Source organism: Ranitomeya imitator, chromosome 1 (assembly GCF_032444005.1).
Source record: "Ranitomeya imitator isolate aRanImi1 chromosome 1, aRanImi1.pri, whole genome shotgun sequence".
Taxonomy (NCBI): Eukaryota; Metazoa; Chordata; class Amphibia; order Anura; family Dendrobatidae; genus Ranitomeya; species Ranitomeya imitator.
In genome coordinates this window covers 485,094,735-485,166,823 of record NC_091282.1, presented here as the reverse complement: position 1 = coordinate 485,166,823, position 72,089 = coordinate 485,094,735, and positions in this window count along the sequence as shown.

Genomic DNA, 72,089 nt, shown 5'->3' with positions numbered 1-72,089 from the left:
AGATGCAGGTTTAACGGCAAAACCCAAGAAATGCCACATCGGGCTTGAAGAAGCCCGATACTTGGGTTACGTGATTGGCAGAGGAGTGGTAAAACCCCAGATCGACAAGATACAGGCAATTCAGGGCTGGCCACAACCAGTGAACAAAAAACAAGTACAGGCTTTCCTGGGGATTGCCGGCTATTATCGCCGATTCATACCCAATTTTGCAGCCATGGCTACTCCCTTGACGGATCTTACCAAGGGGAAGGGTTCCGTCATGGTAAAATGGACCTCAGCTGCTGAAGAAGCCTTCCACAGCCTGAAACGGGCTTTGTGCTCTCAGCCCGTACTAGTGACTCCTGATTTCAGCAGCGAGTTTGTGGTACAAACTGATGCCTCTGATACTGGTGTCGGAGCTGTACTTTCCCAGGTGAGGGACAGAGTCGAACACCCGGTCCTCTACCTCAGTCGGAAATTGAATGTGCATGAGCAGAGGTATGCAGTGGTTGAAAAAGAGTGCCTAGCCATTAAATGGGCTCTCGACTCCCTCAAGTATTACCTGGCCGGTAGGAAGTTTAGGCTGCTCACGGACCATGCCCCTCTCAAGTGGATGCACCTCCACAAAGACCGTAATAGTCGGGTAACCCGATGGTTCCTTGCCCTGCAGGCATACTCTTTTACGGTGGAGCACCGACCTGGGGTGCAGATGGGGAACGCCGATGCCCTATCCCGAGTGCACTGTTTCAAGAGTGTTCTTGCTCGACCGGAGTGGTCTGAGCAAAGGAAGGGGGGGGATATGTAAGACTCATGCTGATGTGGTAGTTGGAGGCAGGTATATCTCGCCCAGGTGTTTGTCCTATGTGAATTAGGTCACTCAGTATCTTCAGGGTGCTAATGGGTTAATAAGTGCAGGAATAAAAGATGACCAGCTGGGGGTTTCCAGCGTCAGCCTGGGGCACACAGATTGCCTGTCTGTGTGAGACAAACGTGAGTGAGAGCTGTGTTCAGGAATTTTGTAATGTTAGCTGGGTGGGAGAAGCCCCCCCAGCTGTTGAGATAGCAACGTGTTGGTTTAGTTAGCGCCGGACAGGCTAGGATTTATTTTTATGTTTTGTTTTTCTATGATGCTTTCACGTTAATAAATCTGACCTGAGGTCAGCTTGCTGAGAAACCTGCTGTACGCCTCAGATTAAATGCACAAACCACGTGGCCTTTGACCCCAGCAAAGGCGATCCCAGACTGTTGTGTCACAGTTGGTTTTCAGACACTGTATGGCCTTTCTCTCCTGGGCACTGATGTTGGATGCTTGTCTCCTGTTAGTATCTATGATGGTGGATTTTATCAAATGTCTGAAGAAGTCTATATAGTTATCCATATGAGGGTTGCGTCTAGGTGGAGGTGTCCAGTCTGACCTCTTCCTTGTTGTTAGGATCCCTTTTCCTTAAGTCCAGGTGGGTTCTGAATCTTCTGTATCATTGAAATATTCCCTTTAGGTGCAGTCTCCTACCTCTACCTTTAGTAGTTACCTACAATCCAAACCTGGAGGTGCTAAGGGGAGCTGCACGGAAATTACAACCTTTACTACAAAATGATGCCCTCTTACAATCCATTTTTCCAGACCCCCCACTACTGTGTTTTAGGCAGCCCCCATATCTAAGAAGCATCATTGTCAAGAGCTCCCTGTCCTCTCCAACAGCTGCAGGTATCTTTCCTTGCAATCAGAAAAAAATTAAAACCTGTCCATTTATAATTACCACAGACAAAATAAAGATACCCAATTCACATCAGGACTACAAGATACCAGGTACATTCAGCTGCGTCACTTCTTATATGGTGTACCTAATTATTTGTACTAAATGTCCAAATAGGGGTCTGTATGTGGGGGAGACAGGGCAAAAGCTTAGAACAAGAATGAATTCTCACTGCCACACAATAAGAGAAAAAAGAATGGATCTACCTGTGGCAATACATTTTTGTCTCCCAAACATAACATTATGGGCATGAAATTACTTGTGTTAAAAGGTAACTTCAAATCTCAGAGAGACAGAAGAGTCTGGGAATATAAACTGATGACGACCTTTGACACTCTCACTGCAGGAATTAATGTGTCGCACGGATTTATGTCTTTTACATCAACTAATCTTTTCAGTTAGCCATTAAAAGGTATCAACTACTGAGGACTCTCAATTCTAAATATTTTTTTACATCAACTAAGGAACTTGCCCCTCAGACTATGAGGGGTCATCACAACAGAGACCCTAATCAGAGGACAATAAAACAATCCTTATCTAAGAACTGGCCCAATATTTATGGACATAACTGTTTATCACTCATGGTAATTCTGCTTCATGCCACCTGTCTTATTCATGGTTTTTCCTTTTTTTTTCTGCGCTATGTTGTGCATAAATATGTGATTCTTCAGAATTTCTTTTAGTCTTTGCCTGATGAAGAGACCTATGTAGTGTACGATATACTCTGGCCCACTCAAAGGGGTCTGATGCAAAAAGTGTTTTTTTATATACATACAGTATTTACACGATTCAAACGTTTCGGTCAACCAAGGACCTTCATCAGGACGCGGTATCCAGCCGCCGCCTTCCTCTCCTGTGACCTTCAGTGGATACCGCGTCCGTCTCCTCCTTCTACCCACTGCCTCCCCCAAGGCTTGATCGGCTGATCTAGAGCCCTCTATTTTAGGACTTCCTGGCTGTCCCACTACTCTGATAAAATACTACTCTTAAGGGTCTATGCTTCATACCCTTTCCAGCTCTTTATAGAGCACACTGATGAAGGTCCTTGGTTGACCGAAACGTTTGAATCGTGTAAATACTGTATGTATATAATAAACACTTTTTGCATCAGACCCCTATGAGTGTGCCAGAGTATATCGTATACTATAACTCAAGGTCTGGGCACCTACTTGTTTGGCACCTCCACCTCTGGGCTGTGCTTTTCATCTACTTTACCGAAGAGACCTATGTAGTCTCGAAAGCTTGCAATTTGTTACCATCTTTTCAGTTAGCCATTAAAAGGTATCAACCACTGAGGACTCTCAATTCTAAATATTTTTCTATCTACTGGCTAACACGGTACCAAGATATATATCTTTCCTGCTTAAGAGTTGACATTAAACCTTAAGGAGTTGGCTGTTTAAGAAAAATTTGAGTGAGAATAGTTAATTCGTAAAAACAACAAATAAGCATTTCATGCCTGTGTTGCTCCAGGACCGATGTTGTTTCAAAATGGGCAGCTCCTTTAATTATTAACACTAGACTGGAATACCAATCAAGGTATCATACCTTCATGCTGCGGCTTTAGTATATTAAATCTCATTTAGAGTGCTTACCTATTACTTACAGACTAGCTATTTCACATTACAATGACTAGAGATGATCCAATTGATGCGCTGCAAAATGAAATAAGGTTGAATTTCATGAAAGTCACAAATCCCAGCAAATTCAAACAGCAATTTGATATTTTCAAATGAACAAAAAATGTCTGGCGATATTCTACAGATTGATGAAGAATGTATCAGTCACAGAACGCGGATGTGACCTCAGGCATGGCTGCGTGGACTTGCCCGTAATGTTTTGTACTTGTCACATACGTTGGTAGCGCACCCGGTCAGAAGGTATTATCACCTCCAGAATAAAAAGAAAAGATGTAAAGTAGCAGCTATTTTAGGAGTTTATTGCCTAGGGACAGGAGGTCAGAATGCACAGCTCATCATTACACAGTAGGTAGGGAGTGTGGTGTACTACTGCAGTGCTGAATAACAGAAATTGTGAATGTTCAGCGAATAATAATACATAAGTTGAAATGAAACCTGGTAATAGAGATAGCAGAGGTGCAGGAGCTGTTAAGTCTGTGAGATTTTGAATTGATTGACTTGTGATATACTCCAGTATAGCATCTTTTTCCAGCTGTCTGTGAATTTAATTACGCCAACCTTCTTGAACCACTACACCGATGCCACATCCCTGTGCTAGTCATTGCACACTCCTCACTCACTCTTGGTATCTTTTGACTTATCTGTTTACTCTGCTTTGTCTTTATTGCCTGTACACGTCCCCTCAGAAATATAAAGTGCTGCAGAATTAATTGGAGTTAAAAATATTATTATTAAGAAATTATTTTATTCATTCTCCAAGCACTACAAACCAGGATAACAGTTTAAGTTCCCTCATTCTTAATTTCCCTATTGAGGAAAATGACTGAAACCAATGCTCATCTGCGAAACATTGACTATGGAACCCACTGTTCAGCTATATTCAAATATTACATTATTCTTACTCACAGATTTACCTATACTTTTCTGTGCAAATAGACTGGGTAGTTTAATACATAGTGTAGTGAATAAAGTGCATTTTGCCAACAACTGTTATCAGGAAGGTGGGGGTTCATTCCGGATCAGAGTTCTACAGTGCTGTGGCCAGAATACAAACATGTATACATAAACTGTGTGCTAGCACACTGCGATAAATGAATACATGAATTCCACTATTGCTATATATAAAAAAGTTAGAAGTACAGTACTATGAGACAAATTTGGGGGGAAAATGGGATGCATCTTATAATCCAAATGTAGCTTACCACAGGTGGCAGCTGCGGTGGAGTAAGGTCCCAGGAGGCCAGGTCACTGGTGCAGGAAGTTGGCAGAGGCGGCAGGAGAGGAGCAATGCTGCCGGCCTCGGGCTGTAATGAGGGGTCTTCGGTGATGTAAAGCTGCAGGCAGAGCATGCGCAAATTGACATCTCGGCTCCCGAGATCACAGGAACTGTGTTCTTAATGAGCTCAAGCAGCCAAACATCACCTAAAACCCTCTCCTCCCAGTCCGGGGCCCGCAGAATTGCCCTACTCCTACCACTGCTGCCAGATTCCTGCAGCAGCAACCTAGCCTTTTGAGACCCCGTTCCACCGCAGTCGCCACCCTCCGTAAGCTGCAGAAAAATGGGACTATAAGAAACCACCTCTTTATTTAAAAAAATCCTATTTTTTTACTCCAACATTTGAGATGCGTCTTATGGTCCGATGTGTTTTATTGTCCGTAAACTACAGTACTTAGTTAACTTTTTTAATCAAAAAGTGTAAAAAACATCCATCCATGGAAAAATAATCTTGATTTGGACATTCCCTAACTCTAGTGTCTCATCCCCCCATGTCCCAAGCCAGCCTCAAATTAAATGAGGAAGATATAACCAGGTTTAACTAGTAATTACACCTTTCTTTGAAAAGTAAGTGGAGAAGGGTGCACAGTCTAATACAAATAACTCTCTTCCCCTAAATTAACCTCTCCCCCTCACCCCACTCCCCATTCCATCTTCAAAGTTCTTGTTTCTTTGGCTTCACTACTGAGAACCTACAGTAGCTTGCAAAAGTATTCACTATTTATTTTTGAGCATTTGCATCAGTACATGTAAAGAACGTGCCTACAACTATGAACATTTAGTTTTCCTTTTTTGTGAAGAAAACAACAAATAGGACAAACTAACTGAAAACTGAAGTGTGCATAACTTTTCACCACCCTAAAGTCAGGTCTGGTGACATGTTTACTTGTTTGATATTGGACCATTCGAGTGTTGTTTAGCAGTATGCTTTGGGTCATTGTATTGTTGGAGGGTGACCTCAAATCATTGACAGCCTGAAACAGGTTTTGTTCAAGAATATCCCTATATTTTTCACCATTCATGTTCCCTTCAGCTTGGACTACTTTCCCTGTCTCTGCTGCCAAAAAACATCCCCACAGCATGATGCTGCCACCACCATGATTACTATGGTGATGGTGTTCTTGGGGTGATGAGCTGTGTTGGTATAATGTCAGACATAGTGATTACCTTGGTGGTCAAAATGTTTAATTTTGGTCTCATCAGACCACATCACCTTTCTCCATACATTTACGAAGTCTCCGACATGTCTTTTTGCAAACTCATAGCGAGCTTTACAATTTGTGTGTGTTAAGTAAAGGCTTTGTCTTCCCACTTTCCATAAAGCCCACTTCTATGGAGTGTACAGCTTATTGTGGTCATATAAACAGATACTCCAATCTCTGCTTGGGGACTCTACAGCTACTTCAGGGTTATCTTTGGTCTCTGTGCTGCCTCTGTGAATAATGTCCTCTTTGCAGGGCTGAGAGGTTGGTGAGCAGCGCTCTGTCTTGGCAGGTTTGTTGTGTCACCATGTTCTTTCCATTTGATGATAATAGATTTGATGGTGCTCCTGGGGATCATCAAAGATTGGAATATTTTTTAAAACGCAACTCTGACTTGTACTTCTTAACAATTTTGTCAATGACTTTTTTGAAGATCTCCTTGGTCTTCATGGTGTTGTTTGGTTAGTGGTGTCTCTTGCTTAATGGTATTGTAGCCTCAGTGGCTTTACGAGTCAATTGCTTCCACCGGAAATTTATAGTGATTTCATTAAAAAAGGGTGGATACATATGCACGTGCCAATATTTAGCTATTTGATCCCTTTACATTTTTCACTCTTTGTTTCATTGCAGCCATTTGGTAAATTCAAAAAGGTTTTTTTTCTCATTAATGTACACTCTGGACCCCATCTTGACTGAAAGAAAACAGAAATGTAGAAATTTTTGCAAATTTATTAAAAAAGAAAAACTGAGCTATCACATGGTCATAAGTGTTAGGGGTCAAGTTCCCGCCTCTGCACAGGGGGAATCTTGGGCCATCCCTGATGCGGTCTCCCATTCTTCTCCTGCTGCAGTGGAGCCAGCTCAGCGGAGACGTCAGTCCCAGCGGAGACATCAGTCCCAGCGTCTTGCTCAGTCTGACTCTGTACAAAGAGTTACTGCTGCTTTTCCTGCTTCTGCCATTGAAGCCAGTGCTGGGCAGCGGTGAGCAGATGCTTCTAGGACTAAGTCCTGCTTTTCTCGTTTTGAGCATGCCCAGAGTAAGATCTCTCAGTGGAGATCGAGGGTCACATGTTCAGATACTGCAGCTAAATCCATTGGTCCTTCAGGAAGGTCCCGTAGGTGCTCAGGCTCTGTGGCAGCCTCTCATTGGTCCTTCTAGGAAGGTCATGTACTTGCTGCAACTATTTAAAGCTCGCATGGCCGCATGGCCATGCGCTAGTGTCTTTCTAATTATGTGCTTTGCGCCAGTGTGGTCATGTAAGGTTGTGTTCAGGGACCCGGCTGAAATAAGCCCCTAGAATGCTAGCACCTCCAGCGAGGAGTTTTGTGTGCATGCATGACCACTGACTGCTCTCAGTTGGGTAGTTAGCCTGTGCCTCTGTGAAGTCTAACAGGGCACAGTGTTTTGCTTTCACGGCTACTCTGTGAAATAACAGAGCTAGTTCATACCGCCATATAGTGCCGCCGTTTGCTAGCAGCAGGTCCTCCTGCACGGTGGACCCCGGGCTGCGAACGCATCTATAACAATAAAACATCTATATTTACTTGGTGCATTCCGCTAGCCCTAACAATAAGTATTCAGACCCTTTGTCAGACACTCATATTTAAGTCACATGCTGTCCATTTGCTTGTGATCCTCATTGAGATGGTTCTATGGTCAAATGAACTGGCCAAGGAGCTAAGAGGCAGAATTGTGGCAAGGCACCGATCAGGCCAAGGTTACAACATAATTTCTGCAGTACTCAAGGTATTCATGCACTAACAATGGTTCTGGACATGTATTCATGTACTGATAATGGTTCTCATGCTATATTCATGAACTAATATTTGTTCTGTTGATGTATGCATGCACTCAATGTTTTTATTCTATATCCATGTATTGTTCGTGGTTCTTGTGCTTTATTCATGTATTAATGATAGTTCTGATGTTGTATTTTTATACTGATGATAATTATGGTAATGTATTTATGTCTTATGGTGGTTCTGTTGATGTACTTATGTACTTATAATTTCCATTATTATAAAAACAAGCTACACATTTCAGAGCTCATGTAACCCTTATCTCAGCCATTTTTTATTAAGGTAGGCTGATGAAGGACTTGGACCTGCTTGGAAACATGAAGCATGTTTTATAATTATAAAATATATATATATTTTACCTTCAATACGTTCTGGGCATGGGCAGTGCTAGTTTTATTCTGTTTATCTCATGCACTCCAGTTCTTTCTATGAATTGGATCTGTCCAATTACCAGCTATGGCTGCTGCAGTTGTGTCTGCATTTTAACAACCATCCCTGGTAAACAACTTTTAATCGACCACTCTTGATTGTGGAATCTGCAGTTTTACAATAAAGAATGTTTCTCTTGCTATATTGCTATATTCATACTCTATTCATCTATTGATGGTGGTTCTGGAGTTATAATAATAATATAATAATAATCTTTATTTTTATATAGCGCTAACATATTCCGCAGCGCTTTACATTTTTGCACACATTATCATCACTGTCCCCGATGGGGCTCACAATCTAGATTTCCTATCAGTATGTCTTTGGAATGTGGGAGGAAGCCAGAGTGCCCGGAGGAAACCCACGCAAACACGGAGAGAACATACAAACTCTTTGCAGATGTTGTCCTTGGCGGGGTTTGAACCCAGGACTCCAGCACTGCAAGGCTGCTGTGCTATCCGCCCATAGTTATAGTAACTTGTGAAAGTATTCGCCCCCCTGGAACTTTTCAACCGTTTCCCACATATCATGCTTCAAACATAAAGATACCAAATGTACATTTTTGGTGAAGAACCAACAACAAGTGGAACACAATTATGAAGTTGAACAAAATTTATTGGTTATTTTAAATTTTTGTGGAAATTCAAAAACTGAAAAGTGGGGCGTGCAATATTATTCGGCCCATTTACTTTCAGTGCAGCAAACTCACTCCAGAACTTCATTGTGGATCTCTGAATGATCCAATGCTGTCCTAAATGCTTAATGATGATAAATATAATCTACCTGTGTGTAATCAAGTCTCCATATAAATGCACATGCTCTGTAATAGTCTCCGGGTTCTGTTTGAAGCACAGAGAGCATCAAGAAGACAAAGGAACACAACAGGAGGTCCGTGATACTGTTGTAGAGAAATCTAAAGCTGGATTTGGATACAAAATGGTTTCCAAAACTTTAAAAATCCCAAGGAACACTGTGCAAGTGATCATATTGAAATTGAAGGAGCACCATACCACTCCAAATCTACCAAGACACGGCCGTCCCTCTAAACTTTCATCTCGAACAAGGAGAAAACTGATCAGAGATGCAGCCAAAAGGCCCATGATCAATCTGGATGAACTGCAGAGATCTACAGCTGAGGTGGGACAGTCTGTCCATAGGACAACAATCAGTCGTACACTGCACAAATCAGGCCTTTATGGAAGCGTGGCAACAATAAATCCATTTCTCAAAGATATCCATATAAAGTGTTGTTTAAAGTTTGTAACAAGCCACCTGGGAGACACACCAAACATGTGGAAGAAGGTGCCCTGGTCAGATGAATCCAAAATTGAACTTTTTGGCAACAATGCCAAATTATATGTTTGGTGTAAAGGCAACACAGCTCATCACCCTGAACACACCATCCCCACTGTCAAACATGGTGGTGGCAGCATCATGGTTTTGGCCTGCTTTTCTTCAGCAGGGACAGCGAAGATGGTTAATATTGATGGGAAGATGGATGGAGCTAAATACAGGATCATTCTTGAAGAAAACCTGTTGGAGTCTGCAAAAGACCTGAGACTGGGACGGAGATTTGTCTTCCAACAAGACAATGATCCCAAAAGTAAAGCAAAATCTACAATAGAATGGTTTATGTAATGTGCTGCTGCAGTGCAGTATAGAGCAACATCCACCAGGGGGTGCTGATTAAGGAAAGGAGGCTGCACACACAGCACAGCAACACTGAACAACAACACAGGTGTCACAGGTAATGAAAGGGACATGAAACAAGCCAAGGTCAAACACGGAGATAGCAGCGCGGTACAGAAGGGGTGAGCAGAGAATCGTCGGGGACAAGCAAGATGTCAGAACCTACCGGGAACGTGGTAACCAAAACGTGAGATGTAAGACAGAGTCGGGGTACAGGCCAAAGGTCAGAACAAGTAACAAACGGGTGCAGGCAGTCAGAGGCAAAGAGGAACAATAGAACAGGGATCCAGGTCAGGAGCTCAAACAGTGCAGGATGAACTATAGCTGACACTGGCCCACAGGCTGCAGAGGACTTAAATAGCTCAGCCAGCTCCAGGGTGAGGCAAAGAGGATTAACTCCCACATGACCAGTCCAGAGACAAGAGAGCTGAACATAATCTCAGAACTGGATCAAGACAGTTTACAAATAAACGTATTCAGGTGTTAGAATAGCCAAGTCAAAGTCCAGACCTCAATCCAATCGAGAATCTGTGGAAAGAGCTGAAAACTGCTGTTCACAAACAATTTCCATCAAGCCTCACTGAGCTCGAGCTGTTTGCCAAGGAAGAATGGGCAAGAATTTCAGTCTCTCGATGTACAAAACTGTCAGAGACATACCCCAAGCGACTTGCAGCTGTACACGCAGCAAAAGGTGACGCAACAAAGTATTAAGATAAAGGGGCCTAATAATATTGCACGCCCCACTTTTCAGTTTTTGAATTGCCACAAAAATTTAAAATAACCAATAAATTTCGTTCAACTTCACAATTTTGTTCCGCTTGTTGTTCATTCTTTACCAAAAATGTACATTTGGTATCATTATGTTTGAAGCATGATATGTGGTAAAAGTTTGAAAAGTTCCAGGGAGCCAAATACTTTAACAAGACACTTTATATTCATGTACTGATAATAGTTCTGGTGATGTATTCATGTGCTGATAATGGTTCTGGTGATTTATTCATTCATGTACTGATGGTCATTTTCCTGCTGTGTTCAAGTAATGATTATGGTTCTGGTGAATTTATGAATGAATGATGGTTCTGGTAGTAGTTCATGTGCTGATGGTGGTTTTGGTGCTGTATTAATGCACTGTTTGTGGCTTTGTTGATGTATTAATTTATTTTTGATGATTTTGGTTCAATACTTTTATTATGATGATGGTCCTTGTGATGTATTCAATTGCTTATGATGTTTCTAGTGCTGTATTAATGATAACTGATAGCAGCTCTGATTATGTATTTATGTATTTATAGTTTTACAGGTGCTGTATTTATGTAATGAGGTTCGTTATGGTTATGTATTCATGTACTGATGATTGTTCTGATGCTGCAATCATGTACTGACAATGATGCTGGTGTTATATTCTTGTTCTGATGGTAGCCTGGGTTCTATATTTATCCACTGAAGATTGTTTTGGTGCAGTATTTCTGTACTGATGATGGTTGTAATTATATAGTTCTATACTGTTATTGCTCCTGATTGCGTATAAATGTCCATAGCTGTCTGATGACATGCCACATGGCTATGAATTGTCTTATCCTAGTATAAGCAATTAAACAATCTCATATTCAAGTCTCATATGATGATTGAATAATAATTTTAAAAAAGTTTTGGAGAATATTTATTTAGAAAATGAGATAAAATCCCCCTCCCCCCCTTTTCTTTAATTAGAAATATTTTTCAAAAATTTGATTCACCACCTTCCCCTTTCTTTAACCCCTTTCTGCCATTAGACGTACTATTCCGTCCATGTGGGGTGGGCTTTACTTCCCAAGGACGGAATAGTACGTCATAGGCGATCGGCCGCGCTCACGGGGGGGGGCTCAGAGCAGGCACTTGGTAACGCTGCAGCGCTCTGAGACAGATCGGTGATCTGTCAGAGTGCTGTGCAAACTGGCAGATCACCGATCTGTATTTTTGCCCCCCTGGGACAAAGTAAAAAAGTTAAAAAATTTTTTTACAAATGTGTAAAAAAAAAAAAAAAAAATCCTAAATAATGAAAAAAAAAAAAAATATTATTCCCATAAATACATTTCTTTATCTAAATAAAAAAAACAAAAGAATAAAAGTACACATATTTAGTATCGCCGCGTCCGTAATGACCCGACCTATAAAATTGTTCCACTAGTTAACCCCTTCAGTAAACACCGTAAGAAAAAAAAAAAAAACGAGACAAAAAACAACGCTTTATTATCATACCGCCGAACAAAAAGTGGAATATCACGCGATCAAAAATACGGATATAAATAACCATGGTACCGCTGAAAGCGGCATCTTGTCCCGCAAAAAACGAGCCACCATACAGCAACATCAGCAAAAAATAAAAAAGTTATAGTCCTCAGAATAAAGCGATGCAATAATAATTATTTTTTCTATAAAATAGTTTTTATCGTATAAAAGCGCCAAAACATAAAAAAATGATATAAATGAGGTATCGCTGTAATCGTACTGACCCGAAGAATAAAACTGCCTTATCAATTTTACCAAACGCGGAACGGTATAAACGCCTTCCCCAAAAGAAATTCATGAATAGCTGGTTTTTGGTAATTCTGCCTCACAAAAATCGGAATAAAAAGCGATCAAAAAATGTCACGTGCCCGAAAATGTTACCAATAAAAATGTCAACTCGTCCCGCAAAAAACAAGACCTGACATGACTCTGTGGACTCAAATATGGAAAAATTATAGCTCTCAAAATGTGGTAACGCAAAAAATATTTTTTGCAGTAAAAAGCGTCTTTCAGTGTGTGACGGCTGCCAATCATAAAAATCCGCTAAAAAACCCGCTATAAAAGTAAATCAAACCCCCCTTCATCACCCCCTTAGTTAGAGAAAAATAAAAAAATTAAAAAAATGTATTTATTTCCATTTTCCCATTAGGGATAGGGCTAGGGTTAGGGTTAGGGCTAGGGTTAGGGCTAGGGTTAGGGTTAGGGTTAGGGTTAGGGCTAGGGTTAGGGTTAGGGCTAGGGTTAGGGTTAGGGTTAGGGCTAGGGTTAGGGCTAGGGTTAGGGCTAGGGTTAAGGTTAGGGCTAGGGTTAGGGCTAGGGTTAGGGCTAGGGTTATGGTTAGGGCTAGGGTTAGGGCTAGGGTTAGGGCTAGGGTTAGGGTTAAGGCTACAGTTAGGGTTGGGGCTAAAGTTAGTGGTAGGGTTTGGATTACATTTGCGGTTGGGAATAGGGTTGGGATTAGGGTTAGGGGTGTGTCTGGGTTAGAGGTGTGGTTAGGGTTACCGTTTGGATTAGGGTTAGGGGTGTGTTTGGATTAGGGTTTCAGTTATAATTGGGGGGTTTCCACTGTTTAGACACATCAGGGGCTCTCCAAACGCGACATGGCGTCCGATCTCAATTCCAGCCAATTCTGCGTTGAAAAAGTAAAACAGTGCTCCTTCCCTTCCGAGCTCTCCCGTGTGTCCAAACAGGAGTTTACCCCAACATATGGGGTATCAGCGTACTCAGGACAAATTGGACAACAACTTTTGGGGTCCAATTTCTCCTGTTACCCTTGGGAAAATACAAAACTGGGGGCTAAAAAATAATTTTTGTGGGAAAAAAAAAGATTTTTTATTTTCACGGCTCTGTGTTATAAACTGTAGTGAAACACTTGGGGGCTCAAAGTTCTCACAACACATCCAGATAAGTTCGTGGGGGGGTCTAGTTTCCAATATGGGGTCAGTTGTGGGGGGTTTCTACTGTTTAGGTACATTAGGGGCTCTGCAAACGCAATGTGACGCCTGCAAACCATTCCATCTAAGTCTGCATTCCAAATGGCGCTCCTTCCCTTCCGAGCCCTCCCATGCACCCAAACGGTGGTTGCCCCCCACATATGGGGCATCAGCGCACTCAGGACAAATTGGACAACAACTTTTGGGGTCCAATTTCTCCTGTTACCCTCGAGAAAATACAAAACTGGGGGCTAAAAAATAATTTTGGGGGGAATTTTTTTTTTTTATTTTCACGGCTTTGCGTTAGAAACTGTAGTGAAACACTTGGGGGCTCAAAGTTCTCACAACACATCTATATAAGTTCCTTGGGGGGTATAGTTTCCAATATGGGGTCACTTGTGGGGGGTTTCTACTGTTTAGGTACATTAGTGGCTCTGCAAACGCAATGTGACGCCTGCAGACCATTCCATCTAAGTCTGTATTCCAAATGGCGCTCCTTCCCTTCCGAGCCCTCCCATGCGCCCAAACGGTGGTTCCCCCCACATATGGGGTATCAGCGCACTCAGGACAAATTGCACAACAACTTTTGGGGTCCAATTTCTCCTGTTACCCTTGGGAAAATACAAAACTGGGGGCTAAAAAATAATTTTTGTGGGAAAAAAAGAGATTTTTTATTTTCACGGCTCTGCGTTATAAACTGTAGTGAAACACTTGGGGGCTCAAAGTTCTCGCAAGACATCCAGATAAGTTCGTGGGGGGTCTAGTTTCCAATATGGGGTCACTTGTGGGGGTTTCTACTGTTTAGGTACATTAGGGGCTCTGCAAACGCAATGTGACGCCGGCAGACCATTCCATCTAAGTCTGCATTCCAAATGGCGCTCCTTCCCTTCCGAGCCCTCCCATGCGCCCAAACGGTGGTTCCCCCCACATATGGGGCATCAGAACACTCAGGACAAATTGGACAACAACTTTTGGGGTCCAATTTCTCCTGCTACCCTCGAGAAAATACAAAACTGGGGACTAAAAAATAATTTTTGTGGGAAAAAAATTTAGTTTTATTTTTACGGCTCTGCATTATAAACTTCTGTGAAGCTCTTGGTGGGTCAAAGTGCTCACCACACCTCTAGATAAGTTCCTTAGGGGGTCTACTTTCCAATATGGTGTCACCAGGGGGGGGTTTCAATGTTTAGGCACATCAGTGGCTCTCCAAACGCAACATGGCGTCTCATCTCAATTCCTGTGAATTTTGCATTGAAAAGTCAAACGGCGCTCCTTCCCTTCCAAGCTCTCACATGCGCCCAAACAGTGGTTTACCCCCACATATGGGGTATCAGCGTACTCAGGACAAATGGTACAACAACTTTTTGGTTCCAATTTCTTCTCTTACCATTGGGAAAATAAAAAATTGGGGGCGAAAAAATAATTTTTGTGAAAAAAAAATGATTTTTTATTTTTACGGTTCTGCATTATAAACTTCTGTGAAGCACTTTTGTGGGTCAAAGTGCTCACCACACCTCTAGATAAGTTCCTTAGGGGGTCTACTTTCCAAAATGGTGTCACTTGTGGGGGGTTTCAATGTTTAGGCACATCAGTGGCTCTTCAAACGCAACATGGCGTCCCATCTCAATTCCTGTCAATTTTGCATTGAAAGGTCAAACGGCGCTCCTTCCCTTCCGAGCTCTCCCATGCGCCCAAACAGTGGTTTACCCCACATATGGGGTATCAGAGTACTCAGGACAACTTGTGCAACAACTTTTTGGTTCCAATTTCTTCTCTTACCATTGGGAAAATAAAAAATTGGGGGCGAAAAGATAATTTTTGTGAAAAACAAAATGATTTTTTATTTTTACGGTTCTGCATTATAAACTTCTGTGAAGCACTTGGTGGGTCAAAGTGCTCACCACACCTCTAGATAAGTTCCTTAGGGGGTCTACTTTCCAAAATGGTGTAACTTGTGGGGGGATTCAATGTTTAGGCACATCAGTGGCTCTCCAAACGCAACATGGCGTCCCATCTCAATTCCAGTCAATTTTGCATTGAGAAGTCAAATGGCGCTCCTTCGCTTCCAAGCTCTGTCATGCGCCCAAACAGTGGTTTACCTCCACTTATGGGGTATCGGCGTACTCAGGGCAAATTGTACAACAAGGTTTGGGGTCCACTTTCTCCTGTAACCCTTGGTAAAATAAAACAAATTGGAGCTGAAGTAAATTTTTTGTGAAAAAAAGTTAAATGTTAATTTTTATTTAAACATTGCAAAAATTCCTGTGAAACACCTGAAGGGTTAATAAACTTCTTGAATGTGCAGTTTTTAGAATGGTGTCACACTTGGGTATTTTCTATCATATAGACCCCTCAAAATGACTTCAAATGAGATGTGGTCCCTAAAATAAAATGGTGTTGTAAAAATGAGAAATTGCTGGTCAATTTTAACCCTTATAACTCCCTAACAAAAAAAAATTTTGGTTCCAAAATTGTGCTGATGTAAAGTAGACATGTGGGAAATGTTACTTATGAAGTATTTTGTGTGACGTATCTCTGTGATTTAATTGCATAAAAATTCAAAGTTGGAAAATTGCGAAATTTTCAAAATTTTCGCCATATTTCCGTTTTTTTCACAAATAAACGCAGGTAATATCAAAGAAATTTTACCACTATCATGAAGTACAATATGTCATGAGAAAACAATGTCAGAATCACCGGGATCCGTTGAAGCGTTCCAGAGTTATAACCTCATAAAGGGACAGTGGTCAGAATTGTAAAAATTGGCCCGGTCCATAACGTGCAGACCACCCTTGGGGGTAAAGGGGTTAATTGTAAGAGAAAAAGAACATATTTAGCATCACTGCATCCATAAGAATCTGGCCTATCAAAATTATAAAAATATAAAATTAATTAACAGACATGGAAGATAGAAAAAATTGAAATGCTAGAATTGCATTTATTTTGTCACCTCATCTCCCTAAAAAGTGCAACAAAATGTGTGCACCCCAAATTGCAATGAATGCAAAATGTCTACTCACTGTGCAAAAATCAAGACCTCGCAAAATTCCTTGACTGAAAGAAAAAATGTTACGGGTCACAAAACAGAGCAGCACAACCAAATATATATTTTTTTAGAAAAAGAAAAAAAACTGTGAAAGTTTAGTATTGCCATAATTTCAGTGATATGAACAATAAAGCTTAGTTGTAATTTTTATCATACAATGAATACCATAAAAGTAAAGTCCAAAGAACAATGATGGAACTATGATTATTCATTGTAGACTTATTTGACATATTGCGGAGATGCTAAACTCAGCCTTACCTGTAGCCATATACTGTATATTGTTGTTAGTGGCTTTGTAGTATTTGCTGCAAAACTATTTTTTTTTAAAGATTTCAAAAGATTTGTACATCTTTATCATAAGTAAAAATCAACATTTAGATGCAAAAAAAGTTATTTAATATTATGCTAATTAACTGTATCAATAATAATATTAAAAGTGATCACAAAAACAACTAGTTTTATTATTTTTACCATCATTGTTAGGTAGGTCCAGTCATACAATAGCGCCAAGTGATGTCGGCTGGTTATGTTTATACTGTAAAGCGCTGCGGAATATGTTGGCACTATATAAATAAAGATTATTATTATTATTCATTTAAGGTTATACACATCATTTGAAAATTCATTTTATTATGAGATTATACAGGAAAGACGAACACATATGAAATTGTGCATCCTAAATATTCACGTCTCCTTATTTAGCTCTAAATCCATTTTCTAATCATAGCGGCTGGTTTCACATTTCCTATAAAATCACAATTTCTATAATCTTGTTATTGTTTGTCTTGTGAAATATCTCCGAGGAGTATAATCACAGCTAATGCCAATTTTTTTTTTTTCCCTTGACTTTATGAAGAATAAATTATTGCTAATTAAATGTCTACATCTGTACTAAAAGAACAAGCGCATAAGAAACACTGGAAATGTACCGATAGCTCTTGATAATAGCTCTACCTGTCAGGACAAAGTTTCTAGCTTGCCAAGCTAAATATGCCGATAGCAAGATGAATGAGTCAAGCTACTGGCTTATATTCAGATGTAAGCAAGGTGGAATCTGTATGAGTCTTGATGGGACATGTTTTATAACAAATTGTCACAAATATTTCTGGTCTGTTTATTTTTCCTCTCTGCTCGATTAGTGAAATTGAAGTTATGCCAAAAAAAAGGTTTAAAATATTACTTTTAAGTTACTCAAACAGCCATAGTGAGACCTACAAATACAGTAGTATTTACAAATCGGACAAGTATGTCTCTGCCATGCTTGCATTGTTTGCATACATACGCTTGTGCTTTAACTTACTATTGCTTGTTGGTCATGCCAATGGAAATGTACCTTATGGTATGCCATTTGCAGAACTGAAACTCACAAGATATATACAATTATCTTGGTTCCTTTCCACACAGTGGGTTTTCATGTTTTGAATGTTTGTAAAAAAAAATTTCAAGCCTTATTCGTAGTGTTACTCAAAAGTATTTTTTGTGTTTGTGAGTTCTGCGTATTTTAACATTTCAGCTATGCAAAGTTGTGGTGTGTCTGAAGTACTATAGATAAGCCTGTGACAAGAGCTCTTTTCAAAATGTCATAACAAGAGCATACTGAAATAAATTTCATTGACCCCCAAAAAGCTTTAAAGTGATATATGTTATTAACCTGAAAAAACGCTGTCTGAATTTCCAATAAAAGAACAATGAAATACCAAAATGGAGACCATATACCAATATAAATGCTCGCCACCCGGGCGTAGAACAGGTTCAATAGCTAGTACATCTATAATGGTGATTGAACAGGTGCCTGTTAGCATAGTCAGTACAACACTCCAGTGCTGTAACCTGTATATAGCTTGACAGTATGTGGCAAAAGTTATCTCCAGTTCACAGCATTCAGAAGGACAGGTCAGGGCTGTCAGAGTAGCTTCGTCATACCTTAATACTAGAGATGAGTGGATCTTACAAAATCTGAATTTATTGATTTTGCAAAATTTTCATCAACAATTTGAATTGCAGCAAAGAACTTTGCTGGAATCTCAATACTGGAAAACATGTAATTGCTTAGAAAATACATGTTTGGGAGAGAAAGAACCCTATCTACCTTAAGAACATACGCTTTAGACAAGCAAGAAAGAACCCTGCTGACCATAAGAGCTTACATTCTATGAGAGAGAGAGAGAGAGAGGACCCCACTGACCATAAGAGATTACACTCTACAGTACAGAGAGAGAAGACCTCTATGACCATAAGAGCTTACACTGTACAGTCAAGAGAAACCATAAGAGCTTACACTACAGGCAAGAGCAAAAGAGAGGACCTATCTGATCATAAGAGTTTACTCTCTACATTCATTGCCCGAGCCTGCACCAATAAGGGGGAGGCATCCAATGTCGGATATATCCGTCATTGGACGTTAAGAGTTAAAAAATGTTATTAATTAAATTAGTCATCAATAGAGTATTACATGCTTTCTTTTACATTTCGGTGGTATATAACACTTCAAAAAAGCATTGACATTTTTTTCTGGATTCAATTAGTCATCCATAGAGTAGCAAGTGCTTTCTGCTACATTTTGGTGTTGTATGACAGTCCAAAAAAGTGCTACATTTGTTTATGCATTCCATAACTCACCCACAGAGTATTATGTGCTTTCATTACATTTCGGTGTTATATAACATGCCGAAAAAAGTGTTGAAAGTTTTGCATGGATTCAATTAGTCATCCATACATTATTACGTGCTATCAATTATATTTTGTTGGAATATAACACTCCATAAAAGCGTTTAATTTTTTTTCTGGATTCTATTAGTCATCCATACTGTGTAACCTGCTTATTGGGTGACAAAGATGGCCGAAGTATGTGAGACTCTCAAGGGACTAACTGTAGAAATATTGAAGACAGACTAAGAAGGAGGCAGGAGCCTATGGTCCGGAACCGGCCACTTTCCCAGAACCACTAAGGCCTGAACTCAGGCAGCAACTTTCACTGCTGGGGTTCTTGTGGACTGCAGATGAGAGAGCCAGGATCCAGGAACTGATGAGTGGACTGCGGGTCCTAGGCTGTTGGGAGGAGACAAGGAGGCAAGCCAGGACCAAGGCTGGAGAAGTGCTACCTGCTTGTTCACCTTTTTCTACCACTTCATTTCCTATCCGCCCATGATGAAGTCATGTTTGTGATGATACGCGTCGGGTAAACAGGGCATCCTTATGGCTTTTCACTGTCTTGAGAGTTTATGAGGCATGGGGTCCTTCTTGAGTACGCTGTATCTGCGATATGAATGGTAATGTATTTTTGTTGGTGCATGACTGGCTTCATGGTAACCTTAGGAGGAATTGTTTTTCAGGGGTTGTGTAACGGATTTTTTTTTTCCAAATGGGCATTTAACCCATTATTGGTATTCTGTACATGATATATTTTCCCTGTTTAATAATTAATAATTTATGGTTATAAATCCCTCTCCGATATTTGGTGCCAATCATCAATTATACTGCAATTGCTGCTGGAAAAATATATTTGAATTTTTCTATTACTCGGTACTCAACCTTTGGTACCCCATGGTCCTTTATATATATATTTTTCTGAATATTTGGTATTATGTAGCTATATGATGTACCCGTTTGGTTATAATCACACTGAGCGGCGTTAATGTTTTTTAATTGTTTTTATATGTCCATGTTGTAAGTTTTGGTGTGCAATAAAAATATTTTGTTACTCTGTTATAAGGTGATCCCTGCTTTTGTGTTAGTCTTCTTGTTCTTGGATTAGTGCTTTTTCTACCACACTTTTTCCTTCCACTCAACTTTCCAGTAATACGGTTGGACACAGCACTCTGTGAACAGCCAGGTTCTTTAGCAATGACCTTTTGTGGCTTACTCTCCTTGTGGAATGTCAATGATTGCCCTCTGTACATCTGTCAAGTCAGCAGTCTTCCCCATGATTGTGGAGCCTACTGAGACAGACTAATAAACCTTTTTAAATGTTTAGGAAGCCTTTGCAGGTTTATTTTGTTAATTATTCTAATTTACTGAGATAATGACTTTGGGGTTTCAATTTGCTGTAAGCCATAATCATCAATATTAACAGAAATAAACACTTGAAATAGATCACTCTGTTTGTAATGACGCTATCTATATAGTCATCTAAGGGTCACTTCCGTCTGTTTGTTTGTTTGTCTGTCATGGAAATCCCGAGTCGCTGATTGGTCCCGTCCGGCCGCGATCAATCAGCGACGGGCACAATCCGGCCGCAAATTCGCCCTTCCCTACTCCCCTCCAGTCAGTGCCCCCTTCCTACTCCCCTCCAGTCAGTGCCCCCATAGCGGTTTAGCAGTCCGTTACATGGACTGCGATACACCATGGCATAACGTGGTGTAACGCAGTCTGTTAATGCTGCTATTAACCCTGTGTGACCAACTTTTTACTATTGCTGCTGCCTATGCAGCATCAATAGTAAAAAGATCTAATGTTAAAAATAATTAAAAAATAAAAAATCATTATATTCTCACCTTCCGGCGCCTTTCCCGCTCCTCGCAACATTCCGGTCCCAAGAATGCACTGCAACAATGACCAGAGATGATGTAGCGGTCTCGCGAGACCGCTTCATCATCACGTGTTGTTGCCGCAATGCATTCTTGGGACCGGAGCGTCACGAGGAGCATAGCTAAATGCCTGGGTTGGATTCGGGGGCTGCCGGAAGGTGAGCATATAACAATTTTTTATTTTAATTCTTTTTTTAACAGGGATATGGTGCCCACATTGCTATATACTATATGGGCTGTGTTAGATACTACGTGGGCTGTGTTATATACTGCATGGCCTGTCTTATATGCTACGTCTCTGTGCTATATACTACGTGGGCTGTGCTATATAGTACGTGGCTGTGCAATATATTACGTGGCTGTGCCATATACTATGTAGCTGTGTTATATACTACGTGGGCTGTATTATATGCTGCGTGGCCTGTGTTATATACTACGTCTCTGTGCTGTATGCTACATGGGCTGTGTTATATACTACGTGGCTGTGCAATATATTACGTGGCTGTGCTATATACTACGTGGCTGTGTTATATACTACGTGGGCTGTGTTATATACTGCGTGGGCTGTGCTATATACTACTATACATATTCTAGAATACCCGATACGTTTGAATTGGGCCACCATCTAGTATAATATATGAGTTTCACTTTGTGCATTGAAGAACTGAAATAAATTTACTTTTTGATGATATTCTAATATAGTGAGAAGCACTTGCAAATAAAAAAATATTTAGGCAAACAAAAATTTAAATTTTTATTAATACATTGGAAATGTTTGTGTAATTTATGAAGAAATCAAGAACTGACAAAAATATGAGGTAAGAGTGACTCATATGCACCCTGTATTAGAGATAAATGAGGGTCTCATACACAATATGTTCAAATTGTCATTTAGTGGTACTCATAGACACATAAAAGCTATGCACTAAGTGGAAAGTTTGCCAAAAATTACAAGCAGGGTCATCCATACACCCTTGAAAGCACCAACTGTAGTACCTCATTCAAAAAATTGTAACAAAGTGCAGTTGTGGTACTTATACACATATAAAAGCTCTGCGCACAGTGCAAACGCTGCCAAAAATTAAAAGCAGGGTCATCCAGACATCCTTGAAGGCAGCAACTGGAGTGCCTCATAAACAAATTAAGAAAGTGCATTTGTGGCACTTCTACGCTCATAAAAGCTCTGCACACAGTGCAAAGCTATGATAAAATGATGAGGAGGGTAATACAGTCATCCATAGACCATAGAAGACAACAATTTGAGGGCCTTATTAAAATATTTTGTGAGTGTAGTTGGTGTATTCCTACACTCATAAAGGTTTTGCACAAATTGCAAAGCCAGGAAAAAATTATAACTAGGGTCATTCAATATTTCATAGACCCTTGAAGGCTACAACTGGTGGACCTTATTCAAATATTGAACATTAAAAACGTTTTATGTGCTGCTTTCTTCTGGTGGTGTGAAAAAGTTGGGGCCAATACAAGCTTTGTTCATTTTTATCAGAGTGAGCCTGTCAGCACTTTCTGTTGACAGAAGAAAGTGCCTGTCTGTTTTGACTCCCCCAGTGGCACTTAAAATCTGCTGATACAAGATGCTAGTGGCAGGGCAGCATAACAAGTCCAAGGCATAGAGGTCTCAATCAAGTGAAGAAAAATGGATCCAGATCCAGAAATCCCATGAATATGTATTGAAAATTCTTAAAATTCACTATAACAGCATAGTAGCCACTAACCCTATAGAGGGACTTCACACTGGCAGACACGTTTTAGACCCCCAAGGTCTTCAGGCATTGCAATGTACTCTGCTGTATCTGTTGTGTCTCCCTCACCTTTACTCATTGGATGAGCAATGAAGCCTGCCCACCTGCTGCTATCATTGTCTAATGTGAATTCTTTCAACATATTTTCCACAATTTCCATCTGCTTTAGCACCTTTTTAACAGACATTTCCACCTTAGGAAGTTGAGATGCAAGGTTCTCCTTGTAGCATGGGTCAAGCTTGCTGAGCAACGAGTACTCTTTTTTGGCCAAGATGAATGTAACGTGAGGGTCACGGAAAAAGCAGCAGTACAAAAGTGTCTGCCATTTATGCCAAAGTCCCTACAGCCAACACTTCCCTGTCTCCTCATTCCCCTCCTCAGTCCATCCACATAGGAAAGATGGGACAAAGCTTGTGTGGGTACTAACCTCTGTTGCACCAGCCAGCTCCTATTCCTCCTCCTCCTCAGCCTCCACTTCTTCATTGTTACCAAATCTGAGATGAACAGATGAGACGAGGCTGAACTGGGCAGTATCTCCCTGTCTCATGTCAGTATTTCATTTCTAACTTGTCTTCATGCAAAGCTTTGTGGAGTCCTCAAAGTCTTGGAGAACTGCAGAAATGTCAAACTTCCAAGCCCACTACTCAGTTGTTTTGTGTGGAGGCTAACCAGAATACTGATGGACATTTTGGAGCTAGTATTCCACAACTGACCTCTGCTGCTCACAAAGGTTTGCCAGCATGTGCAGTGTGGAGTTCCAGTGAGTGGTGACATCGCACACCATTCAGTGAGCTGGCACTTGCATGTGCTGCTGCAGCACTGCTAGAGTGGTTGCAGCTGAAGCTGACTTACAGAAAAATGCACTGATGCAGCGCATCTTAACCAGAAGATCTGGAAATCTGTGTAGGTTTTCTGCTGAACTACCAAATTAAACATGTGGGCCAAGCATGGTACATGTGTGAGCTTGACAAGCTTCATAGCCGCCACCAGGTTACGCCCATTATCACACAAAACCATGGTTGGAGTTCACCTCTGAGAACCACAGATCTGTCTGGTCTTTTATTCCTTTCAATAATTCTGCCATACATTGAGTCCACCATACATGAAGAATCCTCAGAAAGGTCAGAAGATGTTAGACTAATGATCACGAGCCTTAAGGGGTTCAGATAGTATTCCAGAAATATAAAACAAAGAAAAAATATGATTCATCAAAATCCGACCATTCCACTGATAATGAGGATAGGGATACAGATATTTCCAAGGAATACCTTTCCTCAGAAGAAGGTGAACAAGACACATGCGTTCCAACAGAAAGCATTGATAATCTCGTTAAATCTGTCTGAGACACCATGTGTATTAAAGATACCAAAGACCTCAAAACCCCTCAGGACATCATGTTCGCAGGTTTATCAGAGAAAAAAAGACCTACCTTTCCGGTAATTGCAGCAATAGAAAACTTGGTCAAAAAGGAATGGGAGAGCCAGGGGCAAAAAGGGTTGCCTTCATCATCAAAAAGGCGCTATCACTTTAATGATGAGGATTTGTCTACATGGACAAAAGCCCCAAAAGTAGATGCTGCAGTAGCATCCACATCCAGAAAATCTTTACTACCAGTTGAGGATTTGGATTCCTTACAAGACCTGCTGGATCGTAAAGCTGACTTCCTTCTAAAGAATCATGTACAGGGGCATTTAAACCGGCAATATCAGCTACATGTATGGCAAGGTCCATGTTAGTCTGGTTAAATGATCTAGAGGAAGGTTTAAAAGGCGGTCTCTCCAGAGATAAACTATTATCTTCCATACCTTTGATTAGAGGTGCTACAGCCTTCCTGGCGGATTCTTCTGCTGACTCTATTCTGTTAGCAGCTAAATCAGCAGGCCTGCCCAATGGAGCACGCTGAGCACTTTGGCTAAAGGGTTGGAAAGGAGATGCTCAGATGAAATCTAAACTCTGTGGTCTACCTTGCCAGGGTGAGTACCTATTTGGTACAAAACTAGATTAAATTCTCACCAAAGCAGGTGAGAGGAAAAAGGGATTCCCTAATAATTATTTTCCGTCTTAGAGGAGAGCATTCCGGAAACCCGTATTTAATAAGAGAAAGGATTTTAGATGCCAGGAATATGGCTGGGCCAATAAAGATACCAAGCAAAAAGGTGCATTTTTTGGGAAACGTCCACTTAAAATGGAAGACAAATCACGTTAGTACAGATTTACTAGTGGATGGTAGATTGTCTTTTTTCTCCCAACAATGTGGAATAGTAACATTCAACTCATGGGCAACTAGCCTCGTAACTTCAGGCCTCAAATTAAAATTTGCCCGAGTCCCTCCGGACTCCTTCCTGTTGACTTCCTTAAAATCTCAATCTCAACAGGGGTTTTTGGAGCAGGAAATAATAAGTCTCCTATCCAAAGGAGTCTTAGTAGAAGTCCCGTTCCATCAGAGGGGGAAGAGATTTTACTCCCCTTTATTTTTGGTTCCAAAACCAGATGGGTCATATAGAACTGTAATAAATCTAAAGAAATTAAAAAACTTCTTAGAAAACCAAACCTTCAAGATGGAGTCTATCCGATCCACTGTAAAACTTCTGTTTCCCAGGTGCTTTATGGCAGTCCTCGACCTAAAAGATGCGTATTACCATCTACCAATTTATATCGAACATCAGCAGTATCTTCGTGTGGCGGTCATGATGAAAGGACAAGTATGTCATTTTCAATATACAGCAATGCCATTTGGACTATCAATAGCTCCCAGGGTCTTCACCAAATTAATGTCAGAAGTGATGTCATACTTAAGGTTAAAAACACCTTTATAGTTCCATACTTAGACGACCTTCTAGTGGTGGGGAATTCCCCTTCACAGTGTCAGCAACGCCTATTTGATACAATTTCATCTCTACAGGTATTGGGATGGTTAATTAATTGGGAAAAATCCAGATTGTCCCCAACAATCTGCCAAACATTCCTAGGTCTTCTCTTAGACTCTCTAAGTCAGAGGTGTTTCCTTCCAGAATCTAAACAACTAATAATAATAAGGAATAAAGTACAATCGGTAGTCAATAACCGTATAATTTCCCTCAGGGAAGGCATGTCCCTTCTTGTTTCCTTTACATCATGCATTCCGGCTGTCCCATGGGCTCAATTACATACTAGACGGCTACAGTATACCATACTACAGGTAGGAGAGAGACTACAGGGTCATTTTGGAAGTCGTCTATCCCTACCAATAGACGTAATCGAGTCCCTGACCTGGTGGCTACAGCCAAATCATCTTGTAGGTGGGGTCCCTTGGATGGTTAAACCCTCAAAAACAATTTTTACTGATGCTAGTCCTAGTGGTTAGGGAGCACATCTAGGAGATCAGATAGTTCAAGGACAATGGTCTATTAGTGAGTCAGACGATTCATCTAATGAAAGGGAACTAAAAGCCATCTATCATGCCATGCGTAAATTCCTTCCGCAGTTACAAGGAACACACACAAGAATATTATCAGACAACATGACATCTGTCGCGTACTTAAATCATCAAGGAGGAACGAGATCAGGAGCTCTCATGTCTATAGCAGCCGACATCCTAACTATAGCTGAGAAACATCTTCTATCCTTGTCAGCACTGCATGTCAGAGGAGTGGACAATTTAAAAGCGGATTTCCTCATTCGTCACTCCCTCCACCAAGGAGATTGGGTACTCAACCGTCAAATCTTCAGAATGTTAACAGAGAGGTGGGGGACACCCGAAATAGACCTTTTTGCAACAAGGAGCAACAGACAAGTTGAAAAATTCACTTCACTGTTTCTGACAGACAACCCCAATATCCTCAATGCCCTCCAAGTTCCGTGGACATACCATCAAGCATATGCATTTCCTCCAATGATACTCCTAAGTTCCGACAGTAATCAGGAAGATAAGGGAGGACAGATCAAACGTGATTCTCATAGCACCATTTTGACCCAAGAGACCATGGTTCTCCTGGCTCAGTGCCATGTCAATCTCGGATCCGTGGATTCTCCCAGAGCATCAGGTCTCCTGTTCCAGGGCCCCTTCAAACACCCTCATGTGAAGGGCCTACGGTTGACAGCCTGGAATTTGAGAGGCAGCTACTAAAGCTAAGAGGCTTTTCAGATAAATTAATTGATACCCTTCTGCTGAGTAGGAAAAAGACTACAGCAACTATATATGTAAGGGTATGGGGGAAATTTCTTAGTTTTTTCCCAGCAGCTCTGTCAAAAGAAATTCCCATTTCCACTATCTTAGAGTTTCTCCAAAGAGGGCGTGATTTAGGCCTATCAGTTAATATTTTGAAAGAACAAGTATCTGCTCTGGGGGTCTTATATAGTCACAATATTGCAGGAAACAGGTGGGTAGCCCGATTGATTTCAGCTTGTCAAAGGTCAGAACCAGTCAAAATTCCCCACATGCCACCATGGGATCTCAATCTCGGAGCTTTAACAGTAGACCCATTCGAGCCACTAGACTCAGCCAACATAAAATACGCCTCCCTTAAGACAGCTCTTCTTGCTGCTCTAGTATCAGCGAGAAGAGTAGGTGACATTCAAGCATTGTCAATAGATCCTCCCTTTCTGTTAATATACCAGGATAGAATTGTCAGAAAAACAGACCCTTCTTACTTACCTAAAGTAGGTACTAAATTCCATAGGTCTCAAGAAATATTCCTTCCTTCCTTCTATAACAACCCCGCAAATCAGGAAGAGGAGAAATACCATACACTAGATGTGAGAAGGGCCATAATAGCTTATTTAGACAGAACTAGCCTTTGGAGGAAGAGCAGGGCTCTCTTAGTTTCCTTTCAGGGCCATAAGAAAGGATCTGGAGTCACGAAAAGTACGTTATCCCGGGGGATTCGGGATGCAATATGCCTGGCTTATTCATCAAAAAGGGGGAATGCACCTGAGATGATAAAAGCACACTCCACCCGGGCGATAGCATCATCCTGGGCTGAAAGAGCGGAGGTCCCTATTGAACTAATATGTAAGACCACAACTTGGTCTTCTCCTTCTACCTTTTACAGTCACTATAGATTGAATTTGTCTTCCTCTACTTACTTATCTTTGGGTAGATCAGTTCTTAACATGGTGATCCCCCCAAAATAACTATCTCTGAAGTCTCTCAAGTGGCTGCTGTCGTGGCGAGGAGAAAAAAAAGGATAACTTATCGGTAACAGTCTTTTATAAAGCCACGACAGCACCCACTCACTTCCCTCCCTAATAGCTGTTTTGCATAAGAGCACTGATAACTTTAACCCCTTTCCGATGTTGGGTGTAATAATATGCCCACCTCGGACTCCCCCTGTTTGGTGTGGGCTCCTGCGATGAGCCTGCACCTTTCTAGTCATATGTCAGCTGACCTCTACAGCTAACATATGCCCGCAACAGCTGGTAACTAGGTAAATGCCGCTGTCAATTTCTGACAGCGGCATTTAACTGGCACTTTCCAGAAGCACATCCTTTATCCCGCCCATCAGTGACCCCATCAAATGATCACAGGTAACCGATCGGTCAGCATGACAACCATAGGTCTCCAGCAGACAGCTATGGTTGTCATAGCCAGATTGCTAAGAGCCGCTCGGTGGTTGGCGTTCAAAGCAAGTGAGCATTTTTGCTACACACAGGCAATCTGATCACCATCTGTGTGAAGGAGAGGAGATTGAAGTACTGCAGCTTCTAGTCTCCCATGGAGACTATTGAAGTATGCAAAAAGTAAAAAAAAGTTGTCAAAAATATAAAAAAAATAAAAAAATATAAAAGTTCAAATCACCTCTCTTTTGCCCCATTCAAAATAAAATAAAAAAAATCAAATATACACATATTTGGTATTGCCGCATTCAGAACTGCCCGATCTATCAATATAAAAAAGAATTAACCTCATCGCTAAACGGCATAACGAGAAAAAAGTCAAAATGCCAGAATTACGTTTTTTTTTTCACAGCAACAATGCATTAAGATGAAATAACCAAAAGATCGTATCTGCATCAAAATAGAATCATTTAAAATGCGTGGAGTATGTGTGGAGAAAAAGCAGCACAAAATTTCAGGAAAAGAACATCTTGTCAGCTATTAAGCATGGGGTGAATCAATCATACTTTGAGGCTAATGGCACCAGGAACATTTCACGGGTAGTGGGCAGAATGGATTTAATGAAATTTGAACAAATTCTTGGTGCAAACATAACATCATCCGTAAAAAAGCTGAAGTTGAAAATAGGATGGCTTCCACAAATGGATAATGATCCTAAACAAAATCCACAACAAACTACCTCAAAAGGTGCAAGCTGAAGGTTTTACAATGGCTCCCACAGTCCCCTGATGTGAACATCAGTGAAAATCTGTGACTAGACTTCAAAATAGCTGTGCATGCAAGATGACCCAGGAATCTCACAGAACTGGAAAAATTACCAAGGAAGATTGAATTAAAATCACTCAAGCACAAATTGAAAGACTCTTGGCTGGCTGCAAAAAGTGTTTTCAAGTTATGGTACTTGAAAAAGGGGGTGCCCAAACTTTTACATAGACCCATTTTCCTTTTTGCAATTTTTAGGCTGGAGTCACACACAATCTGTCCGATTTCGTCTGTTGAGAATCGCACAAATTCTCCGTATGATGATCTGTATCTCAACCGTGTGCAATGCCAGGATGAGTTTTTTTCTCAAAAAAGTATTTGTGTGTCATCAGTATCTCATCTGTATGGTGAGATTTTCTCACACACTTGCAAAATGAGCAAATAATGGCTGAGCCTGTCCTGTCACCTGCCCAATGCCTGAGAATTGGTCCGTGTGCTGTGCGATTTTTTCTCGCACCCATAGACTTGCATTGGTGTTTCTCAGCTGCAATACGCGGACAATCGCAGCATGCTGCGATTTCACTCGCAAGTGTAATACGGACGAGAAAAAAAACCAGAAGATGTGAGCTGCTACATAGAGAAATACTGGTCAGAGTGGTATGCAATTTTTTAGCGCATAGCACTCTTCCGTATTAGACTAGTGTGACTCCAGCCTTAACATGTAAAAAATTGCAATATACAGTGGGTACGGAAAGTATTCAGACCCCTTTAGTTTTTTCACTCTTTGCTACGTTGCAGCCATTTGGTAAATTCAAAAAAGTTCATTTTTTTCTCATTAATGTACACTTTGCACCCCATCTTGACTGGAAAAAAACACAAATGCAGAAATTTTTGCAAATTTAGTAAAAAAGAAAAACTGAAATATCACATGGTCATAAGTATTCAGACCCTTTGATCAGACACTCATATTTAAGTCACATGCTGTCCATTTCCTTGTGATCCTCCTTGAGATGGTTCTACTCCTTCATTGGAGTCCAGCTGTGTTTATTAATTAAACTGATAGGACTTGATTTGGAAATGCACACACTTGCTTACATAAGACCTCACAGTTCACAGTGCATGTCAGACCAAATGAGAATCATAAGATCAAAGGAACTGGTCAAAAAGCTCAGAGACAGAATTGTGGCAAAGCAAAGATCTGGCCAAGATTACAACAAAATTTCCGCAGTACTAAAGATTCCTAAGAGCACAGTGGCCTCCATAATCCTTTAATGGAAGAAGTTTGGGACCACCAGAAGTCTTCCTAGACCTGGCCGTCCAGCCAAACTGAGTAATCATGGGGGAAGAGCCTTGGTGAGAGAGGTAAAGAAGAACCTCAAGATCACTGTGGCTGAGCTCCAGAGATGCAGTAGGGAGATATGAGAAAGTTACACAAAGTCAACTATTACTGACTGATCTATGGCAGAGTGGCCCGAGAGAAGCCTCTCCTCAGTGCAAGACATATGAAATCACGCATAGAGTTTGCGAAAAAAGACATGAAGGACTCCCAGACTATGAGAAATAAGATTCTCTGGTCTGATGAGACGAAGATAGACCTTTTTGGTGATAATTCTAAGCGGTATATGTGGAGAAAACCAAGAACTGCTCATCACCTGCCCAACCGTAAAACATGGTGGTGGCAGTATCCTTGACTGGCCCAGCCAGAGCCCTGACCTTAACCCAATTGAGCACCTCTGCAGAGACCAGAAAATGGCTGTCCACCAACATTCACCATCCAACCTGATGGAACTGAAGAGGATCTGCAAAAAAGAATGGCAGAGGATCCCCAAATCCAGGTGTGAAAAACTTGTTGCATCATTCCTAAGGCTCATGGCTGTACTAGCTCAAAAGGGTGTTTCTACTCAATACTGAGCAAATAGTCTAAATACTTATGACCATGACTATGTGATATTTCAATTTTTTTTTAATACATTTGCAAAAATTTCTATATTTCTGGGGGGTTTCAGTCATGATGGGGTGCGGAGTGTACATTAATGAGGGGTCTGAATACTTTCCGTATACACTGTATATACCGTATTTTTCGGATTATAACTTTTGTTCCCCATAATTTTGGGGGAAAGTGGGGGGGTGCGTCTTATAATCCAAATTTGTGTGCTGTGCTGTAGAGGAGGGGGGGTGGGTCTGGAGTGGTGTCAGGGGGCTGTGGGGTCTGGCTGCCAGGTGCAGAGACAGCAGAAGGTCCTGTGCTCCCGCTCATTAGCCTCTTGTAATATTCACTGCACCTTCTGTCCATCACCTCGGTGCTGAACCTGTGCCGAGTTTATTCACAGGGGAGCAGCGAATATTACATGTGACTGCATCTCTCCCCCTCCCATCATGGATATGGCCCCGTCACTCTTATATGCCCCTCCCTGTGCTGATGGAAGACACATGCTTCCCCGTGCTGCTGGCAGGCACATGATAAAATAACAAACACTTAACTCACCTTCTGATGATGGATCCATGTTCCCAGCTTCTTTGTTGTGCTTCCTGTGTCTGTGCTGACATCCGATGATCATGTGATCGGCACAGCACATTGATGCCATCACTGTGTGGCCAGGTCACATGATCCAATGCCTGGGAAACAGGAAGCGCATGGAGCCATCATCAGAAGGTGAGTTATGTGTTTGTTATTTTATCATGTGCCTGCCAGCAGCACAGGGGGGAAGCATGTGTCTGCCAGCAGCACAGGGGGGAAGCATGTGTCTGCAAGCAGCACAGGGGGGAGGCATGTGTCTGCAAGCAGCACAGGGGGAGGCATGTGTCTGCAAGCAGCACAGGGGGAGGCATGTGTCTGCAAGCAGCACAGGGGGAGGCATGTGTCTGCAAGCAGCACAGGGGGAGGCATGTGTCTGCCAGCAGCACAGGGGGGAAGCATGTGTCTGCGAGCAGCACAGGGGGGAAGCATGTGTCTGCCAGCAGCACAGGGGGAAAGCATGTGTCTGCCAGCAACACAGGGGGGAAAGCATGTGTCTGCCAGCAACACAGGGGGGGAAGCATGTGTCTGCAAGCAGCACAGGGGGGAAGCATGTGTCTGCAAGCAGCACAGGGGGGAAGCATGTGTCTGCCAGCAGCACAGGGGGGAAGCATGTGTCTGCCAGCAGCACAGGGGGGAAGCATGTGTCTGCCAGCAGCACAGGGGGAAGCATGTGTCTGCCAGCAGCACAGGGGGGAAGCATGTGTCTGCAAGCAGCACAGGGGGGAAGCATGTGTCTGCCAGCAGCATAGGGGGAAGCATGTGTCTGCCAACAGCACAGGGGGGAAGCATGTGTCTGCAAGCAGCACAGGGGGGAAGCATGTGTCTGCCAGCAGCACAGGGGGGAAGCATGTGTCTGCCAGCAGCACAGGGTGGAAGCATGTGTCTGTCAGCAGCACAGGGGGGAAGCATGTGTCTGCAAGCAGCACAGGGGGGAAGCATGTGTCTGCAAGCAGCACAGGGGGGAAGCATGTGTCTGCCAGCAGCACAGGGGGGAAGCATGTGTCTGCCAGCAGCACAAGGGGGAAGCATGTGTCTGCCAGCAGCACAGGGGGGAAGCATGTGTCTGCCAGCAGCACAGGGGGGAAGCATGTGTCTGCCAGCAGCACAGGGGGGAGGCATGTGTCTGCCAGCAGCACAGGGGGGAAGCATATGTCTGCCAGCAGCACAGGGGGGAGGCATGTGTCTGCCAGCAGCACAGGGGGGAAGCATGTGTCTGCCAGCAGCACAGGGGGGAGGCATGTGTCTGCCAGCAGCACAGGGGGGAAGCATGTGTCTGCCAGCAGCACAGGGGGGAAGCATGTGTCTGCCAGCAGCACAGGGGGAAGCATGTGTCTGCCAACAGCACAGGGGGGAAGCATGTGTCTGCCAACAGCACAGGGGGGAAGCATGTGTCTGCCAGCAGCACAGGGGGGAAGCATGTGTCTGCAAGCAGCACAGGGGGGAAGCATGTGTCTGCCAGCAGCACAAGGGGGAAGCATGTGTCTGCCAGCAGCACAGGGGGGAAGCATGTGTCTGCCAGCAGCACAGGGGGGAAGCATGTGTCTGCCAGCAGCACAGGGGGGAGGCATGTGTCTGCCAGCAGCACAGGGGGGAAGCATATGTCTGCCAGCAGCACAGGGGGGAGGCATGTGTCTGCCAGCAGCACAGGGGGGAAGCATGTGTCTGCCAGCAGCACAGGGGGGAGGCATGTGTCTGCCAGCAGCACAGGGGGGAAGCATGTGTCTGCCAGCAGCACAGGGGGGAAGCATGTGTCTGCCAGCAGCACAGGGGGAAGCATGTGTCTGCCAACAGCACAGGGGGGAAGCATGTGTCTGCCAACAGCACAGGGGGGAAGCATGTGTCTGCCAGCAGCACAGGGGGGAAGCATGTGTCTGCAAGCAGCACAGGGGGGAAGCATGTGTCTGCCAGCAGCACAGGGGGGAGGCATGTGTCTGCCAGCAGCACAGGGGGGAAGCATGTGTCTGCCAGCAGCACAGGGGGGAGGCATGTGTCTGCCAGCAGCACAGGGGGGAAGCATGTGTCTGCAAGCAGCACAGGGGGGAAGCATGTGTCTGCAAGCAGCACAGGGGGAAGCATGTGTCTGCCAACAGCACAGGGGGGAAGCATGTGTCTGCCAGCAGCATACGGGAGGCATGTGTCTGCCGGCAGCACAGGGGGGAAGCATGTGTCTGCCAGCAGCACAGGGGGGAAGCATGTGTCTGCCAGCAGCACAGGGGGGAGGCATGTGTCTGCCAGCAGCACAAGGGGGAAGCATGTGTCTGCCAGCAGCACAGGGGGAAGCATGTGTCTGCCAGCAGCACAGGGGGGAAGCATGTGTCTGCAAGCAGCACAGGGGGGAAGCATGTGTCTGCCAGCAGCACAGGGGGGGAAGTGTTATGATAGGCAATTCAGTACCACAGTGGACATAGAGGTCAGAGCACATACAGTGATCTGACAATAACCCAAAAACATAGAACGAGCTCTGAGACGTGGGAACTCTGTTGACCGCAATCCCTGATCCTCTCCAACAAACACTAGAGGCAGCCGTGGATTGCGCCTAACGCTCCCTATGCAACTCGGCACAGCCTGAAAAACTAGCTAGCCTGAAGATAGAAAATAAGCCTACCTTGCCTCAGAGAAATACCCCAAAGAAAAAGGCAGCCCCCCACATATAATGACTGTGAGTTAAGATGAAAAGACAAACGTAGAGATGAAATAGATTTAGCAAAGTGAGGCCCGACTTTCTGAACAGAGCGAGGATAGGAAAGGTAACTTTGCGGTCAACACAAAACCCTAAAAACCACGCAAAGGGGGCAAAAAGACCCTCCGTACAGAACTAACGGCACGGAGGTACACCCTCTGCGTCCCAGAGCTTCCACCAAACAAATAGAAAAGCTGGACAGAAAAAAAACAAACAAAATAGCAAAGGAAAACTTAGCTATGCAGAGCAGCAGGCCACAGGAACGATCCAGGAGGAAAACAAGTCCAATACTGGAACATTGACAGGAAGCCAGGATCAAAGCACTAGGTGGAGTTAAGTAGAGTAGCACCTAACGACCTCACCACATTACCTGAGGGAGGAAACTCAGAAGCCGCAGTACCACTTCCCTCCACCAACGGAAGCTCACAGAGAGAATCAGCAGAAGTACCACTTGTGACCACAGGAGGGAGCTCTGCCACAGAATTCACAACAGTACCCCCCCCTTGAGGAGGGGTCACCGAACCCTCACCAGAGCCCCCAGGCCGACCAGGATGAGCCACATGAAAGGCACGAACAAGATCGGGAGCATGGACATCAGAGGCAAAGACCCAGGAATTATCTTCCTGAGCATAACCCTTCCACTTAACCAGATACTGGAGTTTCCGTCTTGAAACACGAGAATCCAAAATCTTCTCCACAATATACTCCAACTCCCCTTCCACCAAAACCGGGGCAGGAGGGTCAACAGATGGAACCATAGGTGCCACGTATCTCCGCAACAATGACCTATGGAATACGTTATGTATGGAAAAAGAATCTGGAAGGGTCAGACGAAAAGACACAGGATTAAGAACCTCAGAAATCCTATACGGACCAAAGAAACGAGGTTTAAACTTAGGAGAGGAAACCTTCATAGGAATATGACGAGAAGATAACCAAACCAGATCCCCAACACGAAGTCGGGGACCCACACAGCGTCTGCGATTAGCAAAACGTTGAGCCTTCTCCTGGGACAAGGTCAAATTGTCCACTACATGAGTCCAAATCTGCTGCAACCTGTCCACCACAGTATCCACACCAGGACAGTCCGAAGACTCAACCTGTCCTGACGAGAAACGAGGATGGAACCCAGAGTTGCAGAAAAATGGCGAAACCAAGGTAGCCGAGCTGGCCCGATTATTAAGGGCGAACTCAGCCAAAGGCAAAAAGGACACCCAGTCATCCTGATCAGCAGAAACAAAACATCTCAGATATGTTTCCAAGGTCTGATTGGTTCGTTCGGTCTGGCCATTAGTCTGAGGATGGAAAGCCGAGGAAAAAGACAAGTCAATGCCCATCCTACCACATAAAGCTCGCCAAAACCTCGAAACAAACTGGGAACCTCTGTCAGAAACGATATTCTCTGGAATGCCATGTAAACGAACCACATGCTTGAAGAACAATGGCACCAAATCAGAGGAGGAAGGCAATTTAGACAAGGGTACTAAATGGACCATCTTAGAGAAGCGATCACAGACCACCCAAATGACTGACATCTTTTGAGAGACGGGGAGATCTGAAATAAAATCCATAGAGATATGTGTCCAAGGCCTCTTCGGGACCGGCAAGGGCAAAAGCAACCCACTGGCACGAGAACAGCAGGGCTTAGCCCGAGCACAAATCCCACAGGACTGCACAAAAGTACGCACATCCCGCGACAGAGATGGCCACCAAAAGGATCTAGCCACTAACTCTCTGGTACCAAAGATTCCAGGATGACCAGCCAAGACCGAACAATGAACCTCAGAGATAACTTTATTCGTCCACCTATCAGGGACAAACAGTTTCTCTGCTGGACAACGATCAGGTTTATTAGCCTGAAATTTTTGCAGCACTCGCCGCAAATCAGGGGAGATGGCAGACACAATTACTCCTTCCTTGAGGATACCCGCCGGCTCAGACAAACCCGGAGAGTCGGGCACAAAACTCCTAGACAGAGCATCCGCCTTCACATTTTTAGAGCCCGGAAGGTACGAAATCACAAAGTCAAAATGGGCAAAAAACAGCGACCAACGAGCCTGTCTAGGATTCAACCGCTTGGCAGACTCGAGATAAGTCAAGTTCTTATGATCAGTCAATACCACCACGCGATGCTTAGCTCCTTCAAGCCAATGACTCCACTCCTCGAATGCCCACTTCATGGCCAGCAACTCTTGGTTGCCCACATCATAATTTCGCTCAGCAGGCGAAAACTTCCTGGAAAAGAAGGCGCACGGTTTCATCACTGAGCAATCAGAACCTCTCTGCGACAAAACAGCCCCTGCTCCAATCTCAGAAGCATCAACCTCGACCTGGAACGGAAGCGAAACATCTGGTTGACACAACACAGGGGCAGAAGAAAAACGACGCTTCAACTCTTGAAAAGCTTCCACAGCAGCAGAAGACCAATTGACCACATCAGCACCCTTCTTGGTCAAATCGGTCAATGGTTTAGCAATAGTAGAAAAATTGCAGATGAAGCGACGATAAAAATTAGCAAAGCCCAGGAACTTTTGCAGACTTTTCAGAGATGTCGGCTGAGTCCAATCATGGATGGCTTGGACCTTAACAGGATCCATCTCGATAGTAGAAGGGGAAAAGATGAACCCCAAAAATGAAACCTTCTGCACACCAAAGAGACACTTTGATCCCTTCACAAACAAAGAATTAGCACGCAGGACCTGAAAAACCGTTCTGACCTGCTTCACATGAGACTCCCAATCATCCGAGAAGATCAAAATGTCATCCAAGTACACAATCAGGAATTTATCCAGGTACTCTCGGAAGATGTCATGCATAAAGGACTGAAACACTGATGGAGCATTGGCAAGTCCGAATGGCATTACAAGATACTCAAAATGACCCTTGGGCGTATTAAATGCAGTTTTCAAATCATCGCTTCGCTTAATTCGCACAAGATTATACGCACCACGAAGATATATCTTGGTGAACCAACTAGCCCCCTTAATCCGAGCAAACAAATCAGATAACAAAGGCAAGGGGTACTGAAATTTAACCGTGATCTTATTTAGAAGGCGGTAATCTATACAAGGTCTCAGCGAACCATCCTTCTTGGCTACAAAAAAGAACCCTGCTCCTAATGGCGACGATGACGGGCGAATATGCCCCTTCTCCAGGGACTCCTTCACATAACTGCGCATAGCGGCGTGCTCAGGCACAGATAAATTAAACAATCGGCCTTTTGGGAACTTACTACCAGGAATCAAATTGATAGCACAATCACAATCCCTATGCGGAGGTAGGGCATCGGACTTGGGCTCATCAAATACATCCCGGTAATCAGACAAGAACTCTGGGACCTCAGAAGGGGTGGATGACGAAATTGACAGAAATGGAACATCACCATGTACCCCCTGACAACCCCAGCTGGACACCGACATGGATTTCCAATCTAATACTGGATTATGGACTTGTAGCCATGGCAACCCCAACACGACCACATCATGCAGATTATGCAACACCAGAAAGCGAATAACCTCCTGATGTGCAGGAGCCATGCACATGGTCAGCTGGGTCCAGTACTGAGGCTTATTCTTGGCCAAAGGCGTAGCATCAATTCCTCTCAACGGAATAGGACACTGCAAGGGCTCCAAGAAAAACCCACAACGCTTAGCATACTCCAAGTCCATCAAATTTAGGGCAGCGCCTGAATCCACAAATGCCATGACAGAATACGATGACAAAGAGCAGATCAAGGTAACGGACAGAGGGGAGGCATATGTCTGCCAGCAGCACAGGGGGGAAGCATGTGTCTGCCAGCAGCACAGGGGGGAGGCATGTGTCTGCCAGCAGCACAGGGGGGAGGCATGTGTCTGCCAGCAGCACAGGGGGGAAGCATGTGTCTGCCAGCAGCACAGGGGGGAGGCATGTGTCTGCCAGCAGCACAGGGGGGAAGCATGTGTCTGCCAACAGCACAGGGGGGAAGCATGTGTCTGCCAGCAGCATACGGGAGGCATGTGTCTGCCGGCAGCACAGGGGGGGAAGCATGTGTCTGCCAGCAGCACAGGGGGGAAACGTGTCTGCAAGCAGCACAGGGGGGAAGCATGTGTCTGCAAGCAGCACAGGGGGGAAGCATGTGTCTGCCAGCAGCACAGGGGGGAAGCATGTGTCTGCCAGCAGCACAGGGGGGAAGCATGTGTCTGCCAGCAGCACAGGGGGGAAGCATGTGTCTGCCAGCAGCACAGGGGGGAAGCATGTGTCTGCCAGCAGCACAGGGGGGAAGCATGTGTCTGCAAGCAGCACAGGGGGGAAGCATGTGTCTGCCAGCAGCACAGGGTGGAAGCATGTGTCTGCCAGCAGCACAGGGGGGGAGGCATGTGTCTGCCAGCAGCACACGGGGGAAGCATATGTCTGCCAGCAGCATTGGGGGGGGGGTGGCATGTGCCTGCCAGCAGCACAGGGGGGTGGCATGTGCCTGCCAGCAGCACAAGGGGGGCATAGGTCTGCCAGCAGCAAAGGGGGGCATGTGTCTGCCAGCAACACAGGGGGCATGTGCCTGCCAGCAGCACAGGGGGGATGTGTCTGCCAGCAGCACGTGGGGCATATAGTGATGGGGGGCTGTACCTGCCAGCGGCCAGGGGGGCATATAGTGACCGGGGGCTGTACCTTTCAGCAGCACAGGGGGGCATATTTTGACCGAGGGGGCATGTGTCTGCCAGCAGCACAGGGGGGCATGTCCCTGCCAGCACACATTGCGGGTTATAGATAATTTAGTGACAAAATGTGCAGTGATGGAGAAAGGTTGAACTTAATGGACCTAGGTCTTTTTTCAACTGATGTAACTACTATGTTGCTTGCATGAGGTTTTGATCTTTACTCCATTTAATAAAAATAGGAAAGAACTTTACCACAATTAGATTGTTTGGGCTGATATTTGGAGACTTTGAAAAGGTTAAAGTGAAGGTGAAAGAAAACAGAAGTGAGATATCTAGCTGGATGCTAAACGCTAGGTATGGTAGATGGTAGTGAGAAGTAGAGTGATACAAAACAGTGAGTAAACAGGAAAGCAATGCAATAAATATCTGATGCTGTCAAAAGTTGATGTATAGGAAGGCATTTTTCTTAACCATATTGAGAGAAAACCTTGCCAGAATAAACAAAATAAATGTAAACGGTAGTTTATACATTTTAAATAATGGTTTATATATTACAATGTCTACAAATAGAAAACCAATATTTTTACAGCTTATTTAATGCACAAACAACATCAACATGGATATAACTCCCAGTATGCAACAGATATAGTTATGCTTGCAATGTCAATCCTAAAATAATTTTTATATCATTACCTAAACAGACTAATATTGTATGACGTAATTTAAAATGTGTCCAAAAGAAAGTGCTAGACAATCTAAATATAGATACCCACACTATCCGTAACAGCAGTATTCTACTGCCCAAGGACACAACGTGATTCCAGAAAATGTAATACAATCATGATTTACTGAATAATATTAAAAGACAAACATAAGGAAAAAAGAAAAAAACAGGGTGGGAATAAACTTCCAAAGGGGGACGTGCAGAGGAAGAGGAGGCTGAGTCTACCATACAAATCAGATTATTAGTGACAAAAAATGCACTTCATAGAATACACAATTAATTAGCCATATATATCAATCTATACAGTTCTATCTTTTTTTGTGGTATCAAAAATCAAGGGTTCCAAAGGTATAAAGTACTTAGTGCCATAGAGGAGTCCAATAAATAACCACGTATTAATAGACTGTGACATTGACATACAAAACGGCATATACAGTGCCATGTGAAAGTATTCGGCCCCCTGGAACTTTTCAACCTTTTCCCACATATCATGCTTCAAACATAAAGATACCAAATGTAAATTTTTCTTGAAGAATTAACAAGTGGAACACAATTGTGAAGTTGAACGTAATTTATTGGTTATTTTAAATTTTTGTGGAAATTCAAAAACTGAAATGTACCAAGATCCAGCCATCCCTCTAAACTTTCATCTCAAGCAAGGAGAAGACTGATCAGAGATGCAGCCAAGAGGCCCATGATCACTCTGGAGGAACTGCAGAGATCTACAGCTTTTAGTTTGTGACTGCAGCCAAACATAAAAACCCGATATAAATAAGTTGCCTTATCAATGGCATAAAAATTGAATAAAACCAATTCTTCACCTACTGTTCATTTTTTTCATTCTGCCTCCCAAAAATCACAGTAAGACTCGGCGCACATTTTCCTGCGCTCTGCTTTGAGCGCTTACACGGGGATTTCCATGTAAATATGTGAAATACGTGATTCAAATGGAACCACTGGCGGAAGATTCCCTGTAATGAAGCAGATGGTGGCACTGTAGACGCCGTCTGACCTGTGATCCAGTGGTGTCCATCTTGTTGGCGTGCATAAAAGCGCCATTGGCCACAGTTTTGTGCACTTCTAAAAAGAAGGACACTGCTGAATAGAGGCCAGACAGAGTCCAGAGTAACTGCTGCGTCATTATAGTGAATAGATCCCTCCGGGGTTTTATCTGATCCCAAACGTTATGTAAAATGTTCCCAATAAAAACTTTAACTCAGTCCTCAAAAAAAGCAAGTCCTCATTCAGATCTGTTATCTATTAAAGGAAATATAGGGGGCTTCCATGTTTCTGGTAGCACAAAGGCTTTGAAAAGGCTAAATGGCTCCTCACACGCCAAAAGAAATTCAGCAAATTCTCCTCTCCCATATTCAAATGCCCCCTTCCCTTCTGAACCCAAACCACATATAGTGTCCATGTTTGGCATTTCTGAAGCTATGAGAGACCACCTAACTTACGGGTCCATGCCTTCAGAAGTCTAGGCTAAGTATAACGTACTGGTGACTGCAACGTACTGGTCACTACAGCGTACTGGTCACTACAGCGTCAGTTTGCAATTTTCACTTGGCAGCATTCATTGCTGCTTGTTTCTGGAGAATACCCATGGAGTCAAAATCAGAACTACACCTGTAGATAAATTCCCAAAGGGGTATAGTTTCCAAAATGGGGTCTCTGAGGGGGGATTCTGCTTTTCTAGCATTTAGGGGCTCTGTATATATAATCCGCAAACTCTTCTAGGAAAACCTGCACTCCAGGAGGCGAATATCATTTTGTTCCTCCTGAGTCTCTCTGAATGTCTAAGTAGTACTGTACAGCCACATATGGGGTATTGACACGTTCAGTAGGAATTGTGGTACACATTATTGTGCCATATTTACCCAAATGCTGTTCTGGCACCTCATGAGATCTCCCGGTAGGTCATGGTACCTGCAAACCATAGCAGTAAAATCTGGCGCTCCCTGCCTTCTGAGCTTTGCACTGTCCCTGAAGAATATTTCCCAATTACATTTAAGGTATTGGCACGCGCAGAAAAAAATTGACCTTTGTTTGTTGTAAAACAATTTCCTATTTAAAGCTTGGGACTAAAACTACATTTTTGTGAAAAAAATGTGATTTTATTATTTTCATGATTCAACGTTATAAACTTTTATGAAGCACCTGGGGGTTCAAGGTACGTACCATACATCTTAACCCCTTCATGACCCAGCCTATTTTGACCTTAAAGACCTTGCCGTTTTTTGCAATTCTGACCAGTGTCCCTTTATGAGGTAATAACTCAGGAACGCTTCAACGGATCCTAGCGGTTCTGAGATTATATTTTCGTGACATATTGGGCTTCATGTTAGTGGTAAATTTAGGTCAATAAATTCTGCGTTTATTTGTGATAAAAACGGAAATTTGGCGAAAATTTTGAAAATTTCGCAATTTTCACATTTTGAATTTTTATTCTGTTAAACCAGAGAGATATGTGACACAAAATAGTTAATAAATAACATTTCCCACATGTTTACTTTACATCAGCACAATTTTGGAAACAACATTTTTTTTGTTAGGAAGTTATAAGGGTTAAAATTTGACCAGCGATTTCTCATTTTTACAACGAAATTTACAAAACCATTTTTTTTAGGGACCACCTCACATTTGAAGTCAGTTTGAGGGGTCTATATGGCTGAAAATACCCAAAAGTGACACCATTCTAAAAACTGCACCCCTCAAGGTACTCAAAACCACATTCAAGAAGTTTATTAACCCTTCAGGTGCTTCACAGCAGCAGAAGCAACATGGAAGGAAAAAATGAACATTTAACTTTTTAGTCACAAAAATTTTCTTTTAGCAACAATTTTTTTATTTTCCCAATGGTAAAAGGAGAAACTGAACCACGAAAGTTGTTGTCCAATTTGTCCTGAGTACGCTGATACCTCATATGTGGGGGTAAACCACTGTTTGGGCGCACGGCAGGGCTTGGAAGGGAAGGAGCGCCATTTGACTTTTTGAATCAAAAATTGGCTGCACTCTTTAGCGGACACCATGTCACGTTTGGAGAGCCCCCGTGTGCCTAAAAATTGGAGCTCCCCCACAAGTGACCCCATTTTGGAAACTAGACGCCCCAAGGAACTTATCTAGATGCATAGTGAGCACTTTGAACCCCCAGGTGCTTCACAAATTGATCCGTAAAAATGAAAAAGTACTTTTTTTTCACAAAAAAATTATTTTAGCCTCAATTTTTTCATTTTCACATGGGCAACAGGATAAAATGGATCCTAAAATGTGTTGGGCAATTTCTCCTGAGTACGCCGATACCTCATATGTGGGGGTAAACCACTGTTTGGGCACATGGTAAGGCTCGGAAGGGAAGGAGGGGTCTATATGGCTGAAAATACCCAAAAGTGACACCATTCTAAAAACTGCACCCCTCAAGGTACTCAAAACCACATTCAAGAAGTTTATTAACCCTTCAGGTGCTTCACAGCAGCAGAAGCAACATGGAAGGAAAAAATGAACATTTAACTTTTTAGTAACAAAAATTATCTTTTAGCAACAATTTTTTTATTTTCCCAATGGTAAAAGGAGAAACTGAACCACGAAAGTTGTTGTCCAATTTGTCCTGAGTACGCTGATACCTCATATGTGGGGGTAAACCACTGTTTGGGCGCACGGCAGGGCTTGGAAGGGAAGGAGCGCCATTTGACTTTTTGAATCAAAAATTGGCTCCACTCTTTAGCGGACACCATGTCATGTTTGGAGGGCCCCCGTGTGCCTAAAAGTTGGAGCTCCCCCACAAGTGACCCCATTTTGGAAACTAGACGCCCCAAGGAACTTATCTAGATGCATAGTGAGCACTTTGAACCCCCAGGTGCTTCACAAATTGATCCGTAAAAATGAAAAAGTACTTTTTTTTCACAAAAAAATTCTTTTAGCCTCAATTTTTCCATTTTCACATGGGCAACAGGATAAAATGGATCCTAAAATGTGTTGGGCAATTTCTCCTGAGTATGCCGATACCTCATATGTGGGGGTAAACCACTGTTTGGGCACATGGTAAGGCTCGGAAGGGAAGGAGCGCCATTTGACTTTTTGAATGAAAAATTATTTCCATCGTTAGCGGACACCATGTCGCGTTTGGAGAGCTCCTGTGTGCCTAAACATTGGCGCTCCCCCACAAGTGACCCCATTTTGGAAACTAGACCCCCCAAGGAACTTATTTAGATGCCTAGTGAGCACTTTAAACCCTCAGGTGCTTCACAAATTGATCTGTAAAAATGAAAAAGTACTTTTTTTTCACAAAAAAATTCTTTTCGCCTCAATTTTTTCATTTTCACATGGGCAGTAGGATAAAATGGATCATAAAATTTGTTGGGCAATTTCTTCCGAGTACGCCGATACCTCATATGTGGGGGTAAACCACTGTTTGGGCACACGGCAGGGCTCGGAAGGGAAGGCGCGCCATTTGACTTTTTGAATGGAAAATTAGCTCCAATTGTTAGCGGACACCATGTCGCGTTTGGAGAGCCCCTGTGTGCCTAAGCATTGGAGCTCCCCCACCAGTGACCCCATTTTGGAAACTAGACCCCCCAAGGAACTTATCTAGATGCATATTGAGCACTTTAAACCCCCAGGTGCTTCACAGAAGTTTATAACGCAGAGCCATGAAAATAAAAAATAATTTTTATTTCCTCAAAAATGATTTTTTAGCCTGGAATTTCCTATTTTGCCAAGGATAATAGGAGAAATTGGACCCCAAATATTGTTGTCCAGTTTGTCCTGAGTACGCTGATACCCCATATGTGGGGGTAAACCACTGTTTGGGCGCACGGCAGGGCTCGGAAGGGATGGCACGCCATTTGGCTTTTTAAATGGAAAATTAGCTCCAATCATTAGCGGACACCATGTCGCGTTTGGAGAGCCCCTGTGTGCCTAAACATTGGAGATCCCCCAGAAATGACCCCATTTTGGAAACTAGACCCCCAAAGGAACTAATCTAGATGTGTGGTGAGGACTTTGAACCCCCAAGTGCTTCACAGAAGTTTATAACGCAGAGCCATGAAAATAAAAAAAAAAAAATATTTTCTCAAAAATGATCTTTTAGCCTGCAATTTTTTATTTTACAAAGGGTAACAGGAGAAATTTGACCCCAAAAGTTGTTGTCCAGTTTCTCCTGAGTACGTTGATACCCCATATGTGGGGGTAAACCACTGTTTGGGCACATGCCGGGGCTCGGAAGTGAAGTAGTGACATTTTGAAATGCAGGCTTTGATGGAATGCTCTGTGGGCGTCACGTTGCATTTGCAGAGCCCCTGATGTGGCTTAACAGTAGAAACCCCCCACAAGTGACCCCATTTTGGAAACTAGGCCCCGAAAGGAACTTATCTAGATGTGTGGTGAGCACTTAGAACCCCCAAGTGCTTCATAGAAGTTTATAATGCAGAGCCGTGAAAATAATAACTACGTTTTCTTTCCTCAAAAATAATTATTTAGCCCAGAATTTTTTATTTTCCCAAGGGTTACAGGAGAAATTGGACCCCAAAAGTTGTTGTCCAGTTTCTCCTGAGTACGCTTATACCCCATGTGTGGGGGTAAACCACTGTTTGGGCACACGTCGGGCTTAGAAGGGAAGTAGTGACTTTTGAAATGCAGACTTTGATGGAATGGTCTGCGGGCGTCACATTGCGTTTGCAGAGCCCCTGGTGTGCCTAAACAGTAGAAACCCCCCACAAGTGACCCCATTTTAGAAACTAGACCCCCCAAGGAACTTATCTAGATATGTGGTGAGCACTTTGAACCCCCAAGTGCTTCACAGACGTTTACAACGCAGAGCCGTGAAAATAAAAAATCATTTTTCTTTCCTCAAAAATGATGTTTTAGCAAGCATTTCTTTATTTTCACAAGGATAACAGGAGAAACTGGACCCCAGTAATTGTTGCGCAGTTTATCCTGAGTATGCTGGTACCCCATATGTGGGGGTAAACCACTGTTTGGGCACACGTCGGGGCTCGGAATTGAGGGAGCACCATTTGACTTTTTGAATACGAGATTGGCTGGAATCAATGGTGGCGCCATGTTGCGTTTGGAGACCCCCTGATGTGCCTAAACAGTGGAAACCCCTCAATTCTAACTCCAACACTAACCCCCCCACACCCCTAACCCTAATCCCAACTGTAGCCATAACCCTAATCACAACCCTAACCCCAACACACCCCTAACCCTAATCCCAACTGTAGCCATAACCCTAATTCCAACCCTAACCCTAAGGCCATGTGCCCACGTTGCGGATTCGTGTGAGATTTTTCAGCATCATTTTTGAAAAATCCGCGGGTAAAAGGCACTGTGTTTTACCTGCGGATTTTCCGCGGATTTCCAGTGTTTTTTGTGCGGATTTCACCTGCGGATTCCTATTAAGGAACAGGTGTAAAACGCTGCGGAATCCGCACAAAGAATTGACATGCTGCGGAAAATACAACGCAGCGTTTCCGCGCGGTATTTTTCGCACCATGGGCACAGCGGATTTGGTTTTTCATATGTTTACATGGTACTGTAAACCTGATGTAACACTGCTGCGAATCCGCAGCGGCCAATCCGCACCGTGTGCACATAGCCTAATTCTAAAGGTAAGTGCACACGCTGCGGAAAACGCTGCGGATCCGCAGCAGTTTCCCATGAGTTTACAGTTCAATGTAAACCTACGGGAAACAAAAATCGCTGTACACATGCTGCGGAAAAACTGCACAGAAACGCAGCGGTTTACATTCCGCAGCATGTCACTTCTTTGTGCGGATTCCGCAGCGGTTTTTCAACTGCTCCAATAGAAAATCGCAATTGTAAAACCGCAGTGAAATGCGCAGAAAAAAATGCGGTAAATCCACCATAAATCCGCAGCGGTTTAGCACTGCGGATTTATCAAATCCGCAGCGGAAAAATCCGCAGAGGACCAGAATACGTGTGCACATACCGAAACCCTAACCCTAGCCCTAACCCTAACCCTAGCCCTAAACCTAACCCTAACCCTACCCCTAACCCTACCCCTAACCCTACCCCTAACCCTAACCCTAACCCTAACCCTAACCCTATTCTAACATTAGTGGAAAAAAAAATATTTCTTTATTTTTTTATTGTCCCTACCTATGGGGGTGACAAAGGGGGGAGTCATTTATTATTTTTTTTATTTTGATCACTGAGATATAATCTATCTCAGTGATCAAAATGTACTTTGGAACGAATCTGCCGGCCGGCAGATTCGGCGGGCGCACTGCGCATGCGCCCGCCATTTTGGAAGATTGCGGCGCCCAGGGAGAAGACGGACGGAGCCCCGCAGGATCGGTAAGTATGATGGGGTGGGAGGGAGCACGGGGGGGGGGATCGGAGCATGGGGGGGGAATCGGAGCGCGGCAGGCGTGGAACGGAGCACGGGGGCGTGGAACGGAGCACGGGGGGGCTGGAACGGAGCACGGGGGGGTGGAACGGAGCACGGGGGGGTGGATCGGAGTGCAGGGGGGGTGATTGGAGCACGGGGGGTGATTGGAGCACGGGGGAGCGGACAAGAGCACGGGGGGGAGCGGAGCACAGGACAGAGGGGAGCCGGAGCAGTGTACCGGCCAGATCGGGGGGCTGGGGGGGCGATCGGTGGGGTGGGGTGGGGGCACATTAGTATTTCCAGCCATGGCCAATGATATTTCAGCATCGGCCATGGCTGGATTGTAATATTTCACCCGTTATAATAGGTGAAATATTACAAATCGCTCTGATTGGCAGTTTCACTTTCAACAGCCAATCAGAGCGATCGTAGCCACGAGGGGGTGAAGCCATTCCCCCTGGGCTAAACTACCACTCCCCCTGTCCCTGCAGATCGGGTGAAATGGGAGTTAACCCTTTCACCCGATCTGCAGGGACGCGATCTTTCCATGACGCCACATAGGCGTCATGGGTCGGATTGGCACCGACTTTCATGACGCCTACGTGGCGTCATGGGTCGGGAAGGGGTTAAAGAAGTTGTCCACTACTATAAAGTTTTTTTTTGTTTTTTTTCATAAATCTTGCTATTATGTGCCACTGAAAACATCTACTGTATTTATTTTAGCAATATTACCTGTTATCATGCTGCAGCAGCACATCTTCAGTGCTGGATTCAGCTCTCATGAGGTTAATCGACAACTTCCTTATTGTGCCCCAATACTACAAGTTCCATGATGCTTTGCACTGCCACTAAGCCCGAACCTAGCACACCCATTCCAAAAACATACCCAAACCCCTCCCTCCTCTCCCTCCTCTCTTCAAAAAGATTTGTGGTGTCATTTCTGTCCAACTCCTCTTTTACATTTGTCCAACCCACACTCAGATAGATAGATAGATAGATAGATAGATAGATAGATAGATAGATAGATAGATAGATAGATAGATAGATACTAGATAGATATTAGATAGATATTAGATAGATACTAGATAGATAAATAGATAGATAGATAGATAGATAGATAGATAGATAGATAGATAGATATTAGATAAATAGATAGATAGATAGAATTAGATAGATATGGGATGGATAGATACATACAGATATATCTATATATCTATTTCCATAGATATGTCCATATCCATGTTTCTAAACCCCTTCACCCCTGGAGCTTTTTTCGTTTATCACTCCCCTTCTTTCCAGAGCCATAATGTTTCCGTCACTATGGCCATGTGAGGACTTATCTTTTGCGGGACAAGTTCTACTTTTGAACGACACCATTGGTTTTACCATATCGTGTAGTAGAAAATGTGAAAAAAATTCAAAGTATGATGAAATTGCAAAAAAAGTGCAATCCCACACTTGTTTTTTGCTTGGCTTTTTGCTAGCTTCACTAAATGCTAAGACTGTGTGCACAAGTTGCGGATTTGATTGCAGATCCGCAGCGTTTTTTGCCATACGGAATTGCATCAAATCCGCAGTGTAGTGCACAACCAATGCAAGTCTATGGGAGCCGCAGACTTGTTGTGCACATGCTGCGGAAAAGGCCGCACCGAAACGCAGCTTTTTTTTTTCTCCGCAGCATGTCACTTTTTTTGTGCCAAACTGCAGCATTTCTGCACGCTTACGCCGGGATCACACTACAGCGAGATACGGCCGAGTCTCGCAGGTTAAAACCAAACTCTGGCATCGGCACTCTGGAGCGGAGCGTGCGGCCGCATAGCAATACATGGAGCCGCACGCTCCGCTCCGGAGTGCCGGTGCCAGAGTTTGTATTTAACCTGCGAGACTCGGCCGTATATCGCTGTAGTGTGACTCCGGCCTTAGACTTTCATTGAGATGTAAAAAATATCTGCAGTTTTGCTGCGGATGTGGGTCCGAGAAACGCTGCAGTTCAGAAGGAGGGAAGTGTGTGGGCGGTGACCAGGGCCGGACTGGCCATCGGGCACTTCTGGCAAATGCCAGAAGGGCTGGTGCAAGTAGTGGGCCGCTGCACTCTTTCCCCCTACTCCCGCCAGTGCCGCCGCCGCATTCAACTATACCGGCGTCTATGACACCGGTAGAGTTCAATGCAATGATGGAGGAGAGAGCGTCCGCTGACGCTCCCTCTCCCATCATTCCCCGCTCTGCCTCTGACACTGCGGGTGCGCGATGACTTCATATCATCGCACACCTGCTGTGTCCCGGGCAGACTGCAGACGCCGAGAAAGGAGCAGCGCAGGCAAGAGGAAAGGTGAGGAGAGTGTGGAGCCATTATTGGGGGGCTGAGATGTGGGTTGTGCTGTATATACCACTGTGTGGGCTGTGCTGTGTATGTACCACTGTGTGGGCTGTGCTGTGTATATACCACTGTGTGGGCTGTGCTGTGTATACTACTCCGCGGGCTGTGCTGTATATACTACTACGCGTGTTGTGCTGTATATGCTACGACCCGGGCTGTGCTGTATACTACTACACGGGCTGTGCTGTATACTACTACGCGGGCTGTGCTATATTATGTGGGCTGTGCTATATACTATGCAAGTTGTGCTATATTATATGTGGGCTTTGATATATACTATGGGAGGTATATTATATTCTATGGGGGAGGCCGTGTTATATACTATGTGGCTGTGTTATATACTATTGCGGGGGTATATTCTATTCTATGTGGGAGGCTGTCTTATATTCTATGGGGGGCATATTATATTCTATGGGGGAGGCGGTCTGATATACTATGGGGGGCTGCATTATATTCTATAGGGGCTACATTATACTCTGGGGTGGCTGCATTATACTCAGCAAATTCAGATGTAAGGCTACTTTCACACTTGCGTCGGTACGGGGCCCTCGCAAACCTTCGGCCAGACGTACTGACGGACGTTATGCTAACTTTAGCACAACGTGGGCAGCGGATGCAGTTTTACAACGCATCCGCTGCCCGTTGTGATGAGCGTGGAGGAGGGGGTGGAGTTCCAGCCACGCATGCGCGGTCGTAAATGGAAGACACGTCGCACAAAAAAAGTTACATTGAACTTTTTTTTGTGCGTTGTGTCCGCCAAAAGACGACGGATACGTTGCTAATACAAGTCTATGGGTACAAAACGCATCCTGCGAGCACATTTGCAGGATCCGTTTTCTTTTCGCCGGATCTTTTTTTTTCTGCCGGATCTTTTTTTTTCCGCCGTATCCGTTTTTTACCACCTGATAGTTTTTTTCCGCCAGATCCGTTTTTTTCTCATAGAGTTGTATGAGCGCCGGAGTGCGTCTGATGGCCACACGTTTCATCCGTTTTTTGCTAGATCAGTTGCTGTGCATTTTTTCAACGTACCGAAAAACCGTTACTCTGTATGTGTTTTCCATCCGGTGGAAACAGCTTTTTTGACGGATCCTGCAAAAACGGATTAAACGTGTGGCCACCAGGCGCAATCCGGCGCTAATACAACTCTATGAGAAAAAACAGATCTGGCGGAAAAAAAAACATCCGGTGGAATAAAATGGATCCGGCGGAAAAAAAATGGATCCGGTTGAAAAAAACGGATCTGGCGGAAAAAACGATCCAGTGCAAATAAACGGATCCTGCAAATGTGCTCGCAGGATGCGTTTTACCCATAGACTTGTATTAGCGACGGATCGTGACGGATGGCCAGACATCGCCTCCGTCGTGCTACGGATCCGTTGTGTTTTGGCGGACTGTCGGCACAAAAAAACGTTCAATTGAAAATTTGCGGCAGAAACTCCGCCCCCTCCTCCCCGCACTTCAGAATGGGCAGCGGATGCGTTGAAAAACTGCATCCGCTGCCCACGTCGTGCACAAATTTCACAACGTGCGTGGGTACGTCGGCCCGACGCATAGCGATGGACCCGTACTGATGCAAGAGTGAAAGAGGCCTTAATGAGCGATGAATTTAAAAAGAAAAAAAAAAAAGCTGAAAAAAACTGCGTGGGCTCCCGCGCAATTTTCTGCGCCAGAGGGGGAAAGCCGACGGCCGGGGCCAATATCTGTAGCCTGCTATGAATATCAGCCCGCAGCTGTCTGCGTAGCCTTTACTGGCTATTAAAAGAGGGGGCCCCCCCCCCAAAATAAATGACGTGGGGTCCCCCTATATTTTATAGCCAGAAAGGCTACGCAGACAGCTGCAGGCTGATATTCATAGCCTAGAGAGGGGCCATGGATATTGCCCCCCCCCCCCCCGGCTACAAATACCAGTCCGCAGCCGCCCCAGAAATGGCGCATCTGTAAGATGCACCAATTCCGGCACTTAGCCCCTCTCTTCCCACTCCCGAGTAGCGGTGGGATATGGGGTAATAAGGGGTTAATGTCACCTTGCTATTGTAAGGTGACATTAAGCCGGGTTAATGTTAATAACGGAGAGGCGTCAATAAGACGCCTATTCATTATTAATCCAATAGTAAGAAAGGGTTAATAAAACACACACACATTTGGAAAAAAGTATTTTAATATTCTTCATTTAACCATACTTACCATACTTCAGTGCCTGCAAAAAAAAGTAAAATAATAAACTGTATACTACCTTTCCGCCGTAGTCCAATTAATAACGAGTGTCCCACGACGATCTCCCCTATAGAACAGTGACATCGGGTGATGTCACTGCTCTATAGGACCCTCAGTGACACACTGACAGGAGACAATGGCTCCTGCAGTACATCACTGAGGTTACTCTAGTTCACTGGTCTCACTTTATAGCAATTGCTGCGTGGGAAAATGTCTCACCCAGCAATGCCAATAGTGAGACGAGGGACTATTTTCTCACAGGGGCGTAGGAATACCTTGTGAGGAATACATGATGGAAGGATACCTTCCATCATTGTGTTCCTGGAGCCCCTGAAGAGTGGTCGCATCAACTGATGCTCCTGCTCTCCACGGGAGATCGTCGTGTGACACTCGTTTTAATTGGATTTCTGCGGACAGGGAGTATATTGTTTGTTTATTATTTTAATATTTTTTACAAGTGACAATGGCTTCGGGGAACAAAGTGACAAGTGATGGTGGGTATGTACTCTATGTTATATGTACTGTACGTCTGTAGTATGTATGTACTGTATGTCGCATGTCGTTGCATGGTGCATGTCGTCACATGGTGCATGTCGCATGTCATCGCATGGTGCATGTCACATGGTGCATGGCGCATGTCGCCGCATGGTGCATGTAGCATGTCGTTGCATGGTGCATGTCACATGGTGCATGCAGCATGTCGTCGCATGGTGCATGTTGTCGCATGGTGCATGTCGTCGCATGGTGCATGTCGTCGCATTGTGCATGTCGTCGCATGTAGCATGTCGCATGTTGTCGCATGGTGCATGCAGCATGTCGCCGCATGGTGCATGTCACATGGTGAATGTCGCATTTCGTCGCATGGTGCATGTTGTCGCATGGTGCATGTCGTCGCATGGTGCATGTCGTCGAATGTCGCATGGCGCATGTTGTCGCATGGTGCATGCAGCATGTCGCCGCATGGTGCATGTCACATGGTGCATGTCGTCGCATGGTGCATGTCGTCGCATGCAGCATGTCGTCGCATGGTGCATGTCGTCGTATGGTGCATGTCACATGGTGCATGCAGCATGTCATCGCATGGTGCATGTCGTCGCATGGTGCATGTCGTCGCATGGTGCATGTCGTCGCATGGTGCATGTCGCATGTTGTCGCATGGTGCATGTCGCATGTCGCCGCATGGTGCATGTCACATGGTGCATGTCGCATGTCGTCGCATGGTGCATGTCGTCGCATGCAGCATGTCATCGCATGGTGCATGTCGTCGAATGTCGCATGTCGTCGCATGGTGCATGTCGCCGCATGGTGCATGCATGTCGTCGCATGGTGCATGTCGTCGCATGGTGCATGTCGTCGCATGTAGCATGTCGTCGCATGGTGTGTGTTGTATGTACTGTGTATGTTTGTTTTTTTTACATTCAACACATTAGCCGGATGATGGGACTACTACTGTCCCATCATTGGCTAATGTGTCACTTACTGTCAGTGTAGCAGGCAGAGCCCGATGGGACTTGTAGTCCCATCGGACGATGCCTGCACACACACACACAGCGCCGGCACACACACATCGCCGACACACACACACACAGCGCCGGCACGCACACACACATCGCCGGCACACACACACACAGCGCCGGCATGCACACACACACAGCGCCGGCACGCACACACACACACAGCGCCGGCACGCACACACACACACAGCGCCGGCACGCACACGCACACAGACACACACACATCGCCGGCACACACACATCGCCGGCACACACACACACACATCGCCGCACATGCCGGCGGGCAGACCCCCGCACATGCTGGCGGGCAGACCCCCGCACATGCCGGCGGGCAGACCCCCGCACACGCCGGCGAGCAGGCACCCGCACATGCCGGCGGGAAGACCCCCGCACATGCCGGCGGACAGACCCCCGCACACGCCGGCGGGCAGGCACCCACACAAGCCGGCGGGCAGAGCCCCGCACACGCCAGCGGGCAGACACCGGCGCCGGTCCACAAAAACACCGGCGTCGGCGGGCAGATCCCCGGCGAACGCAGCACAGCGCCGCCCGCACATCATGATCCCTTCAGCAGTGAGCACACAGAGCCCCGCTCGCCCCCAGCACAGCCCTGCAGGCAGCCCCTAGCACCGCCCACGGCCCAGTCACTCTTGCTGAGTGACTGCTGACTGTGGGGGCTGGTCACGCCTGCTGCTGACGTCACGTCAATTTCTAGAGTCTGGAAATTGACGTGACGTTGGCGGAAATGAGCGGCGGCTGCAGTCTGGGGGTCACGTGACCCGGACTCAGCAGGCAGAATAGCGCCGCTCACAGGCGAAAATGGCAACGCAAGGTAATTGCCCAATTCATTAGGGGCCCCGGGGGGATACATTGGGGGGTTAATTGAAAGTAGTGGACAACCCCTTTAATACATTCCTTGAGGGGCCTTTTTTCCAAAATGGTGTAACTTGTAGGGGATCTTCACTCTTTAAGCACATCAGAGGCTCTCCAACAGCGACATGGCGTTCTCCGATTGTTGCAGCAAATTTTGTATTCAAAAAGTCAAATGGCGCTCCTTCCCTTCCGAGCTCTGCCGTGCACCCAAACAGTGGTTTTCTCCATCATGTAGTTGCACAACAAAATTTTGGGCCCATTTTTTCCTGTTACCCTTGTCAAAATAAAAAAACATTTTGTTTTTACACTATTTACTGTGTACTAAAAATGATCTGGTCAGTACAATTGCAATGATTCGAAAAAATTCTGACCCGCTTTTACATTTTTCTTTTAATTTAACTCATTGTTATCCAAAAATCAAGCTCTTGAGGGCGTGTTGTTTGTTAGGCAACCTGTATTTTTGAGCATCATTTTGGAGAATACATGATTTGTTTTTTATGCCACTTTTTAGAAAGGTGGTAATACAAGTGTTACATCAATTAAATAATTTTGCATTTTGAAAGATTAGACTTTTACAGATATGGCAATACCAAATATGCTTATTGATTTTACATGTTCATGTTTTCAAAGGATTTCTATTAATTTTTTAAAAGTAAAATTATTTTTTAACTTATTGGTTTAGCCATGCTAAGGGAGTTGAGCCTGTGATCATTTGATTGCTTATACAGTTTTCCACTTAAATGCCAAAATCATTGGAATAATGTGGCATTTAAGGTGTTAAACAGCAGGACCAATTGACTATTAAAAAGTGACATCCACAAAGAAAATATTGTGCTTATCTCCAGAACTGGTTATACACAGATGCGCACAAAGTACGCACTAAAAATACTGTATGTCGGGAAGAGTTTAAGAAGACGCAAACAGAACACAAGGTGCCTAAATGAGTACTGACTGAGTACATTGGTAATAACTTTGCACAATTTTTACAAACGATTTCTATTTCAAGGGTATTGTGTTGAGAATGAAGATAATAGAAACATAACTAGTAAAATTATTTTCAGGCAACTATGTAACAAATGGACAAAATATGTGGGCCTAAAAATGTAATGTAACACTTAACAATAAATACTTGCCTAGAAAATATTTAACTACCGTATATACTCTAGTATAAACCGAGATTTTCAGCCCATTTTTTTGGGCTGAAAGTCCCCCTCTCGGCTTATACTCGAGTCATACCCAGGGGTTGGCAGGGGAGGGGGAGCGGGGGCTGTCTAATTATACTCACCTGCTCCTGGCGCGGTCCCTGCACGTCCGTGGCTTCCCCGGCGCCGGCAGCTTCTTACTGTACTGAGCGGTCACATGGTACCGCTCATTATAGTAATGAATATGTGGCTCCACCTCCCATAGGGGTGGAGCCGCATATTCATTACTGTAATGAGCGGTAGCGGTGACCGCTCACTACAGGAGGAAGCTGCCAGTGCTGGGGAAGCCAGGGATGTGTAGGGACCGCGCCAGGAGAAGGTGAGTATAACAGAGAGGGGAGCACAGCGCTGTGTGATATTCACCTGCTCCCCGTTCCGGGTGCTGCTCCGTCTTCAGCGTCTTCTGCAGTGACGCTCAGGTCAGAGGACGCTATGACGTGGTTAGTGCACACCCTCCGCCTGAACGTCAGTGCAAAAGACGCTGAAGATGGAGCTTTCGCCAGGAATGAGGAGCAGGTGAATATTGAAAGTGCCAGGGGCCTGAGCGACGAGAGGTGAGTATGTGATTTTTTTTATCGCAGCAACAGCAAATGGGGCAAGTGTCTGTATGGAGCATCATATGGGGCCATAACATTTGTGCAGCACTATATGGGGCAACTGTCTGTATGGAACATCATATGGGGCCATAACGTTTGTGCAGCACTATATGGGGCAAGTGTCTATATGGAGCATCTTATGGGGCCATAATCAATGTTTGTGCAGTACCATATGGGGCAAATGTCTCTATGGAGCATCTTATGGGGCCATAACATTTGTGCAGCACTATATGGGACAAATATCTCTATGGAGCATCCTATGGGGCCATAATCAACATTTGTGCAGCATTATATTGGGCAAATGTGTCTATGGAGCATCTTATGGGGCCATTATTAACCTTTATGCAGGATTATATGGGGCATATTTTAATATAGAGCATCTTATGGGGCCATCATAAACATTATGGATCATTATATGGGGCTCCTGATTCAATATGGATATTCAAAAACACTTAACCTACTGATGTCTCAATTAATTTTACTTTTATTGGTATCTATTTTTACTTTTGACATTTACCGGTAGCTGCTGCATTTCCCACCCTAGGCTTATACTCGAGTCATTAAGTTTTCCCAGTTTTTTGTGGCAAAATTAGGGGGGTCGGCTTATACTCGGGTCGGCTTATACTCGAGTTAAAGACATGAATATATTAAAACTGAAAGTAACAAAATGAGAAGATTTCTGGATTGAATTCTATTTTATAATTTTAGTGCTTGGGAATAGTTGCACTATATATGATAACCTAAGCTAAGTCAGCGTGTACTATGATTTTTTGTAGTTGGTGGTCCTAACATAATCCCATTAAACTGTATAACTACTTCATGCCAAAATGATTTAATTGTGAATGTAAGGGCTCCATATACCTAGACATTCCTTAAAAATCCCAGAGGGTGTTAGATTTTATCATGAGCATTTTGCATGAGGCTGAATAGACCTGTCTTGTTCCTACTGCCAGATTTCACACATTATTACGAATAAATGTGCCTGTGTAACAGTTTCAGTTCTCTGTATGCTTTGTTAAAAATGCTGTGCACAAATGTGATGATCAGATAATTTTTCCCATGTGCTTTCAGAATGATCACCAGAATATTTCATTAATTTGCACACTAAATTGTTCATTAATAGGTTGCCAAGTTCTGCAGTGCTATAGAAAATGAGCAATGCCATACAAATAAATGGGAAAATTAAACAAATTAATATGGGTATTTATTCTTAACAAGGTCAAACTTGACAATTGAAATACCAGTGAATCATCTGGTTGACCCAGTATTTGAGGCACTAATAGGACCCAAATGACTGTCAGAGGACAAATGTCACAATGCTGTAGCAAGATTTCCCAGGGGTAATGGCCCCTTCCCAGTCCCTCAAGCTAGGAGGACTGTAGGTACTATTGCTGTACCCCAGATGGGTGGAGATGCTATGGTCCAATATGCATGCTGATCTGTTTCCTTTTATAATTCCAATAATGCTTATATGTACATTTATAAATGAGTAGCCGCAATGCAAAATTTGAAAAAATTTCAGACCTAGCTAGATATGTATCATAAATTGCAGCAGATAGTCTCTGATAAAGAGAAATTGAGAATAACATAATATTTCGGGTGAAGCTAATGATGCTTGATGTTTCCCCTTTTACCTTTTTTGTCTCCTTTTTACATTATTATGTTTTTCCATTTTATTTTATTTTAAGTGATGTAATTTCTGTAAATTACAATAATGGTGGTGAAATGTACTCCTCAACATTGAATATTGACAAATCAAGAAAAAAAACTACATATAATTATGGAAATCATAAACACGTAAATGATATGCAAATTATAAAAATTTGGACACAAAATGTTCAAACTATCTTGATTTATTCAGCATGAAGTGTGAGCACAAAGCACAGCAATACATGCACTTACACACCTCAGTATACTATCAATGAGGTTATTGATTCAGGAATGTTTTGCCACACTGAATGTACTTGGTAAACAAATTGTTAAGATACACTGCTGGCTATGTTTCTTCCATGGAAGCTGATCAGAGTAGCACAGGAAATTTTGCCTGGCATTATCATGTTAAAGATGGCTCCTGGCATTGTCATATTAAAAATGTTACACTTTGTAGAAATGGCCATACCACTGGTTCCATCAGCAAATCAATTTAATACTGAGCTGTTCGTGTACCAGGAAGGCAGGCTAGAATGGTCTGGCTACCATACATTAAGCCACCACACACTAGTATCCTGTTTCCTCATGAAGGCTGTTTTAAGGTAATGCCCACATGGTTCCCAAACCAATCACAGGCTATCATTGTCTCTAAAGGTACCTTCACACATAACGATATTGTTAACGATATCGTTGCTATTTGTGACGTAGCAACGATATCGTTAATGAAATCGTTATGTGTGACAGCGACCAACGATCAGGCCCCTGCTGGGAGATCATTGGTCGCTGAAGAAAGTCCAGAACTTTATTTCGTCGCTGGACTCCCTGGAGACATCGCTGGATCGGCGTGTGTGACACCGATCCAGCGATGTCTTCACTGGTAACCAGGGTAAACATGGGGTAACTAAGCGCAGGGCCGCGCTTAGTAACCCGATGTTTACCCTGGTTACCATCCTAAAAGTAAAAAAAAAAAAACACTAGATACTTACCTACAGCCGTCTGTCCTCCAGCGCTGTGCTCTGCACCTCCTCCTGTACTGGCTGTTAGCCGGAAAGCAGAGCGGTGACGTCACCGCTCTGCTTTCCGGCTCACAGCCAGTACAGGAGGAGAGCAGAGAAGCAGAGCGCAGCGCTGGAGGACAGACAGCGGTAGGTAAGTATCTAGTGTTTGTTTTTTTTTACTTTTAGCATGGTAACCAGGGTAAACATCGGGTTACTAAGCGCGGCCCTGCGCTTAGTTACCCGATGTTTACCCTGGTTACCGGCATCGTTGGTCGCTGGAGAGCGGTCTGTGTGACAGCTCTCCAGCGACCAAACAGCGACGCTGCAGCGATCTGGATCGTTGTCGGTATCGCTGCAGCGTCGCTTAATTTGAAGGGGCCTTAAGACAAAAGCAGGCCTCATCACTTAATAGGATAGACCAAAGTTTCATCATCTATTGTCATCTTACTCTGCAGTGTAATAGCCTTTCACAGTGGTTGGATGTCTGGCTTGTAGCTCAATTTCGTGAAAACACTTTCTGATCTGTCCATACACAGGTTTACTACTGTGCACTTGTCGTCATCATTCCAGTTCACCATTGTTCTTGTAGGCACTAGGACATGAAATGTTGAACTGTACTGACATTATGACCTATGTAAGTTGTGATCTGCTGGAGTGATAAACCAAGGTCTGTCAGTGCAAGGATTATGTGGCAATAACTGGCACGTTGACTGAAAGGAAGAATTGCACAAACATGCCACGATATTTGATCTAATTTTTGAATTTTTATGTAGTTAAGAAAAATTTCCTTTCAATCTTATTTTTGTACCCTATCCCTATGCTTCTACATGTCACAGATTGGACACCTGCTACTTCCTCGATTTGCTAACCTGATGGCCTGTTTTTCTTAAAGTTGCAATTTTACTGTTTATAAGTGAAGTACATATGTTTAATAAAAACCTCTTAAAAAGTTAAATATAAGAAAGCATATATTTTAGTTCTATATGTCACCACTATTATAAATCTGGGGGAGGGCAAATTAAATTGCATATCCCCATGCTAGTTCAAGGATTCGGAATTTAAAATGTGAATGTGCTAATGCATACAACTTCATGTAAACTTGTAATTACTAACTTTCATGTGAATCCAAAGTATAATAGTAATAATGAGATTAAACATTACCATAGTGCAACAGTTTGGTAAATGTGTTACTATTGAAGAGTCTTAAACTAAAGGCCCCCATATCCTTTAGACTAATGTTGACCGAATCTGCCGATATCGATGGGTTAACAACATGGTCTAATGTGTAGAACCAAAAACACATGGGCTACTTGCACAGTGAACAAGTCTGTAGAAACCTGTTCACACCTCCAAGAAACTTGAAGACACAAAAAGAGCACAGTGAGGTCAAAAATACTATGTTGTAATGAAGTCACAGTAAATGAGCAAGTGCTAGTCAAAAAATGAAAAAAATACAGGGTATTTAGTTAATACGTTTTTTTGCAAAAAAATGTATATTAAGCTGCTCCACCAATCGCCAAGGTATACCCGTAATAGAGCAGTCCTATCTAATGAATATAATCCCTATCTGATGTATTTAAAAACCTGATCATCTGTATAGTACCTGTATAAGCAGGGTTCAGAGAGAAAATATCCATGTGGACATGCAGGATGGAACAGCTTTAGTGCAAATGGCCCACAGAGGAGTGGTGGACTCTCCAGTCTGGAAGAAACAAGAGAACAATTATAGAACCAAAAACACATGGGCTATTTGCACAGTGAACAAACTTGAAGACACAAAAGGTACTATACAGATGATCAGGTTTTTAAATACATCAGATAGGGATTATATACATTAGATAGGACTGCTCTATTATTGGTATACCTTGGCGATTGGTGGCGCAGCTTAATATACATTTTTTTTGCAAAAAAACGTATTAACTAAATACCCTGTATTTTTTTTTCATTTTTTGACTACCACTTGCTCATTTACTGTGACTTCTTTACAACAGAGTATTTTTGACCTCGCTGTGCTCTGTTTGTGTCTTTATGGTCTAATGTGTACATGGGTGCAGGCCGACTAATGGTCAGGGAGATGATGATCACACAAATGTCCAATTTCAGATTGCCGATCTCCCATAAACAAGTCACTGGCCGATGTATCAGTTGACAGATTTCTCATAAAGAAACACAGGAGTATTTAGGTTGAGCAATCACTCCTGTGTATGGGAGTATTGGCTGAGATGGCTCTTGGCAGAACGATCATCAGCAGTATCATTCAGCAAACAGCCATCTAATTTTTATTGCCCAGGTTTACAGTGCCAATGTCTATGGATACTGCAGGGGAAAAAATAATCAACCTTTTGTTCTTAGCTTTAACCCCTTTACCCCCAAGGGTGGTTTGCACGTTAATAACCGGGCCAATTTTTACAATTCTGACCACTGTCCCTTTATGAGGTTATAACTCTGGAACGCTTCAACAGATCCTGGTGATTCTGACACTGTTTTCTTGGGACATATTTTACTTCATGATAGTGGTAAAATTTATTTGATAATACCTGCGTTTATTTGTGAAAAAAATGGAAATTTGGCGAAAATTTTTAAAATTTCGCAATTTTCCAACTTTGAATTTTTATGCAGTTAAATCACAGAGATATGTCACACAAAATACTTAATAAATAACATTTAACACATGTCTTCTTTACATCAGCACAATTTTGTAACCAAATTTTTTTTTTGTTAGGGAGTTATAAGGGTTAAAATTTGACCAGCAATTTCTCATTTTTACAACACCATTTTTTTTTAGGGACTACATCTCATTTGAAGTCATTTTGAGGGGTCTATATGATAGAAAATACCCAAGTGTGACACCATTCTAAAAATTGCACCCCTCAAGGTGCTCAAAACCACATTCAAAAAGTTTATTAACCCTTCAGGTGTTTCACAGGAATTTTTGGAATATTTAAATAAAAATGAACATTTAACTTTTTTTCACAAAAAATTTAATTCAGCTCCAATTTGTTTTATTTTACCAAGGGTAGCAGGAGAAAGTGGACCCCAAAAGTTGTTGTACAATTTGTCCTGAGTACGCCGATACACCATATGTGGGGTAAACCACTGTTTGGGCGCATGACAGAGCTCGGAAGCGAAGGAGGGCAATTTGACTTTTCAATGCAAAATTGACAGGAATTGAGATGGAACGCCATGTTGCGTTTGGAGAGCCACTGAAGTGCCTAAACATTGAAACCCCCCACAAGTGATACCATTTTGGAAAGTAGACCCCCTAAGGAACTTATCTGGATGTGTGGTGAGCACTTTGACCCACCAAGGGCTTCACAGAAGTTTATAATGCAGAGCCATAAAAATAAAACAAATTTTTTTTCCCACAAAAATAATTATTTAAGCCCCCAGTTTTGTATTTTCCCTAGGGTAACAGGGGAAATTGGACCTCAAAAGTTGTTGTCCAATTTGTGCTGAGTACGCTGATACCCCATATTTGGGGGAACCACCGTTTGGGCACATGGGAGGGCTCGGAAGGGAAGGAGCGCCATTTGGAATGCAGACTTAGATGGAATGGTCTGCAGGCGTCACATTGCGTTTGCAGAGCCCCTAATGTACCTAAACAGTAGAAACCCCCCACAAGTGACCCCATATTGGAAACTAGACCCCTCAAGGAACTTATCTAGATGTGTTGTGAGAACTTTGAACCCCCAAATGTTTCACTAGAGTTTATAACGCAGAGCCGTGCAAATAAAAAATATTTTTTTTTCCACAAAAATTATATTTTAGCCCCCAGTTTTGTATTTTTCCAAGGGTAACAGGAGAAATTGGACCCTAAATGTTGTTGTCCAATTTGTCCTGAGTACGCTGATACCCGATATGTGGGGGAAACCACCGTTTGGGCGCATGGGAGAGCTCGGAAGGGAAGGAGCATCATTTGGAATGCAGACTTAGATGGATTTGTCTGCAGGCGTCACATTGCGTTTGCAGAGCCCCTAATGTACCTAAACAGTAGAAACGCCCCACAAATGACCCCATATTGGAAACTAGACCCCTCAAGGAACTTACAGTTAGGTCCATATATATTTGGACAGAGACAACATTTTTTTAATTTTGGTTATAGACATTACCACAATAAATTTTAAACAAAGCAATTTAGATTCAGTTGATCTTCAGACTTTCAGCTTTCATTTGAGGGTATCCATTTTAAAATTGGATGAAGGGTTTAGGAGTTTCAGCTCCTTAGCATGCGCCATCCTGTTTTTAAAGGGACCAAAAGTAATTGGACAATTGACTCCAAGGCTATTTTATGGATAGGTGTGGGCAATCCCTTCATTGTGTCATTCTCAATTAAGCAGATAAAAGGCGTGGAGTTGATTTGAGGTGTGGTGCTTCCATTTGGAAGGTTTTGCTGTGAAGTAAACATGCAGTCAAAGGAGCTCTCCATGCAGGTGAAACAAGCCATCCTTAAGCTGCAAAACCAGAAAAAAACTCATCCGAGAAATTGCTACATTACTAAGAGTGGCAAAATCTACAGTTTGGTACATCCTGAGAAAGAAAGAAATCACTGGTGAACTCATCAATGCAAAAAGACCTGGGCGCCCACGGAAGACAACAATGGTGGATGATCGCAGAATAATCTCCATGGTGACGAGAAACCCCATCACAACAGCCAACCAAGTGAACAACACTCTCCAGGAGGTCGGCGTATCAATATCCAAATCTACCATAAAGAGAAGACTGCAGGAAAGTAAATACAGAGGGTTCACTGCACGGTGCAAGCCACTCATAAGCATGAAGAATAAAATGGCTAGACTGGACTTTGCTAAAAAACATCTAAAAAAGCCATCACAGTTCGGGAAGAACATTATTTGGACAGATTAAACCAAGATCAACCTCTACCAGAATGATGGAAAGAGAAAAGTATGGCGAAGGCGTGGTACAGCTCAGTATCCAAAGCATACCACATCATCTGTAAAACACAGCGGAGGCAGTGTGATGGCTTGGGCATGCATGGCTGCCAGTGGCACTGGGTCACTAGTGTTTATTGATGATGTGACACAGGACAGAAGCAGCCGAATGACTTCTGACGTATTCAGAGACATACTGTGTGCTGAGATCCAGCCAAATGCAGCCAAATTGATTGGTCGTCGTTTCATACTACAGATGGACAATGGCCCAAAACATAAAGCCAAAGCAACCCAGGAGTTTATTAAAGCAAAGAAGTGGAATATTCTTGAATGGCCAAGTCAGTCACCTGATCTCAACCCAATTGAGCATGCATTTCACTTGTTAAAAACTAAACTTCAGACAGAAATGCCCACAAACAAACAGCAACTGAAAACCACTGCAGTGAAGGCCTGGCAGAGCATCAAAAAGGAGGAAACACAGCGTCTGGTGATGTCCATGAGTTCAAGACTTCAGGCAGTCATTGCCAACAAAGGGTTTTCAACCAAGTACTAAAAATGAACATTTTATTTAAAATTATTGAATCTGTCCAATTACTTTTGGTCCCTTTTAAAACAGGGTGGCACATGTTAAGGAGCTGAAACGCCTAAACCCTTCATCCAATTTTAATGTAGATACCCTCAAATGAAAGCTGAAAGTCTGAATTTCAACTGCATCTGAATTGTTTTGTTTAAAATTCATTGTGGTAATGTCTATAACCAAAATTAGAAAAATGTTGTCTCTGTCCAAATATATATGGACCTAACTGTATCTAGATGTGTTGTGAGAACTTTGAACCCCCAAATGTTTCACTACAGTTTATAACGCAGAGCCGTGAAAATAAAAAATCCTTTTGTTTTCCCACAAAAAAATATTTTTTAGCCCCCAGTTTTGTATTTTACAAAGGGTAACAGGAGAAATTGGACTCCAAAATTTGTTGTCCAATTTGTCCTGAGTATGCTGATACCCGATATGTTGGGGTAAACCCCTGTTTGGGCACACGGGAGAGCTCGGAAGGGAAGGAGCACTGTTTTACTTTCTCAACGCAGAATTGGCTGGAATTGAGATCGGATGCCATGTCGCATTTGGAGAGCCCCTGATGTGCCTAAACAGTGGAAACCCCCCAATTATAGCTGAAACGCTAATCCAAACACACCCCTAACCCTAATCCCAACGGTAACCCTAACCACGCCTCTAACCCAGACACACCCCTAACCCTAATCCCAACCCTATTCCCAATCGTAAATGTAATTCAAACCCTAACCCAAACTTTAGCCCCAACCCTAACCCTAACTTTAGCCCCAACCCTAACTGTAGCCTTAACCCTAACCCTAACCCTAGCCCTAACCCTAACCCTAGCCCTAACCCTAACCCTAGCCCTAACCCTAGCCCTAACCCTAGCCCTAACCCTAGCCCTAACCCTAGCCCTAACCCTAACCGGTTATGGACCTGCTGGTTAGGAGCACCCGGAATGACCTGATGGTTAAACTAACACAGAACAAGCTGTGGGAAGTGGGAGCTCTGCTGACCGCAACCCCTAATCCTATCACACACACTAGAAATAGCCGTGGAGCGTACCTAACGCTACCTAGACGCTTCTTCACAGCCTAAGAGCTAACTAGCCCTAGAGATAGAAAATAAAGCCTACCTTGCCTCAAAGAAATTCCCCAAAGGAAAAGGCAGCCCCCCACATATATTGACTGTGAGTTAAGATGAAAGTCACAAACACAGGAATGAAACAAGATTCAGCAAAGGGAGGCCAGACTTACTAAACAGACTGAGGATAGAAAAGGTATCTTTGCGGTCAGCCCAAAAAACTACAAAAAGACCACGCAGAGTGTGCAAAAAGACCTCCGCACCGACTCACGGTACGGAGGTGCCACTCTGCATCCCAGAGCTTCCAGGTAGCAAGGCAAAATCATGATAGCAAGCTGGACAAGAAAACAATGAACAAATAATTAACTAGCAGGGACTTAGCTTCTGCTGGAGTAGACAGGTCACCAGAATGATCCAAGAGAAAACTGAACCATTACAAGAACATTGACAGCTGGCATGGAGTAACGATCTGAGTGGAGTTAAATAGAGCAGCCAGCCAAAGAATAAACTAAGTCACCTGTGGAAGGAACCTCAGAAGCAGCAGCTCCACTCACAGCCACCAGAGGGAGTCCATCGACAGAACTCGCCGAAGTACCATTCATGACCACAGGAGGGAGTTCGATAACAGAATTCACAACAGTACCCCCCTTTGAGGAGGGGTCACCGAACCCTCACCAGAGCCCCCAGGCCAATTAGGACGAGCCAAATGAAAGGCACGAACTAGATCGGCAGCATGAACATCAGAGGCAAAAACCCAGGAATTATCTTCCTGACCATAACCCTTCCACTTGACCAGGTACTGGAGTTTCCGTCTCGAAATACGAGAATCCAAAATCTTCTCCACCACATACTCCAACTCCCCCTCGACCAACACCGGGGCAGGAGGATCAACGGAGGGAACCATAGGCGCCACGTATCTCCGCAATAACGACCTATGGAACACATTATGGATGGCAAAAGAAGCTGGACGGGCCAAACGAAATGACACAGGATTGAGAACTTCAGAAATCTTATACGGACCAATGAAACGAGGCTTAAACTTAGGAGAGGAAACCTTCATAGGAACATAACGAGACGACAACCAAACCAAATCCCCAACACGAAGTCGGGGACCAACACAGCGCCGGCGGTTAGCGAAACGTTGAGCCTTCTCCTGGGACAATGTCAAATTGTCCACCACATGAGTCCAAATCTGCTGCAACCTGTCCACCACAGTATCCACACCAGGACAGTCCGAAGGCTCAACCTGCCCTGAAGAGAAACGAGGATGAAAACCAGAATTACAGAAAAATGGCGAAACCAAAGTAGCCGAGCTGGCCCGATTATTAAGGGCGAACTCAGCCAAAGGCAAGAAGGACACCCAATCATCCTGATCAGCAGAAATAAAGCATCTCAGATATGTTTCCAAAGTCTGATTAGTTCGTTCGGTTTGGCCATTTGTCTGAGGATGGAAAGCCGAAGAAAAAGACAAATCAATGCCCATCTTAGCACAAAAGGACCGCCAAAACCTCGAAACAAACTGGGAACCTCTGTCCGATACGATGTTCTCCGGAATGCCATGCAAACGAACCACATGCTGGAAAAACAATGGCACCAAATCAGAGGAGGAAGGCAATTTAGACAAGGGTACCAAATGGACCATCTTAGAGAAGCGATCACAAACCACCTAAATGACCGACATCCTTTGAGAGACAGGGAGATCTGAAATAAAATCCATGGAAATATGCGTCCAGGGCCTCTTCGGGACCGGCAAGGGCAAAAGCAACCCACTGGCACGAGAACAGCAGGGCTTAGCCCGAGCACAAGTCCCACAGGACTGCACAAAAGAACGCACATCCTGTGACAAAGAAGGCCACCAAAAGGATCTAGCCACCAAATCTCTGGTACCAAAGATTCCAGGATTACCAGCCAACACCGAACAATGAACCTCAGAGATAACTCTGCTAGTCCATCTATCAGGGACAAACAGTTTCTCCGCTGGACTACGGTCAGGTCTATCAGCCTGAAACTTCTGCACCACCCGCCGCAAATCAGGGGAGATGGCAGACAAAATTACCCCCTCTTTGAGAATACCCGCCGGCTCAGGAACACCCAGAGAGTCAGGCACAAAATTCCTTGACAGGGCATCAGCCTTCACATTCTTAGAGCCCGGAAGGTACGAAACCACAAAATCAAAACGGGAGAAAAACAGCGACCATTGAGCCTGTCTAGGATTCAACCATTTGGCAGACTCGAGATAAGTCAAATTCTTGTCATCCGTCAAAACCACCACGCGATGCTTGGCTCCTTCAAGTCAATGTCGCCACTCCTCGAATGCCCACTTCATGGCCAACAACTCTCGATTGCCAACATCATAATTGCGCTCAGCAGGCGAGAACTTTCTAGGAAAGAAGGCACATGGTTTCATCACCGAGCCATCAGAACTTTTTTGCGACAAAACAGCCCCTGCTCCAATCTCAGAAGCATCAACCTCGACCTGAAACGGGAGCGAAACATCTGGCTGGCACAACACAGGGGCAGAAGAAAAACGACGCTTCAACTCCTGAAAAGCCTCTACAGCCGCAGAGGACCAATTGACCACATCAGCACCTTTCTTGGTCAAATCAGTCAACGGTTTAGCAACACTAGAAAAATTAGCGATGAAGCATCGGTAAAAATTAGCAAAGCCCAGGAACGTCTGCAGGCTCTTCACCGATGTCGGCTGAGTCCAATCATAAATGGCCTGAACTTTAACAGGGTCCATCTCAATAGTAGAAGGGGAAAAAAATGAAACCCAAAAAAGAAACCTTCTGAACTCCAAAGAGACACTTTGACCTCTTCACAAACAAGGAATTCGCTCGAAGGACCTGGAACACCATTCTGACCTGCTTTACATGAGACCCCCAATCATCCGAAAAGACCAAAATATCATCCAAATATACAATCATGAATCTATCCAGGTACTCTCGGAAGATGCCATGCATAACGGACTGAAATACAGATGGAGCATTAGAAAGCCCGAATGGCATAACCAGGTACTCAAAATGGCCCTCGGGCGTATTAAATGCTGCTTTCTATTCATCGCCCTGTTTAATACGCACAAGATTATACGCCCCTCGAAGATCTATCTTGGTGAACCAACTAGCCCCCTTAATCCGAGCAAACAAATCAGACAGCAGCGGCAAAGGGTACTGAAATTTGACTGTGATCTTATTAAGAAGGCGGTAATCAATACAAGGTCTCAAAGAACCATCCTTCTTGGCCACAAAAAAGAACCCTGCTCCCAACGGAGATGACGACGGACGAATATGAGCTTTCTCCAAGGATTCCTTTATATAACTCTGCATAGCGGCGTGCTCTGGCACAGATAAATTGAACAGTCGGCCCTTAGGAAACTTACTACCAGGAATCAAATTAATAGCACAATCGCAATCCCTATGAGGAGGTAGGGCACTGGATTTGGGCTCATCAAATACATCCCAGTAATCCAACAAAAATTCAGGGACTTCAGAAGGAGTGGAAGGCGAAATTGACAGCAATGGAGCATCACCATGTACCCCTTGACAACCCCAGCTGGACACAGACATAGATTTCCAATCCAATACTGGATTATGGACCTGTAGCTATGGCAACCCCAAAACGACCAGATCATGCAGATTATGCAACACCAAAAAGCGAATATCCTCCTGATGTGCAGGAGCCATGCACATGGTCAATTGAGTCCAGTACTGAGGCTTATTCTTGGCCAAAGGCGTAGCATCAATTCCTCTCAATGGAATAGGATACTGCAAGGGCTCCAAGAAAAAACCACAGCGCCTGGCAAACTCCAAGTCCATCAAATTCAGGGCAGCGCCTGAATCCACAAATGCCATAACAGAATAGGACGACAAAGAGCAAATCAGAGTAACGGACAAAAGAAATTTAGACTGTACCGTACCAATGGTGGCAGACCTAGCGAACCGCTTAGTGCGCTTAGGACAATCAGAGATAGCATGAGTGGAATCACCACAGTAAAAACACAGCCCATTCCGACGTCTGTGTTCTTGCCGCTCAGCTCTGGTCAAAGTTCTATCACATTGCATAGGCTCAGGCCTATGCTCAGAGAATACCGCCAAATGGTGCACAGTTTTGCGCTCCCGCAAGCACCGATCGATCTGAATGGCCAAGGACATAGACTCATTCAGACCAGCAGGCGTGGGAAATCTCACCATGACATCCTTAAGGGTTTCAGAAAGACCTTTTCTGAAAATTGCCGACAGGGCACTCTCATTCCACTGAGTAAGCACAGACCACTTTCTAAACTTCTGACAATATACCTCCGCTTCATCCTGACCCTGACACAAAGCCAGCAAGATTTTCTCTGCCTGATCCACTGAATTTGGTTCATCATAAAGCAATCCAAGCGCCAGAAAAAACGCATCCACATCACGCAATGCAGGATCTCCTGGCGCAAGGGAAAATGCCCAGTCTTGAGGGTCACCACGCAACAAAGAAATAATGATCTTTACTTGTTGAACGGGGTCACCAGAGGAGCGGGGTTTCAAAGCAAGAAACAGTTTACAATTATTTTTGAAATTCAGGAACTTAGATCTATCCCCAGAAAACAAATCAGTAATTGGGATTCTAGGCTCTAACATCGGATTCTGAACCACAAAATCTTGAATGTTTTGTACCCTTGCAGTGAGATGATCCACACAAGAGGACAGACCTTGAATGTCCATATCTACAACTGTGTCCTGAAGCACCCAGAGGTTAAGGGGAAAAGAAAGACAAAACACACTGCAGAGAAAAAAAAATGGTCTCAGAACTTCTCTTATCCCTCTATTGAGATGCATTAATACTTTGGGCCAGCTGTACTGTTATGGACCTGGTGGTTAAGAGCACCCGGAACGACCTGATGGTTAAACTAACACAGAACAAGCTCTGGGAAGTGGGAGCTCTGCTGACTGCAACCCCTAATCCTATCACACACACTAGAAATAGCCGTGGAGCATACCTAACGCTACCTAGACGCCTCTTCACAGCCTAAGAGCTAACTAGCCCTAGAGATAGAAAATAAAGTCTACCTTGCCTCAGAGAAATTCCCCAAAGGAAAAGGCAGCCCCCCACATATATTGACTGTGAGTTAAGATGAAAGTCACAAACACAGGAATGAAACAAGATTCAGCAAAGGGAGGCCAGACTTACTAAACAGACTGAGGATAGAAAAGGTATCTTTGCGGTCAGCACAAAAAACTACAAAAAGACCACGCAGAGTGTGCAAAAAGACCTCCGCACCGACTCACGGTACGGAGGTGCCACTCAGCATTCCCAGAGCTTCCAGCTAGCAAGGCAAAATCATGATAGCAAGCTGGACAAGAAAACAATGAACAAATAATTAACTAGCAGGGACTTAGCATCTGCTGGAGTAGACAGGTCACCAGAAAGATCCAAGAGCGAACTGAACCAGTACAAGAACATTGACAGCTGGCATGGAGAAACGATCTGAGCGGAGTTAAATAGAGCAGCCAGCCAAAGAATAAACTAAGTCACCTGTGGAAGGAACCTCAGAAGCAGCAGCTCCACTCACAGCCACCAGAGGGAGTCCATGGACAGAACTCGCCGAAGTACCCATTCATGACCACAGGAGGGAGTTCGATAACAGAATTCACAACACTAACCCTAACCCTAACCATAGCCATAACCCTAACCCTAACCCTAGCCCTAATGGGAAAATGGAAATAAATACATTTTTTTTAATTTTTCCCTAACTAAGGGGGTAATGAAGGGAGGTTTGATTTACTTTTATAGCGGGTTTTTTAGCGGATTATTATGATCGGCATCCGTCACACACTGAAAGACGCTTTTTATTGCAAAAAATATTTTTTGCATTACCACATTTTGAGAGCTATAATTTTTCCATATTTGAGTCAACAGAGTCATGTGAGGACTTGTTTTTTGCGGGACGAGTTGACGTTTTTATTGGTAACATTTTCGGGCACGTGACATTTTTCGATCGCTTTTTATTCCGATTTTTGTGAGGCAGAATGACCGAAAACCAGCTATTCATGAATTTCTTTTGGGGGAGGCATTTATACCGTTCCGCGTTTGGTAAAATGGATAAAGCAATTTTATTCTTCCGGTCAGTTCAATTACAGCGACACCTCATTTATATTATTTTTTTATGTTTTGGCGCTTTTATACGATAAAAATTATTTTATAGAAAAAATAATTATTTTTGCATCGCTTTATTCTGAGGACTATAACTTTTTTATTTTTTTGGTGATCATTCTGAATGGTGGCTCGTTTTTTGCGGGACAAGATGACGTTTTCAGCGGTACCATGGTTATTTATATCTGTCTTTTTGATCGCGTGTTATTCCACTTTTTGTTCGGCGGTATGATAATAAAGCGTTGTTTTTTGCCTCATTTTTTTTCTTACGGTGTTTACTGAAGGAGTTAACTAGTGGACCAGTTTTATAGGTTGGGTCGTTACGGACCGGCGATACTAAATATGTGTACTTTTATTGTTTTTTTTTTTTATTTAGATAAAGAAATGTATTTATGGGAATAATATATTGTTTTTTTGTTTCATTATTTAGGAATTTTTATTTATTTTTTTTACACATTTGGAAAAAATTTTTTTTAACTTTTTTACTTTGTCCCAGGGGGGGACATCACAGATCGGTGATCTGACAGTTTTCACAGCACTCTGTCAGATCACCGATCTGTCTCAGAGCACTGCAGGCTTCACAGTGCCTGCTCTGAGCAGGCTCTGTGAAGCCACCTCCCTCCCTGCAGGACCTGGATGCCGCGGCCATCTTGGATCCGGGCCTGGAGCAGGGAGGGAGGTGAGCAGACCCTCTCAGCAACACGATCACATCGCGTTGCTGCGGGGGGCTCAGGGAAGCCCGCAGGGAGCCCCCTCCCTGCGCGACGCTTCCCTGCACCGCCGGCACATCGCGATCATGTTTGATCGCGGTGTGCCGGGGGTTAATGTGTCGGGGGCGGTCCGTGACCGCTCCTGGCACATTGTGCCGAGTGTCAGCTGCAATAGGCCGCACTCCCCCCGTGAGCGCGGCCGATCGCTATGACGTACTATCCCGTCGAGGGTCAGATAGGCCCAGGGCACCTCAACGGGATAGTACGTCTAAGGTAAGAGAGGGGTTAACCACTTCACACA